Here is a 70324-nt window from a genome sequence, read left to right on the forward strand (position 1 = left end):
CATGTTGGAGGTGAGCTGAGCTCTGAAAGTAACACAGCTGCTGCAGACAGAGTAGGAGGGAGAGGCCTGTGCAGAATCCTACTGAGTAACAATCGGACCGAGTAAGCAGCATCTACTTAAATCACAGCAGAACTTTAATGAAGATAGAGATCCGTCTGTAGAACAGCTGGAGCTGCTTGAAACAGATCGGAGGAGTTCTTTCTTTATCCAATGAATATGTGTGGACTGGTTCAGGATAACTTATTTAACTTATTTACAACATCAATTTAATAGACTGGCCTGAAATCATTTACACTATGGTGCATTAAGCATCATGCAGTTTGATAATGTAATCCTTTATCAGTTTGTTCAGTCTGATGATGCTGCTGCCCCAACTCTAGGGTAATTAAGTCTCCTCAAGAAGTTTACTCTGCTCTGTCCTCTCTTTTTGTTGAATTTCCAGTCCAGCTAACCCCAGGTATCTGTTGTCCTTCACCACCTCCACCTTCCCCTCTTTGTCTTCAATGGAGACAGTGTTTGGCTTATTCCTGGCACTCCTAAACTCTACAGTCATCCCATCCCTTTTGTTACTTTGCTGTTAAAGATGAGGAGACTGTTCACACAGCATGCCACAAAGTGATTAACCAGTTCCCTGAACTCAGCCTCTTGTCCATCACTGATTCACCCAGCAGCTGAAGAGTAATTACAGTATTTCTGGAAATGACAGGACTGAGTTGTAATGGAAGTCGGAGGTGTGCAGAGTGAAGAGAAACAGTGAGAGTACAGACCCCTGTGGTGCTCCTGTGCTGCTGAGACACACAACACTTCAGCCTCACAAACTGTGGTCTGTTCCTCAGGTAGTATGTAATTCAGGCAAATGTGGAGAAATCAAACAAAGTGATCCTCACAGTACTGCCTGCTTTGTTCAGAGGAGGCTCACTGAAGCAGGGAGATAATAGCATGCTCAACACCAACCTCAGGATAATAAGCAAACTGCAGTGGGTCTTGAAAGGTTACACCTCACTTACTGAGGTGAGCCATTGACAGTCTCTCCAGGACTTTAATGAAGTGGGATGTTAGAGCAACTGGACAGATGGATAGGATTTTTTTTAGGTACTGGAACAAAGCAGGACATCTTCCACAGCACTGGAACTTTGTCCTGACTCAGGGTAAAGTTTAAGAAATGCCTTTGAATCCAACAGGTCTTCAGGACCATTAGGCTGACACCATTTGGACCAGGAGCCTGGTTCTGGTTCAGTCTCCCCAGCTCCTTCTTCACCTGACTGCTGGAGACAGAGAGGCTGGAGGGGGAAGCAGAGGTCGTCTGAGATGTCCTGATGTGGGGGCAGATGTTGCTGAGGCTAAGATCTATGACTGAGGTGGATGGAGGTGTAACAGGGAGGGTGTGAGGTCTATGTTGATGTAAGCAGAGGAGGAAATGAGGGTTGATCTGAACCGAACCGATTGAAATACAGTTCAGCTGCTGGCTCTGTCCAGGCTTCCATCAGTCTGATCCTCTTTCACCTTGAAGCCTGGGAACCACACATCTCTCACGTTGTTCTGCTGAAGTTTGTTTTCCACCTTTTCTGTTCCCTCTCATCTTCTTTTCCAGCTGTTAATAAACAGTCCTGAACAACTTCTCATCTAACGGGCTTAGGGCTTTATTTTTTATCTTAACCAGCTTTGAGCCAGGGAACTTAATGATTCTCCACAGTATCTTAGCTATTCCTAGAACTTCTTCCCTGATGTTGTTCCAAGGATCTGTTGGAGCCACTCTTCCACTATTGTTCAGTCTCAGGCTTGGGTTGGTCTATTCATATCTCATTACCCTTCCACTGAAAGCATACTGTGGGTGATTCAGTGGAGAACATATGGGTGTGTATATATATGTAAATATATATATAAATATATATATGTAAATATACACAAATCAGTTAAAACTGAGCAGAACGCTTTTTTATAAAAAGGGAATAATTCTTTGTGTAAACCTGTTTGAGGGTTTTGACTTGGCTTTTAGGTGTTAATGAAATTCCTTATAAAATATTTGTTACCTGGTTCAGGTGTTGCCATCTTTTTCGTAGATTCTTTTTCAAGTTGAATCTCCGGCAGACTAAAGATTGAAGTCGCTGAAACATCAGATCAGAGTGAATTTGTGACATCACTGTCAACATAAGACGTGTCAAGCGTTGTTTAAACTTACTGTCAGGAAGTGACATCACTCTGTTTCCAAGGTTCCTGAAGTAAGACTGTTTCATGGATTCATCTGCTGAGATCCTCTTCTTCCCTTCAAACTAAGGTGGGAATAAAGTTTTGTTTCTTCACAGTTGTTCATTTTTATTGTTATAATGAACACACAAACTCAGAAGCATTTGCTGACCTGCAGGAACTTTGATAACAGCTCCACACCTTCACTGCTGAGTCTAAACAACACACACAGGGACACTTGTTATCTGGTGTGTCTAACAATAATCTGACCTCCAACCTCCTGAGGTTCAGCCTTTAGATGAAGAACTGTTAACTTTTGTGAAACATCAAGACCAACAACACTTTAATATCCTAAAAACTGTATCATAATCAGTCACCATTTACACTACAGACAGCTGTTTATGTGTAATTGTTTTAAATATCTTACATTTTTCTACAATGTTTTAACCAGTTCTTATTTTTCAAGATAAAGGCAAATACATGAAATAATTAGGAAAATACATCAGTCTTAAAAATCCAACTTAGAAAAACAAAAATCACTTCATTATCTTCACAGGACAAATGGACAGAAATTATTCATCATGATTCATCTGGTTTTGCAGCTCAAAATGTTAGCTCTTTTCAGAGAGGACCATGAAAACTTCCTGGACACTCGCTGAAGGTTACGTTTGTTTTGTCTGACAGATTCTGTGATTTTGGTTCAGCTGCAACGAGACAACAGACCAAACCCCATCATGAATTGGTTCCCTCTGATCCATTTTCTTTTCCTGAGGATGGCTCCCCACTGAGGAAGATGACCCAGAAGAATGTAAGTGCTACCCATAAGGGAGGGTGGAAATGTTTAGAAAGGGGTTTCAATGTTTCCTGTGTTTGTCTTTCAGGAAACATTTTTTGGAATATATTTCATGTTACTGTAGAATCCCAGGAAAAAACCCCACATGGGACGTTAATTTAACATTTTTATAGAAAGAAGACAAATAAATCTAATAACGGAACATTCTGGATTTGTGAAGCTAACCTGAAAAAGGGCTGCATTTTCATGAGATTTGTTGGGATTTTGCACTTTATGAATAAAACTGGATTGAAAAATGTTCATAAAATTAATAAGATAACATTTCCATTTTTTTCATATTTTATTTAAAAAAAACTGTAAGAAACAAGTTAATAAACTCAAAATAAGCTGCTATCTAAAGCTGATGTTTAGTACAGTACCTGGGGGTGTGGTTGCTCAGTCTCTCTGCTCTGTACTGTGGGTAGTTAAATGCCACAAACTCCTCATTGGAACTAATCCCAGGCCAGCTCTGCTCCGTGGGAGTACCTAAACACAAAATACAGAATAAGTTTGGTTTTAACCTCGATCACAGAAGCTGATTGGCTCTCAGTTATGATGAAACAGAAGGCTAGTCATTCTCACCCAGCAGTTTAAAGATAAAGTGAAGCTCCTCCTCAACAGTAGAGCCAGGAAAGAGAGGACGACCCGTTGCCATTTCATAAAAGATACATCCGACACCCCTGCAGATAGATGGACAGACGCTTCTTATCTCATCATCATTTCGGAACAACTATGCTGTAATACAGAGCAGTGTGATGCAGTGTAGTTCAGGGTCCAAATGCTGTACCACATGTCGATGTGGGTGGAGTAGTCGGTGCTGCCCAGCAGAATGTCTGGAGGTCGGTACCACAGTGTGACCACCTCATTAGAGTAGGTCTTTGTTGGGATCGACTTCGCTCGAGCCAAACCTGAAACACAAACATGACAACACGTCACCACAAAGACTTCACTCAATTACCCTGCTACACCATGCTTTCATCCAACAAGTTACGATAAGCCACATGACATTCAACTCAATTACTGTAAGTAAGTCAGTAAAATTTATTTCTATAGCACTTTTCAGAGAGGAAAAAAACTCACAAAGTGCTTCACAAAGCACCGTCAAGGCATCAAGTTAAAATCATGAAACAGGTACACACACAAATAAAATAAAAACACAAAGACAAAACCAACAGACAGAAACAGTCAAAATAACACTACGACTCCTTAAAAGCCAGCAGGTATGTTTTAAGATGTTTTTTAAAAAGTCTCTCAGACTATTCCACAGCCTGGGTGCGACAGACTGGGAGGCTCTGTCTCCTCTGGTTATGCACCTGGTTCGAGGCACAACCAGAAGACCCAGGTTGGCAGACCTGAGAGACCTGCTGGGGACATGAGGGCGAAGAAGTTCAGACACGCAATCTGGTGCCTGACCACGAAGCGCTCTAAAAGTTCAAATCAAGACTTTAAAATGAATCCTAAAACTAACCGGAAGTCAGTGCTGCGAGGCCAGGACAGGCGTTATATGGCAACTCTGCCTAGATTTAGTCAGCAGCCTGGCCGCAGCGTTCTGCACTAACTGCAAACGGTTCATCGCTGCCTTGCTGAGATATGTGAGTGTGGCGTTGCAGTAGTCCAGCCGAGATGACACAAACACATGAATTATCAATTCTAGCTCGGCCTGCGACACCGTGGTTCTCAGTTTGGCAATGTTTCTGAGTTGGAATAAACAAATGCGAGACAAAGAATGAATGTGTTTGTCAAAGGTCATAAGCTGGTCAAAGATATTGCCCACATTGCTCAGGGAGGAACATACATTGGTGCATATAAACCCAACGTAGTCCTTCACAGCAGAAATACAACTGTCTGGCCCAATAATGAGAACCTCAGTTTTTCTGGTGTTTAACTGAAGGAAACTGTTGGACAGCCAGACCTTAATAGCTGACAAAGCCATGCAGCACATTCAGACTCTTTGATTCTGTTGGGGTTAAAAGAAAACTGTAGCTGAATGTCATCAGGGTACATGTGATAAGAGATGCCCTGGAACTGACTTATGATTCAAACAAGAGGCAGCATGTACAAAACAAATGAAATAGGACCTAAAACCGAGCCCTGGGGCACTCCACATGATAGGGGAGCGGACAAAGAGATAAACGGGCCAACAGCTACTGAAAAGGTTCTGCCAGAGAGGTACGAGGCAAACCAGTCAAGGGCCCTGCCTGAGATACCATCATGGTCCCTAAGCCTGTCAGTAAGGATGCTATGAGCCACAGAGTCAAATGCTGCACTGAGGTCGAGCAGCATAAGAACAATACATTTACCGGTGTCAGACGCCATCTTGATGTCGTTAGATCTAAGAAGAGCTGCTTCAGTTGAATGCCTCTGACAATAACCGGACTGGAATTTGTCAAAGATCCTGTTCTCATGCAGAGCAGAGATGAGCTGATAAGCCACAGCTTTTCCAGGATCTTTGACACAAAAAGCAACTTAGAAATGGGCCTAAAGTTTTGTGGAGAAGACGGATCCAGGTTGGGCTTTTTAAGAATTGGTTGAACAATGGCCTGTTTACAATAAGAGGGGAAACAACCAGAGACCAGTGAGCAGTTAACAATATTGAGCAGAGCAGGACCAACTAGCAGGACTTTTTTCAGTAATGATGTGGGTAATACATCTAATGGGCTGGGGGAGGTTTTCATACCACTCACCAGCTCAGTTAACTGTAACAGGGAGATGGGCACAAAATGATCACAAAAGTATTGGCTGCCGCTTATATGGGGGGGGGGGGGGGGGGGGGCAGTAGAAGGGCTGATGCTTGCCCTGATGCTGGCGACTTTGTCAAGAAAAAATGACAAAAAGTTATTACAGTCGTCCTCAGAGAACAAAGGAGCAACAGGCAACTGGGGGGAGACAAGGTTGTGGATAGTGTCAAAGACAACTTTAGGATTCCTCTTATTGGAGGAAATAAGGTCTCTAAAATAAGAAGCCCTGGCAGCCTTTACCCTTGAGTTAAATTCAGTTAAAAGTTCTTTAAAATAAATTCGGTGGACTAGGAGAGCCTTGGATTTCCACAGAAGCTCTGCACGCCGACAAATACGTTTCAAACAACGGATGTCCTCATTCATCCAAGGATTCGGGTTTACGGCGGCGAAAGAGCGAGATTTTACAGGAGCAATATAATCTAAAATAGATGAACAGTGCAGGCTGAAAGTCTCAACTAATGAATTGACATCAGAATCATCAAGAGACGGCTGCACTGCCCGGTTGATAAAACAAGAAGAAAATCTGTCAGCAGAGGTCATTTAACATTTGTGAACGCTTGGCGCGGTTGTTGTCTGGGTTAGGGTTAGGTTGTTGTCCGGTTTAGGGTTAGGTTGTTGGCTGGGTTAGGTTGTTGTCTGGGTTAGGGTTAGGTTGTTGTCTGGGTTAGGGTTAGGTTGTTGGCTGGGTTAGGGTTAGGTTGTTGGCTGGGTTAGGGTTAGGTTGTTGGCTGGGTTAGGGTTAGGTTGTTGGCTGGGTTAGGGTTAGGTTGTTGGCTGGGTTAGGGTTAGGTTGTTGGCTGGGTTAGGGTTAGGTTGTTGGCTGGGTTAGGGTTACGTTGTTGGCTGGGTTAGGGTTACGTTGTTGTCTGGGTTAGGGTTAGGTTGTTGTCCGGTTTAGGGTTAGGTTGTTGGCTGGGTTAGGTTGTTGTCTGGGTTAGGGTTAGGTTGTTGGCTGGGTTAGGGTTAGGTTGTTGGCTGGGTTAGGGTTAGGTTGTTGGCTGGGTTAGGGTTAGGTTGTTGGCTGGGTTAGGGTTAGGTTGTTGGCTGGGTTAGGGTTAGGTTGTTGGCTGGGTTAGGGTTAGGTTGTTGGCTGGGTTAGGGTTACGTTGTTGTCTGGGTTAGGGTTAGGTTGTTGGCTGGGTTAGGGTTACGTTGTTGTCTGGGTTAGGGTTAGGTTGTTGTCCGGGTTAGGGTTAGGTTGTTGTCCGGGTTAGGGTTAGGTTGTTGTCTGGGTTAGGGTTAGGTTGTTGGCTGGGTTAGGGTTAGGTTGTTGGCTGGGTTAGGGTTAGGTTGTTGGCTGGGTTAGGGTTAGGTTGTTGGCTGGGTTAGGGTTACGTTGTTGTCTGGGTTAGGGTTAGGTTGTTGTCCGGGTTAGGGTTAGGTTGTTGTCTGGGTTAGGGTTAGGTTGTTGTCTGGGTTAGGGTTAGGTTGTTGTCCGGGTTAGGGTTAGGTTGTTGTCTGGGTTAGGTTGTTGTCCGGGTTAGGGTTAGGTTGTTGTCTGGGTTAGGGTTAGGTTGTTGTTCGGGTTAGGTTGTTGTCCGGGTTAGGGTTAGGTTGTTGTCTGGGTTAGGGTTAGGTTGTTGTCCGGGTTAGGGTTAGGTTGTCTTCTGGGTTAGGGTTAGGTTGTTGTCTGGGTTAGGGTTAGGTTGTTGGCTGGGTTAGGGTTAGGTTGTTGGCTGGGAAGTCAGAATTAAAAGACACATTAAAAAGAATACAATCATGATCAGTGACAGGGAAGCTTTAGTGCACGGCTATATTATGATTTAATGGGTCATAATCGTGTGAAAAATGTCCACAGTTCTTGGTCAGATTCACCACTCGCCCATTATGTTAGATTTCCTTGGACAAAAATTAGCATTATCACACCAGGGACTGAGTCCATGTGTACGCCCTGCAGCTCACTCTGTTCACCTCAACACGTCTGACTGGGACTCACCAAAATCTGCCAGTTTCAGCTCTCCTCGCTCATTGATAAGAAGGTTCTGAGGTTTCAAGTCTCGATGGAGAACTTTTCTCCGGTGACAGTATGACAAACCTCGCAGCAGCTGGAACAGAAAGAGCTGAGAACAGGAACAACAGATCTGTTATCTGCACAAACCAATAACAATGTGTTGAAGACACGGGTAAGCAGGTGGGGATCATGTTTCTCATCCAAATAATTCTGAAGAAAAGAGCAGGTGAAGCTGAGTCTCACATCAGCCAAACAGTTTGTATCATAAGTATCCTCACTTTGACATTGTGAACGTGGATGATGTTTCCACAGTCATCCAGATACTGTTTCAGATCTTTGTCCTGAAACACCAAAAGAAAAGAAAAACAATCACACAAACAAGCAAATTACTAAAGTTTCAGCACACCAAATAACTGGAATGTCTGATTATATGTGTGTGTGCTCCACACCAGATACTCAAACACCAGCGTGAGGGATTTCTGCGTGTGGATGATGTCGTGAAGCGTGACTATGTTGGCGTGTTTCAAATCCTTCAACAATGACACTGAGGGAGAAAATACAGACACGAACACAACAAAACAACACAGTTACTGTTTCTGCATTACTACTGTCACACTCCTGTTCTCCTGCTTGTATGAGTTAGACTGCTCTTAATTTCCTAAAAGTAAAGTAGTTCTCAAAGCAGTCTGACTTCCATTCAAAAGGAGGAGGACTACGTTAGGCAAGGAAAATGTTTACTAAGTTCTCATTTAAAAGATGGGCATCAGAACAGCTGCCTGTATCTGTGTGTGTTAGTACTTCAGTACCTTCTCTAATTGCAGTGCACGGAGCTCCTTCTTCATGTTCCAGTCGAATTTCTTTCAGTGCAACAAGGTTTTCAGTGAGTTTACTGCGACCTTTATAAACTGTAGCGTAGGTCCCCTACAGAGAAAGTTACCAGCACACACACTTAGGGAGCACACTCACTGTCTCTGACCAGTACCAGGGCCTGGGACCAGTACGGATCATGTTTTAATCATATTTTCCTAAATAAGTGGTTAGGGTCACCTCTTCCAGGTGTCATGCAGCACCTGAACAGGCAAGTGTGACCTTACCTCTCCCAGTTTGTCCAGTTTAATGTACGTCTCCAGTTTCCCAAAACCAATCTCTGACTGCACACAGAGACACACACAGAGGGTTAATGTCATCTTTGCTTCACAGCTCTGGACTCAGATCAGAAGTGAGAATGCATACCAGAGAGACTCTGCGCAGCCGCCTGCTGATTGGCTGTTCAAACAGAGCTGGACCAATGACGTTAAACTTCTCCAGGTAATCATCTGGAAGGCGAATGTCAGCTGGTAACGACAAACGTTTATTGATGTCCTAAAAGACACACAAAGATACACACAGTGGCGTTCAGCTGTTTTGATTCATGTGAATTTTAACCTCCATCCTGTAAAGTAATAAAGGAGCACACCTTCATGTTATTTTAATACAGACCCTGAACACAACTTCATCGGTTACCCTGGGTTACCACCTCAGCAACAGTCACACAGATTATCTCCCCTGTAGGACGATCAAATGACTCAAATGACCCCGTTCCCACTAATCTTCTCCAATCCATAGCTCCTACTGTAACTGCAGCAGTCACACGTGTGATTAATGCTTCACTGACATCGGGCACATTTCCACATTCAAGCAAGCTCAGGTTACACCGCTGCTCAAGAAACCTTCCCTCCCTCCAACTCATGAACTATCGGCCGGTCTCTCTCCTCCTGTTTCTGTCTAAAACCATTGAAAAGGTCTTTAAGCAGGTCACAGATTACCTCTCACAGAACAACCTCCTTGACCCAAACCAATCTGGATTTAAAAGTGGACACCACTGAAACGGCTCTGTTGGCTGTGACAGAAGCCTTAAAAGAAGCCAGAGCGACAGCTAAGTCCTCTGTACTTATCCTTTAGTCCATACTCTCTAGCTTGGGCATCACAGGGAGAGCACACTCCTGGTTTGAATCATAACTCACTGGTCGATCTTTCAAAGTATCCTGGCTTGGTCACACTTCTGCAGCGCACCACCTCGCCACAGGGGTCCCCCAAGGTTCAGTACTGGGACCTCTTCTCTTTGCCATATACACCAACTCACTGGGACAGATCATCCAATCACATGGCTTCTCACACCAATGTTATGCTGATGATACCCAGCTCTATCTGTCATTCCCACCTGACGACCACACGGTCTCAGCAGGAAGCTCAGACTGTCTCTCTGACATATCAACATGGATGAAAGCCCATCACCTCCAACTTAACCTCCCAAAAACTGAACTGCTAGTCTTCCCAGCCAAACCAACCAAACACCACAGCTTCTGCATCCAAACTGAATCCCTATCTCTGGCTCCATCAAAGGTTGCTAGAAACTTGGGTGTCACACTTGATGACCAGCTGACGTTCAAAGAACACGTTACCTCAGTTGCTCGTTCGTGCCGCTTTGCATTACTAAACATAAGAAAGATCAACATGCCCCCCAGCTCCTGGTGCAGGCCATGGTCATCTCCCACCTTGACTACAGCAACGCTCTCCTAACTGCTCTCCTAACTGCTCTCCTAACTGGTCTCCTAACTGGTTTCCTAACTGGTCTCCTAACTGGTTTCCTAACTGGTCTCCTAACTGGTTTCCTAACTGGTTTCCTAACTGGTCTCCTAACTGGTCTCCTAACTTGTCTCCTAACTGGTCTCCTAACTGTTCTCCTAACTGGTCTCCTAACTGGTTTCCTAACTGGTCTCCTAACTGGTCTCCTAACTTGTCTCCTAACTGGTCTCCTAACTGTTCTCCTAACTGGTTTCCTAACTGGTCTCCTAACTGGTCTCCTAACTGGTCTCCTAACTGGTTTCCTAACAGGTTTCCTAACAGGTCTCCTAACTGGTCTCCTAACTGGTCTCCTAACTGGTCTCCTAACTGGTTTCCTAACTGGTCTCCTAACTGGTTTCCTAACTGGTCTCCTAACTGGTTTCCTAACTGGTTTCCTAACTGGTCTCCTAACTGGTCTCCTAACTGGTCTCCTAACTGGTTTCCTAACAGGTTTCCTAACAGGTCTCCTAACTGGTCTCCTAACTGGTCTCCTAACTGGTCTCCTAACTGGTTTCCTAACTGGTCTCCTAACTGGTTTCCTAACTGGTCTCCTAACTGGTTTCCTAACTGGTCTCCTAACTGGTCTCCTAACTGGTTTCCTAACTGGTTTCCTAACTGGTCTCCAGCCTGTGAAACCTCTGCAGATGGTCCAGAACGCTGCGGTGCGTCTGGTCTTGGATCAGCCTAAAAGAACACGCCCCCCCTCTTTTCATTGAGCTCCTCTGGCTGCCCTTAGCCGCCTGCATCAGATCCAAGTCCCTGATGTTAGCTACAAAGAGCTTAATGGAGCGGCTCCATCTGCTTGAATGCTCTTGCAAAGGTTTATGTCCCAACTGGGTCCCTCCGTTGGTCCCAGGATTGTCGTCTAGCAGCTCCTACACCACGCCTAAGACAATCCAAACTCTGTTCATGTGTCGTCCCACGATGGTGGAAATAAAAAATAAATAAAACTCTCATGTCTTTATCCTCAAAGAAAGGAATCATTCTGCATTTCAGCAGCCCCCCCTTCCAGAACACTGTCCTAACAATGTTGCAGTAAAAAAGCAGAGCATCTTCTCCGAGACAAAACAGCCAGCTTTACTCTGCTCACATAAACAGACACTGCAGACAAACCATGTTTAATTATTTGCAGTAATACACATATCCCTACGTCTTTTTTAATGAATATCTTATTGTCTACAGTTTCCACAGCATTCTTTATTAATTATTATCATTTTATTTCCTTACTTCTTTTTGCCATTTCTCACTGGTTACTCAGAGCCTTAAATAAATCAAATCCACTGCAGCTGTCCTCTGAGAGTCTAAAATGGAAATGAGAGTTTTACTGTGTGTAGTGCAGGGTGTGTTACCTCAGTGGAGATTTTCTTGTTCCTCAGTCTGACTCGAACTGGACTCTGAACATCATCTGAAGAGGAAGCCACATCACTTTCTCCATCTGAGCTCATCTTCACATCCTCATGAACTATCTCTGAAAACACACACAGTTGCATACAATAACACACACATGCAGTCATGCAAAAACAAAGTGTAACCTCCCTCATTTCTCTGGGTTTTACACATCAGAACATAATAAAACCATCTGTTCCTCAACAGGCATGAAAACTCAGTAAATCCACCATCAGATCAACACACTATTATTCATAGAACAAAAACTGAGACAAAACACAGAAGCAGTGAGTGAAAAACTAAGTAAACTCTTACTACTTCCACAGGAATTAAGAGGGTAAATAGCAGCCAGGTGCTGCTGATCAATGCTCTGATTAATTGATCATCAAGTGCGAGGGTAACGGACTAATGTAGTACTATTCCACTTGCAACTACCAATGGTATAATTATTATTGGTGTGACATGTTGGCTCTCGGGCGCCCTCTCGCAGCACTGGTTAGGAGATACCACTGTCTGCCACAGGTTTTTGCCTGTGATGAGACAGACATGCCCAGAAGGGTTGGTGCAGCACTATATCGTATCACAGGTTGTTGTTATATTTGTCTTTTTGTGAACATGGGAGTAAGGTATATTTTGTAACCACTACTGAGATGTATTATGAGTAATTCAATGGTATTTTTATGTTCCAAGTGTTGGTAAAAAGGCCGTTACGCCAATGAAAATGAGCTAGTCTGCCCATGCTAAAGAGCTTTCCTGACGCCATATTGTGCTGAATATGAACCATCTGTGACAGCCAACTGTGTTTGACCAGCATCCCTGTTTTGTCAGATTAAACTGTGGCATGAACGACAAGCTGGTCGTCCTTCCTCTTATTTCTACACACAACGCAGAGTAACGAATAAAGAGGTTTCCTGGACCAGTCAGAACCAGGACTGAGCTGGTCACATGAGCAGCTCTATAAAAGCAGAAGTTCTGTCAGTTTAACACGATGCCAAGGAGGAAAGACACCAGCAATGATCTCAGAGAAGCAGCTGCTGCTGCCATCAGTCTGGGAAGGGTTATAAGGCCATTTCCAGACTATCTGGAGTCCATCATTCTACAGAGAGAAAGATTATTCACAGGTGGAAAACATTCAGGACAGCTGTCAATCTTCCCAGGAGTGGACGTCCCAGCAAGGTCACCCCAAGGTGAAGAAGCCCAGAGCTACATCTCAGACTCTCCAGGCCTCAGTTAGCATGTTAAAGGTTAAAGGTCACCCCAAGGTGAAAAAGCCCAGAGCTACATCTCAGACTCTACAGGCCTCAGTTAGCATGTTAAAGGTTAAAGGTCACCCCAAGGTGAAGAAGCCCAGAGCTACATCTCAGACTCTACAGGCCTCAGTTAGCATGCTAAAGGTTAAAGGTCACCCCAAGGTGAAAAAGCCCAGAGCTACATCTCAGACTCTACAGGCCTCAGTTAGCATGCTAAAGGTTAAAGGTCACCCCAAGGTGAAGAAGCCCAGAGCTACATCTCAGACTCTACAGGCCTCAGTTAGCATGTTAAAGGTTAAAGGTCACCCCAAGGTGAAAAAGCCCAGAGCTACATCTCAGACTCTACAGGCCTCAGTTAGCATGCTAAAGGTTAAAGGTCACCCCAAGGTGAAAAAGCCCAGAGCTACATCTCAGACTCTACAGGCCTCAGTTAGCATGTTAAAGGTTAAAGGTCACCCCAAGGTGAAGAAGCCCAGAGCTACATCTCAGACTCTACAGGCCTCAGTTAGCATGTTAAAGGTTAAAGGTCACCCCAAGGTGAAAAAGCCCAGAGCTACATCTCAGACTCTACAGGCCTCAGTTAGCATGCTAAAGGTTAAAGGTCACCCCAAGGTGAAAAAGCCCAGAGCTACATCTCAGACTCTACAGGCCTCAGTTAGCATGTTAAAGGTTAAAGGTCACCCCAAGGTGAAGAAGCCCAGAGCTACATCTCAGACTCTACAGGCCTCAGTTAGCATGTTAAAGGTTAAAGGTCACCCCAAGGTGAAAAAGCCCAGAGCTACATCTCAGACTCTACAGGCCTCAGTTAGCATGTTAAAGGTTAAAGGTCACCCCAAGGTGAAGAAGCCCAGAGCTACATCTCAGACTCTACAGGCCTCAGTTAGCATGTTAAAGGTTAAAGGTCAGCCCAAGGTGAAAAAGCCCAGAGCTACATCTCAGACTCTACAGGCCTCAGTTAGCATGTTAAAGGTTAAAGGTCACCCCAAGGTGAAAAAGCCCAGAGCTACATCTCAGACTCTACAGGCCTCAGTTAGCATGCTAAAGGTTAAAGGTCATACATCTCAGACTCTACAGGCCTCAGTTAGCATGCTAAAGGTTAAAGGTCATGACAGCACAGTTAGAAAAAGACTGAACAAGGATGGCTTGTTTGGAAGGGCTGCAGGAGAAAGCCTCTTCTCTCTAAAAAGAACATGGCAGCACAGCTTAGGTTTGCAAAGCTGCATCTGAACAAAGCTCAAGACTTCTGGAACAATGTCCTTTGGACAGACCAGAGCAAAGTGGAGATGTTTGGTCCTAATGCACAGCAGCACGTTTGGAGGAAACCAAACACAGCATATCAGCACAAACACCTCATACCAGCTGTCAAGCACGGTGGTGGAGGGCTGATGATCTGGGCTGGTTCTGCAGCCACAGGACCTGGGCACCTTGCAGTCATTGAGTCCACCATGAACTCCTCTGGATACCAAAGTATTCTAGAGTCAGATGTGAGGCCATCTGTCCCCCAGCTAAAGCTGGGCTGAAACTGGCTCATCAACAGGACAAAGATCCCGAACACAGCAGCAGATCTACAGCAGAATGTGGGAAAAAGAAAAGAATCAAGGTGTTGCAATGGTCCAGTCAGAGTCCAGACCTCAGCCTGACTGAAATGCTGTGGTGGGACCTTAAGAGAGCTGCAGAAACCAAAGCTGCAAACCTCAATGAGCTGAAGCAGCGCTGGAGAGAAGAGGGCCGAGATTCCTCCAGAACCAGGAGAGAGACTGAGAACGTCCCACAGGAAACCATCACTGCAGCTCACTGCTGCTGAAGCTGCTGGATCAGGGGTTCACTTAGTTTCACTCACTGCTGCTGAAGCTGCTGGATCAGGGGTTCACTTAGTTTCTCACTCACTGCTGCTGAAGCTGCTGGATCAGGGGTTCACTTAGTTTCACTCACTGCTGCTGAAGCTGCTGGATCAGGGGTTCACTTAGTTTCACTCACTGCTGCTGAAGCTGCTGGATCAGGGGTTCACTTAGTTTTACACTCACTGCTGCTGAAGCTGCTGGATCAGGGGTTCACTTAGTTTCACACTCACTGTTTCTGGGTTTTGTCCCAGTTTATGTTAGAACTACGAATGCAAGGACTGATGAATGTGGAGAACAGAAGGTTGTTGGTTTTTATTTTCAAAAATGCCTTTTGTTTAATTATTTGGTTCATTCCTCTTTCAGTTAATCATTTTGAGTTTACCAGTCATAGCCAATCATACATATGTCCACTGCCTTTGGTGTGAACCAACTGTTCGGAGCGTGACCTTTGGACACTGAAAGGTAATTAAGTGGTCGGTCGCTAAGTGGGCATTAGAAGAATTTTCCCGTGAATAAGAACATGAGCTAAAAAGTCGCAGCCAGCAGGTTTTTCGCTCCTATGCCCTGCAAACAGTGGACAATCCTGATGGTGATGTTAAAGGTCTTTTTGGGTTCAAAAATGACAGAATGACATCAAGAGGTATAAGAAGATCTCACAAACTAAGGTCTTTGGGAATTTCCGTGCATGCTGCCATGTTCATGTCTCTGTGTCGTTCTGATCAATAGATTCAACATAAGAGGCTGCAAAGGTCCGTCTACAATGACTGTGAGTGTAACAATAATAATATATATATATTGGAAAAGTACCCAGCCTGGTAGTGTGGTTCAGGTAGGAGCTCAGGCTTCGTCCGAGGCCTCGAGGTTTCCTCAGTGAGCTGCTGTAGGAATGCAGCAGCGACTGAACCGAGGAGGACGAACCTCGAACCTTCAGACCTCCAGAAGAACGAAGAGACGGCATCTCTGACAGAGGGATGAAAGGACGATGGAAACATGATGGTTAGTTGATTTAGAATAAAAAAGAACAAAGAAATAAGAAAAGATGTCTTTAATTAATTGACAGGTCCAACAGACAAACAATCGCAAACATAAGTCTAACCATCATTGATACGTTCACCGACTCTTCCATCAATCAATCAGTGGATGCACTCATTTATCCATCCATCATTTATTGTAAAAATCAATTTAACCACATATTTATCTGTACATATGAATCTAATCAATAAAAGATTGATATCAGGTGATGTCAGTGTTACCGGAGTCACTGTGTGACACTTCCTGAGAGATGGTGTCACTCAGCGTCCTGGCTCCGCCCCCAGCCCCGCCTCTCCCCAGAGTAAGTGACAGCTGCCTCTTGATTTTCCTCATTCTCTCCATGAGAGGGGGCCTCGGAGGCAGGGGGGGGCGTGATCCTGAGGAGGGCGGGGCAGCCAGCCCGGAGACCACACCTAAAAGGTAACAACAGAAGGGGACGCCAGAATATAAGATAAGCAGAACGTAAATTAAGAACCCGGATGTCCAAAGAGGGAAAACTGACTCATATCAGCCAGAACACGATGATGCTTAACTTGAGCCAGACGAGATCTACAGGCGGTTTAACCCAAGAGACCCAAACATGAGACAATTCAAATTACTGGAATCAGTTCATCCAAACATTTAGTCAAAAGATTCATTACCAGATCGTTCAGCTATTTTCAGAACTGAACTCACCTTTACTTTCTACATGCTTCCATTAGGTAATATTATCAGACAGCAGGGCATAAAGTTCCATTGTTATGCTGATGATACTCAGCTGTACTTATCTATGAAACCAGATGAAACCAACAGGTTGCTCAGACTACAAGCCTGTCTTAGAGACATAAAGACCTGGATGACTCAGAACTGTCTGCTTCTAAACTCAGACAAAACTGAAGTTGTTCTCTTTGGACCTGAGCGCTTCAGGGAGAAACTGTCCTGTTATATAGTTACTATAGATGGTATTTCTTTGGCTTCTAGTTCTACAGTGAGGAACCTTGGAGTTATTTCTGACCAGGATCTGTCCTTTGACTCTCATATAAAACAGGTTTCTGCCTTCTTTCACCTTCATAATAAATCAGGAACATCCTGTCTCAGAGCAGAGAAACTGCTCCATGCATCTGTTCCTTCAGGACTGAACTACTGTAATTCCTTATTATTGTTCTGTCCCACAGATTCTCTGAAAAGCCTCCAGCTGATCCAAAACCCTGCAGCCAGAGTTCTGATGAGATCTAACAGCAGAGATCATGTTTCTACTCCAACCAACAATCTGATGACAGGAAGCTGGTTGTTGTTCAACAAATTAAGAGAAAATGTTCCAGAAGAAGCTGAAACACTCTAGCCCAGGTTTGTTTTATCCAGGACTCCCTCCTTCTGGCCACACTCTGATATTCTGTTGGACCACCTTTGGATCTGATTACAGTTCCCATTCCCCATCATTTCAATACAAGGTCACAACTTTTGTTTCTGTCCGCAGCTCATAATGATCCTGCAACATCTTTTACTGATGAGTCGGACTGCTAAAGAACTTTCAGAAGACCCTAAAGATACTCGGTGGGTCAAGGACCCGAGTCCTGTCCCTTCTGGAGTAATCTTGGAATAAACCTGGAGATTCAGAACACCTGAACAAAGCCCAGATGAGGGTTAGGGTTTTTGTGGTGGTCCGATATCAGTGTCAGTTTCACAGCCTAACCCGGATCATTCCAGAGTTCATGCATACGGGACTGAAATCCAGTCACTGGCTGAGGTGTCTCCACCCATCAGAACACACAGGTATGACGTCACCAATCCCACCACACTGAGTTATGATGAGGATCAGGAGGAAGGCTTTTAGCAGCTCTCAGACCTGTTCAAAGCAGACAGCTAGAAACACATCTGCGGAAGAGGAAGATGATGAAGGAACACACCTGACAGCTGGAACAAGTCACTGACTGGTGCTGTGACGTCACTGCGCGTAAACCGGTAACGGGCCGTTACCGTGCGTCGCAGCAGCTAACTGTGGCTCTGAGGCCGGGACCCGTCTATTTCCTGGATATAAATAGCAGCGGAGGCGGAACGGAGATTGTTCCGGTTCATGGTTCGTCAGCATTTCATTAAACGGTTCCACACGAGCACGGACGGAAACCGGTACTCACCGGGATTGGCTGTCCCGGTCTGTCCAGGAGTGTCTGCGGCTCGGTTCAGTCTGAAGGAGGCTAGGTTCGCTCTGCCTCCCAGTAATCTGCAGCCATGTTGCTGCTCTGCTGCGTCCTGACCGAGAAACGTCACTGACGTCACTGTCCCCGCCCCCTACGGACTTTTAATGATTGCAGACACGTGATCAGAACCAGTAAACACAAACACCAAAGTAAACAGAATATGTCATTTTTTATTCAGTAAACAAGCGTTTTACTTAAAACACCTTTAAACGTGAGATTTATTTTATTTCAGTAAAGACGTGAATTAAATCAGTAAAAAGTGAATGAGGTGAGATCGGTTCAGAGGAATTTCCGTCTGAAAAAAGGTTCTAAAACTTCTGTTTAAATGGAGGAAACTTAAAAACACATCAACAAAACATTTTTGACATCAACTTAAACTGCTGCAATGTTTCCTTTTCTGATCATTAGTAGAAAAAAAAGTATTAATCAGATTTTAATTTTAATTTCGAAAACAAACACCTGCAGAGTGTAAATATCTCAAATAGGTCTGGAGTTAAATAAGAGTTCTTTAAATAGCTGTTTCAGTTGCTGACTGACAGGAAACCAGAGTGGAAAAAATGGAACGGATTATAAAACTTCTTCAAGAAGGTAACTCAGTTCAGAGTTTGGCAGAATATGTTGGTTGTCCCAAATAATCTGTGTCTGAAATTTGCATCCCTCTTTCCTGGCTAGTAGGGTTGCGCTTATAAAAATTAACGTCCTGCCTAGATTGCTGTACCCACTGCGAATGATGCCTATCTTATTATCCAACAAAGTTATCAAGGTATTATTGAAGGCTGGCTAAGCTCCTTCATTTGGAGCAAAAGGAAGCCTCATCTCAAGATAATAAAACTTCAAATGGCAGGTTGTGATGGAGGGTTAGATGTGCCAAATCTTAGATTTTACCAATTAGCATAGCAGCTGCGGGTGATTGCAAGCTGGCACAATTGTGACCCAGCCTCAATTTGGCATGATATTGAATCCTCTCAGTCAAAGTGTCCCTTGTTGAATCTATTGTTTATGAAAGATCCTGAATCTGTTAAAAAACACTATTCTAATCCTTTCGCTCTTAGTACCATCAGAGCCTGGAGATCCATTTGCTCTATAGAAGGCTGGACTCAGTTATCCTCTCACTGCCATTGTTTATAACCTGGACTTCCTGCCAGGCTGTGGGGATCAGGGCTTTAAAGTGTGGGACACCCAAGGGCTGAAGAAAATAGGTGAAAAAGGCCAGACTTTACTATCCTTCCAGCAGTTGCAACTGCTGATGATACTCAGCTGTACTTATCTATGAAACCAGATGAAACCAACAGGTTGCTCAGACTACAAGCCTGTCTTAAAGACATAAAGACCTGGATGACTCAGAACTTTCTGCTTTTAAATTCAGACAAAACTGAAGTTGTTCTCTTTGGACCTGAGCGCTTCAGGGAGAAACTGTCCAGTTATATAGTTACTCTAGATGGTATTTCCTTGGCTTCTAGTTCTACAGTGAGGAACCTTGGAGTTATTTTTGACCAGAATTTATCATTTGACTCACATATAAAACTGGTTTCTAGGACTGCCTTCTTTCACCTTCGTAATATCATTAAAATCAGGAACATCCTGTCTCAGGGTGATGCAGAGAAACTGCTCCATGCATCTGTTCCTTCAGGACTGAACTACTGTAATTCCTTATTATTGTTCTGTCCCACATATTCTCTGAAAAGCCTCCAGCTGATCCAAAACCCTGCAGCCAGAGTTCTGATGAGATCTAACAGCAGAGATCATGTTTCTCCAGTTTTAGCTTCTCTTCATTGGCTCCCTGTTAGATTCAGGATAGAATTTAAGATTCTTCTCCATATAAAGCTCTTAATGACCGAGCTCCATCATATCTTAAAGATTTAATTGTAAGATGTTTTCCTAACAGAGCACTTCGCTCCCAAACTGCAGGTTTACTTGTTGTTCCCAGAGTTTCTAAAAGCAGAATGGGAGGCAGAGCCTTCAGTTATCAGGCCCCTAAAAGCAGAATGGGAGGCAGAGCCTTCAGTTATCAGGCCCCTAAAAGCAGAATGGGAGGCAGAGCCTTCAGTTATCAGGCCCCTAAAAGCAGAATGGGAGGCAGAGCCTTCAGTTATCAGGCCCCTAAAAGCAGAATGGGAGGCAGAGCCTTCAGTTATCAGGCCCCTAAAAGCAGAACGGGAGGCAGAGCCTTCAGTTATCAGGCCCCTAAAAGCAGAACGGGAGGTAGAGCCTTCAGTTATCAGGCCCCTCTCTTGTGGAATAAGCTGCCAGTAAATGTCCGGGAAGCAGACACCCTTTCCACTTTTAAGATTAGGCTTAAAACTTTTCTTTTCGATAAAGCTTATAGTTAGGGATGGCTCAGGTAATCCTGAAACATCCCATAGTTAAGCTGCTATAGGCTTAGACTGCTGGGGGGCCTCATCTGTCACACCTTTCCTCACTTTGCTCTCTTTTTCCCCCTGTTTTATGTCCCTGTGACATTATTGTGGTTATTAACTTGTGTTTCCCTGTTCCAGCAGGTATCCTTTGAATGGTGTTATGGTGTTTTTCCCCCCTCTTTTCCCTCTTTTCTGTCTTCTCAAACCCCAGCTGGTCGAGGCGGATGGCCACCCTTCCTGAGTCTGGTTCTGCCAGAGGTTTCTTCCTGGTTCTGGTTCTGCCAGAGGTTTCTTCCTGGTTCTGGTTCTGCCAGAGGTTTCTTCCTGGTTCTGGTTCTGCCAGAGGTTTCTTCCTGGTTCTGGTTCTGCCAGAGGTTTCTTCCTGTTAAAGGGAGTCGTTCCTTTCCACAGTCCCTCAGGCTCAGGACGGGAGATTGGACTGAAGACACATTTCGGTGCAATCTGTTGGTTTCCTTAGCTAGGATATTAATTTTTGAATTAGCTCTATAGGAATTAATTGGATTATGATTACAATGAATTGAATTCCAATTGGCTTGAATTGGACTATATTACTTAAGTGCCTTGAGATGACAATTGTTGTAATCTGGCGCTTTATAAATAAAACTGAATTTAATTGAACAACAATTTGGTTTATTCAATCAGGGTGACTTCTACAGATATTTACAAATGAGAGATTTCATAGTTAAAGACACCACCTTGATGACTAATAACACCACTTTGTGTTGGAGAAGGCCTTGTCTCTGCAGATTAGTAAGAAGTGTATTACTGTTTTTTACAGAGCTCTGAACTCTAATTCTCCTCGTAAAGAATAAGATTTAATTTCAAAAGACTACAGTGACTCTTGTGTGACATCACAGGATGTGACATCACTCTTGTGTGACATCACAGGATGTGACATCACAGGATGTGAGGCAGGTTGTTGTGGAACACCTGCTACGTTTTAGCTGTATGTTAATGAAACAATGTCAACACAAGAATACTGTGGAAAACGTGACAAATAGGATGTAGTGTAGTGAGTTACAGAAGTCAGAAGAGAAGTAACAGAAGCTGCAGAAATGTCTATCAGCTGATTTCTTAGATTTTCAGAAGCTGGAAAAACAAGACTGAACATGTTTGAGTTGAGCATCAAAAATGAGATTACAATGAAATATTACTCCTAGATTCCTGCAGCCTCGCTGATATCTGACAGACTGATCAGGACCAACAGGACTAATGCACCCAAACAGGAAAAACTCCACTGAATTTAAAGAAACTGGTATAAAGGCATAGAGGTCAAAGGTGAGGCCACTCAAGGTTGAATTAACTTTATTCACAACTACAAACATCCAAAACCTAAAAGTCTTGGGGTGGGGGTGGAGTAAATCAAAGTGTTAAGTGTAGAAAATGTGTAGACTCCACCCCCTTGCCTGTTGGTAAAAATATTGGGGGGGGGATGGGGGCTGGGGGGGTCAACAGTCAATTCATCTCTGTATAGTTTCGGTATCTCTGTATAGGTCTCACTCTGACTGCTTGGAGTTGAAAATCTTGGCTAGCAGCGAGACGTTTGCTTGGCTCCTATGCTGCTGGAGGCGGGTCTTGTCCCGGTGCTTCAGGGTAACTGAGTCCTCCCTCTTGTTTTTCGTCTTCTTCTTCTTCATCTGGATCTCCTCCTCCGTCTGACGCTGAGTGAAGTCCCACGACTTCTCTTGCACCTGACAAGGACACAACATTTTACAGGGTTTTCACCTTTCTGACCAGGTGAGTGTTTACCGGAGTTTCTGTTCTGTTTACCTGTTCTCCAGCTCTCTGTCTCTTCTTCCTCAGCTTGTCCAGGTGAGTGCTCTTCTCCACGTTGTTCAGGTAAAAGTTGGTCTCCCTCTTGGCCTGAGAAACTTCAGTCCGGAGTCGCTGCTGGAGCACTGTCTGCTCATAGGCCAGTCGCTCGCTCAGGTGAGTCCACTGGAACCTGTGCAGGTACTGCAGACAGGTGGGTGGAGGTGTGTTAAACTCATTCTTTACTGATGAAGAAATGCTGATCTGAAAGGTTTTCAGGTGAAACAGAAATCCCTTCAGTCTGTTCACTTTGAGAAACAACAAAAACTCAGATGTTTCTGGACCTAACCACCTGTTAGAGCTCCCTGAAAGAGCACAGACCCCCAGGGGTCTCCACAGTGATGTCACAGACAACCATAATCACACCACCAGGTGTTGTTAAACTGAGCTTCACCATGGCTCCATTTCTCTGAGTTTTAAGGTTTTTATGTTCAGAACATTTAAGCCTGCCTGGTACCACCAACCTAAACTCATCGCTGCCTTTTCCCTAATTATTGGAATCTTTCTTCATCTATTACAAGCATCTATCACTTCATTTCCCTCTACTTATTGAGATACTTCTAGACTTAGTAGGTTTGACTTTCATACCTGCCCACATTTTTATGAAGTCTTTCAAGTATTCTCCTCATACACTGTTGTAGTCACCAACATCATATTATCCATGTAGGCCCTAACTGGTGTAAGGCGCATGCCATCCTGACGTCTCTCTCCACCTATAACCCACTTAGAAGCTCTAATAATTATCTCCATCACCATTGTAAAGGCAAATGGAGAAATCACTCTGCCATAATGCCTGTTTCTAGCCTAATTGGTCTAGTCTAATATCCTGGAAATATGCTGTTATTAAGTTAACAACTAAATCCAGAAATATGACATGCAAGTCTTTGATAGTGTAGTGGTGTGATTGCCACCTTCCATGTGGGAGATCTGAGTTCAAATCCCCTGCATGAAGGCAAGACCCCCTTACCCTATCTGCCCACCTGTAAGTCGCTTTGGATAAAAGCGTCTGAAAAATACAGAAACATAAACATTCTCAATCCTGGTCCTCAAGGCACCCCGTCCTGCATGTTTTCCACGTTTCCCTGCTCCAGCACACCTGACCTGGTATTCCTGCCTTCTGTACAGTGGTATCTATTCAGCTATTCCTTTCTAAAGAACGAGCTAATCTCTGTGCAACTACACTAAAGAAAACCTTCCCCTCTACATTTAGGAGAGAACTGACTCAGGTCAGAGGACTGTTTCTCCTTTGGAATAAGAACTCCTGTCCTACGCCTTGCTCTAGAAATAAACTGTTTCTCCCAAACTATTCTTAATTGCCTCCACAGAAACTTTAGGCTATCAGGTGCACTTTTATAAACCCGGTATCCATTTGGCCCTGGGGCCGACGAAGCCTTTGCACGCCTGACTACCTGCTCAACCTCCTTCCACCCAGGTGGTCTAACATCCATCTTATGAGCTATCTCTCCTAATGGTGGCATATCAGGTGGAAGGCCTACTACTCTACACTTCTTAAGATCTGAATATGTATTTCTTAGATACTCTTCCACCTCTGCCTTTGTTGCTTTAAGCTGTCCTCCCTTTTCCTGTTTAAACAACCCTTTGACAAACTTGAACGGGTCCCTGTAAAACGCAGTCCTTACATATTCTATCTTCTTTCTCTATTTCCTATGACATTCAGCCCCTCTGAGTATCGCTGGCCTGCTTCTCAATTCTTCCTGCAAAACATTAATTCCCTCCATCTCTTCCTCTGTAGCTCTTTTGCACTGCTTTCTTAAATTTATTCTTTCCTTAACCAATTTTTCCATCTCTCTTTGCCGTCTTGACTTAACTAAATTTACTCTTTCAACCCTCTTTCTATCTTGTAACCCAAATCTTTCTACACCATAGGAGTAAATGATATCTCCCATCGTCTCTAGCCTATTGCTTGCATTTCCTCCCACTTAACATTAATGACAAATCTTTACTGACTGCCTCCCATTCTTTGTTAGTATTTGCCCTATTCCACTTAACTCTAGCTTTCTGCTCCATGTTTCTCTCTCTAACTGGCCTCAGTATCAGCTGCATCCCTTCTTAGAACCTCCTCCTCCACCTCCATAGCTGTGTTATTGATATCCTTTGGATTGTGGTTTCCTACCTGCCGCTGGACTTCATCGGACTGACTTCTTAAAAAGTACTGATCGATGCGGCCACACTGCCCTTCTTTTACCACACTTTTCTTCCCTGATGCATTTTAAGGCCTGTAACTGATGTTACTTTCTGCCAGCCACAAGGACAAACCTGGAGCTTATTTCCCTCTAGCCTACCACTTTTATTTTCTTTGCTCTGAGAACTATTCTGCCCAGCTCTAGCCCTGGAGAATAGGTCCACCTCATAGTCGTGTTCGTTCCAGTGTCAGTTGCCATGTAGTCTGCCTGCGAGTCATCTTCCGCCCCTGCTCTCGCTGACCCTAGCGGTATTCTCCTTAGTTTAGCTGTAGTTTATGCTGGTTGGAACAAAGCTGATAGGCTTCGCTAATGCTACCTTGGATTTCTATCCCATGGCAGCACCTTTGGGGTCTTTGCCTGCTGTCAACAATAAACAACCTTATAACGAATATGTTTCCCAACGGTGGGGGAACCTGCCCCACGTTGTACCAAGGATGAGCCACTACTCCAACCCCCGGTCTATCAATCCCTCGTCCCCTCGTGGGGAGGAGAGCCTTCGGTGGTCAGGGACACCGTGGGAACAGAGGAAACTGTTCCTAAGTTTGGGACTTAAACCCCCAAAGCTGCATCTGATGAGACAGTGAGAGAATTCGTTTTTTAACACAACCCAAACACCTCCACGACCTCGCTCACACAAACTCCCAGCATGCACTGCAGGAGAGGAGGACAGACCTTGATGCACCAGAGGTCGGATGAGAAGCGTTGACGTTTCCTGGTTCCCATCGGCGTGTTGTGTAGCGACGCCACCACTCTCTTGGCCACTCGCTTGTCTCTAAACTCCACCCATCCTTCAGTAAACTCACACCGCCGGGACCCCGACTTTTTCCTCCTCTTTCTCACCTGGTGGTCTGCAGGATCAACACACAGAACAGGTCACATGACAAACACCTGGCAGACAGGTGAACACAGCAACTACCTGGGAGAAGTTGTACCTTCAGGTTGCAGGAAAATCCGTCCGATCTCACCGTACGCAGACAGCAGGTTCCTCAGGTGTTTGGGGCGAAGCCTGGGAGGGATGTGACCCAGGTAGATGATACCTGGAACACACTTCCTGTCCTCACAGGAAGTCTTCTTCTTCATTACAGCATCATCTTCATCACCACCATCTTGGTTTTTGGTTGTCTCCCTCCCATCATCACCTCTCCAAGCAGCAGCAGCAGCGTCCTCGTCCTCCTCCTGCTCCTCCTCCTCCTCCTCCTCCTCCTCCTCCTCCTCCTCCTCCTCCTCCTCCTCCTCCTCCTCCTCCTCCTCCTCCTCCTGCTGTCTCTGAGCTGTGGTTTTTCTGTCTTCCTCCTCCTCCTCCTCCTCCTCCTGCTGTCTCTGAGCTGTGGTTTTTCTGTCTTCCTCCTCCTCCATCGTCATTCCTCACTCACTAGGTTGCTCTGCTCTCTGTTTTGTGTTTTTTTTTTACAATAAAATGTCAGGATGAATACAGGAAAGTTTGGGTTAGTTAGTCCACCAACTTGATCACCAACATCAAAAACCCTACCTCCACCTGGCATTTCAGACCTAAGTATATGTCCTCTGAGTTATTTCCTCTAATGTGACATTAAAATAGAGAAACTTTTTTCCAAACTTCACAGACAGATGCTCTCAGCTCTGTATTTGCTCTATAAGCAGATTTTTTATCCACACAAATGCTTTATTACATTAAAATCAAATCCTTGTTTTAAAAGACAAAGGTTGTTTATGACATTATTTTTGTCATTCCCAATTAACAATAAATGTTGAACTGCACTGAATTTATTTAAAAGCTTCCTGTGCCACAGGTACTGATCCCCTCAGGTTGTTTAACTCCTCTAAAAGGGGCTGAAAGCCAACAAATTTCCCTCCTCGGTAAGAGACGCCTGTCTGTCAAATATGAACAGGAAATATGACCATAAAACACGACTTATTTCAAAGTGAATCTTCAGGTCTGACTCCACAGAGACAATCAACTGGAGTTAGAGTTGGACCCCTCACAGGTTCCTCCTGACTGAGACTCTGTACAGATATGATCCCGTTAACCTTTGTCTGAATAAGTTTGAGGTAACATCTGAATCAGCTCTCATGATATGTGTTCAAAAACTATTCAAAGTCACTTCTCCGGTGTGGAGACATCTTAGTCAGGATATTCTTAAATAATTTGGACTTCAAATTGATTGGGTAATTTGTTTTCTGCTTGGTTTACTAAAAGCAGAATCTTCGTAACCTAATGTATGAGACCCCCGAAAAAAATATACCTGTTCTCCGTCTTCTCCTGGTGATGATAATCTCTGCGGTCCGGTCACACCGGTTCCGGTTCCTTTACTTTAGACCTTCAGAAAATAAAAATAAAAAACAAAACAGGCTGAACTGGGCTTCACTGAAGCGCTTCACGTGCGTAAACAGTCGCGTATCAATGACGTAGCTATGCGTCATTATGCTGAACGGAAACTTCCGGTTATTGCTTTCAGAATAATGGAAAAATGGTGGGAAACCGTGCGCACGGATTGCAAAACTGTGAGGGAAAATGGAATAATGGTGAAGATAGAAGCTGAAATTTGAATTACCCGAATTTTACCCGAAAGTTCAAATAAGAGACTCTTACATTGAATAGTTCTGGCGGAAAAGGTTGGAAGTGAAAGGCACCCTGGGATATCTGTCATAGCGGATGTTTTGAAGCTGCGAGGATGCTACGGCCGCTGTCCAGCCTGAACCTGAGTCCCAGTGTCCGGCTGAAGCTGCTCCGGGCCGGGTTCCAGTTCACCACCGACCTGCGGCCACTCAGCCCGGCCCAGCTCACCGAAGGTACGGACACATCCACCGCCAGACTCCCGGCACATATCCCAGGTTTTAGCTGCCTGCTGGTAAAGTGTCAGACTTAATATCATCATACAGACTGAAAGCAGCGCTTCAGATTCGGGTCATAAAATCACGTTTAACGGCAAAAGAAGACAGAATCAGTTATCTGATCATGTGATCAATTAAACCTCAAACTACTCTTTATGAAAGCTTTCAGACTCAGAAATGATCACTGGGTAGAAATGAGGTAAAGTGATTGAACAGACAGGTCGGAAACAGGTGAGCTGCATTCAGCTGTGGACAGGTGACATTTATCATCAGTGAAAAAATGTTCAACTTTATTGTCCCACAAATCACATGATCTGAATTTAAAGTGACCTAACAACACAGACCGGACACGTGCACACACGTGCACACCCACAGGAGGAGTCCATGCAGAGCAGCCTCAGAGACTCAGCTGTCACCGTGATAATACTCAGACGTTTGAACCCTGACCCTAAACCTTGGATTCTTGGATTCTTTGGTTTCAGAAGCCGGAGTGTCGCAGCAGGAGGCGCTGGAGGCGCTGGAGCTCGTGAGGTCAGATGGAGGAGGAGGAGCTCCTCTGACGGCTCTGGAGCTCCTGCAGAAGGAGGAGGAATTTAGGAGCATCGTGACCTTCTCCTCACAGCTGGACCACGCCCTCCACGGAGGACTTCCTGTCGGGAAGTTGACGGAAATCTGTGGTGCTCCAGGAGTGGGAAAAACACAACTGTGGTTAGAAACACACACAGAAGCACACGCCATGAAATAGACACTGAACACGAGGGCTTTAGAGAGTACTTTGTTGGATTAACTCTCAGCACACTACAAGCAGTACGAGTGGTGACTTCCACTTCAGGGGTAAGCATGGAGCAGAGGATATTTTCTGCCTCTGCCCTAAAACATGAAAACTAAACCTACCAGAAACTGCTGGTCACCGAAATACAAACCAGACTCCAGAGGAGACAGAGCCCCACATCTTACTCAACCAACTATGCAGCTGCAATAGAACTGAATATTCTCACCAAATAGCTCAAGAGGACCTGCCTAAACACAGGATACATTTGATGCAGCTCACCACAAAATTACTATACCAGACAAACAATAGTAACATGGGACCAATGTAAAACTGGAGCTCAACAGCCACAAACCGATTACTCTAGTCTAGCTGGTAATCTAAACCAGAGATGAACTCTGTATGGTCACATGCTGAGAGGTCCAATACCACAACAAGTCAATTTACTCAGTGAACCAATCACCCAAATGACCACCCACAAATAGACAGATGCACACACATTGGTAAGTGTCGCCATCACTGTAACATCCACCGAAAGCGGGCCGACTTCTTCGCCCTAAAGGTCGTTTTTCACAAAAACACGACACTCACATCATTATCATACAGGTAAACTCGAACACTGATGTACATGCACAGGTGAGTCAGAGGAGTCAAAAGTGAGGTGAGACAGGTGAGTCAGAGGTGGGGTGAGACAGGTGAGTTAGAGGTGGGGTGAGACAGGTGAGTCAGAGGAGTCAAAAGTGAGGTGAGACAGGTGAGTCAGAGGTGGGGTGAGACAGGTGAGTTAGAGGTGGGGTGAGACAGGTGAGTCAGAGGTGGGGTGAGACAGGTGAGTCAGAGGTGGGGTGAGACAGGTGAGTTAGAGGTGGGGTGAGACAGGTGAGTCAGAGGAGTCAAAAGTGAGGTGAGACAGGTGAGTTAGAGGTGGGGTGAGACAGGTGAGTTAGAGGTGAGGTGAGACAGGTGAGTCAGAGGTGGGGTGAGACAGGTGAGTCAGAGGTGGGGTGAGACAGGTGAGTCAGAGGTGGGGTGAGACAGGTGAGTTAGAGGTGGGGTGAGACAGGTGAGTTAGAGGAGTCAAAAGTGAGGTGAGACAGGTGAGTTAGAGGTGGGGTGAGACAGGTGAGTTAGAGGTGGGGTGAGACAGGTGAGTTAGAGGAGTCAAAAGTGAGGTGAGACAGGTGAGTTAGAGGTGAGGTGAGACAGGTGAGTCAGAGGTGGGGTGAGACAGGTGAGTCAGAGGTGGGGTGAGACAGGTGAGTCAGAGGTGGGGTGAGACAGGTGAGTTAGAGGTGGGGTGAGACAGGTGAGTCAGAGGAGTCAAAAGTGAGGTGAGACAGGTGAGTTAGAGGTGGGGTGAGACAGGTGAGTTAGAGGTGAGGTGAGACAGGTGAGTCAGAGGTGGGGTGAGACAGGTGAGTCAGAGGTGGGGTGAGACAGGTGAGTCAGAGGTGGGGTGAGACAGGTGAGTCAGAGGTGGGGTGAGACAGGTGAGTCAGAGGTGGGGTGAGACAGGTGAGTTAGAGGTGAGGTGAGACAGGTGAGTCAGAGGTGGGGTGAGACAGGTGAGTCAGAGGTGGGGTGAGACAGGTGAGTTAGAGGTGAGGTGAGACAGGTGAGTCAGAGGTGGGGTGAGACAGGTGAGTCAGAGGTGGGGTGAGACAGGTGAGTCAGAGGTGGGGTGAGACAGGTGAATCAGAGGTGGGGTGAGACAGGTGAGTTAGAGGTGGGGTGAGACAGGTGAGTCAGAGGTGGGGTGAGACAGGTGAGTCAGAGGTGGGGTGAGACAGGTGAGTTAGAGGTGGGGTGAGACAGGTGAGTCAGAGGAGTCAAAAGTGAGGTGAGACAGGTGAGTTAGAGGTGGGGTGAGACAGGTGAGTTAGAGGTGAGGTGAGACAGGTGAGTCAGAGGTGGGGTGAGACAGGTGAGTCAGAGGTGGGGTGAGACAGGTGAGTCAGAGGTGGGGTGAGACAGGTGAATCAGAGGTGGGGTGAGACAGGTGAGTTAGAGGTGGGGTGAGACAGGTGAGTCAGAGGTGGGGTGAGACAGGTGAGTTAGAGGTGGGGTGAGACAGGTGAGTCAGAGGTGGGGTGAGACAGGTGAGTCAGAGGTGGGGTGAGACAGGTGAGTTAGAGGTGGGGTGAGACAGGTGAGTTAGAGGAGTCAAAAGTGAGGTGAGACAGGTGAGTTAGAGGTGAGGTGAGACAGGTGAGTCAGAGGTGGGGTGAGACAGGTGAGTCAGAGGTGGGGTGAGACAGGTGAGTCAGAGGTGGGGTGAGACAGGTGAGTTAGAGGTGGGGTGAGACAGGTGAGTCAGAGGAGTCAAAAGTGAGGTGAGACAGGTGAGTTAGAGGTGGGGTGAGACAGGTGAGTTAGAGGTGAGGTGAGACAGGTGAGTTAGAGGTGGGGTGAGACAGGTGAGTCAGAGGTGGGGTGAGACAGGTGAGTCAGAGGTGGGGTGAGACAGGTGAGTTAGAGGTGGGGTGAGACAGGTGAGTCAGAGGTGGGGTGAGACAGGTGAGTTAGAGGTGGGGTGAGACAGGTGAGTCAGAGGAGTCAAAAGTGAGGTGAGACAGGTGAGTTAGAGGTGGGGTGAGACAGGTGAGTCAGAGGAGTCAAAAGTGAGGTGAGACAGGTGAGTTAGAGGTGGGGTGAGACAGGTGAGTTAGAGGTGAGGTGAGACAGGTGAGTCAGAGGTGGGGTGAGACAGGTGAGTCAGAGGTGGGGTGAGACAGGTGAGTCAGAGGTGGGGTGAGACAGGTGAGTCAGAGGTGGGGTGAGACAGGTGAGTCAGAGGTGGGGTGAGACAGGTGAATCAGAGGTGGGGTGAGACAGGTGAGTTAGAGGTGGGGTTAGACAGGTGAGTCAGAGGTGGGGTGAGACAGGTGAGTCAGAGGTGGGGTGAGACAGGTGAGTCAGAGGTGGGGTGAGACAGGTGAGTTAGAGGTGGGGTGAGACAGGTGAGTTAGAGGAGTCAAAAGTGAGGTGAGACAGGTGAGTTAGAGGTGGGGTGAGACAGGTGAGTTAGAGGTGAGGTGAGACAGGTGAGTCAGAGGTGGGGTGAGACAGGTGAGTCAGAGGTGGGGTGAGACAGGTGAGTCAGAGGTGGGGTGAGACAGGTGAGTCAGAGGTGGGGTGAGACAGGTGAGTCAGAGGTGGGGTGAGACAGGTGAGTCAGAGGTGGGGTGAGACAGGTGAGTCAGAGGTGGGGTGAGACAGGTGAGTCAGAGGTGGGGTGAGACAGGTGAGTCAGAGGAGTCAAAAGTGAGGTGAGACAGGTGAGTTAGAGGTGGGGTGAGACAGGTGAGTCAGAGGAGTCAAAAGTGAGGTGAGACAGGTGAGTTAGAGGTGGGGTGAGACAGGTGAGTCAGAGGTGGGGTGAGACAGGTGAGTCAGAGGAGTCAAAAGTGAGGTGAGACAGGTGAGTTAGAGGTGGGGTGAGACAGGTGAGTTAGAGGTGGGGTGAGACAGGTGAGTTAGAGGTGGGGTGAGACAGGTGAGTTAGAGGTGGGGTGAGACAGGTGAGTCAGAGGTGGGGTGAGACAGGTGAGTCAGAGGTGGGGTGAGACAGGTGAGTCAGAGGTGGGGTGAGACAGGTGAGTCAGAGGTGGGGTGAGACAGGTGAGTTAGAGGTGGGGTGAGACAGGTGAGTTAGAGGTGGGGTGAGACAGGGGAAACGGGTGAGTCAACACTCTCTGATCTGATGAATAACCTTCCCTGATGGCCTCTCAGCCTGCAGTTGGCCGTGGACGTCCAGGTGCCTCAGTGCTTTGGTGGCATTGAAGGCCAGGCGGTGTTTGTGGACACGGAGGGCGGTTTCCTGCTTCAGCGGGTCGGTGACATCGCCGCTGCTGCTGTCAGACACTGCTCCCAACTGGCTGAGGATGAGGAGCAACAAGCCGCCATGACGGCCTTCACTGTGGAGTCCATCCTGGCGAACATCTTCCTGGTAATGACGAGCGTGCCTGTGGTTTATCTCAGCAGATTAGAATAATTCTGATTGCCTGTCCTCTGGCCTCTCAGGTGCGTTGCCATGACTACGTGCAGCTGTTTGGAGAGCTCCAGCTGCTGCACAACTTCTTGCAGGACCACCCGAGGGTCCGCCTCCTTGTGATCGACAGCATGGCCTTCCCATTCCGGCTGCAGTTCGATGACCTCTCACAGAGGACACGCCTCCTCCAGAGCCTTGCCCAGCAGCTTATCACTATGGCAACAAGTCACAACATTGCTGTGGTGATCAGCAACCAGATGACCACACGGCTGCAGGATGGCCGATCCCAGCTGGTTCCAGCCCTGGGGGAAAGATGGGGCCATGCCCCTACCATCAGGCTCCTCCTACAGTGGGAGGGGTCACGGCGGCTGGCAGCTATCTTTAAATCTCCAAGTCACATTGATGCCAGCATCCAATACCAGATCACCTCTGAGGGCTTCAGAGATGCTGACCAATCAGAGCAGCCGCAGAGCAAAAGATCTCGAACACACCCTGACCAATCAGCTCCCAGCCCAATTAATGCCAGCTGCTGATTGGTCAGAGTTTTAGCCAATCAGAGGTTGAGTTTGCTTTATGATTAATGAACAGCTGGTGTAATGATGATCAATAACTAAGAGCAACCTGTCAGGTAAACACGACGTGGTTCTGACTCATTTCTCCTCCTCCAACTGCTCGCTTCCTGTTGGCTGACAGAGGTTACAGATGTTAAGTGTTCAGGTGCTCATGCTGTCTGTTTATGCCACAATGTGCACCTGTTTCCACTTTCAGCAGCACAACAGGAGCAGGGGTGGCAGCCTGGCTCCTGTTTGTGATGATGGCTCACCCCACCTGTGCTGGAATGCCTCTCAGCAGGTAATCAGGTGTGTCTCAGGTGTTCTGATGATGAACTTTAACGTGTACGTTTTTAATGTGCATACAGTTTATGACATACTTTTTGATGGTCCCTGTATCTAAACCTGCCATGTGACAGCTGTGTTACAGATGCTGAACGTACCAATAAACAGTCTCCCATCATGCACCTGTGCATTATCTGTGGCTTCTGATCGAAGAACTGAAAAGGAACTTTTAGTTTGTGACTCTGAATATTTACCTCTGTTCCCACGGCAACAGCTGTTGTTGTTCACACCAACGTATTCTCATGAAAGGGTTCGTATGGAAACGTATGAAAGCTTATGTACTGATTTTCGTGCATTATCCTACGAATATCCACTGACACGATGGGGTATGAAAAATGGCTTCCATTCGTTTCAGCTGTTGAACACCTTTCCGTCTGCAAAACAGAGGCAGGAATCATGTCTAAATTAGCATATTTTATGTTTTCATAACATAGCTTTTCTAAAGACATAAGCGTATATGTCAGGGTTATACTGTTTCAGTTGAAGAATGCGCAGATATGTTTTTTAAAGGTCACCTCTGAGGAGCAGGAGCTGCCCACAATTTTCATTCTGACATATGTTACTCCCTGGGTCAAGACCTTTCCAATGAGGTCTTCACTTCTGTCCTACACCAGAGTTTAATGTTCATCTTGCTCCAAGGCCCTTTGAGGTGTTCTCAGACCCTTATTAAGTCCAAACTTGATTAAATAATTCTGATTTAAGGGGCAGTTAGTGGCCACATGTGTTCAAAATACTGACGTCTGCTTAATACACTCAGACTTTTAAATTTAGACCAGTTTAGACCCGGTTTTCCCCATAACAGTGAGTTTCATATTCTATTTTCTAATGACCTAATATGGCCAGTTATACCTTCTGTATCCCTTCCCCAGGCTGACAGGATGGTCCTGGATGACCAAGACTTCGGTATATTCTAGTGATAATATGTATCTGGATATATAGTTTTAACTTTTGCATACATAGCTTTATAAATGTTGTTTATTACCGATGAAGTGAAGGCGATGAAGGGATTTCCGTACACTTCCAGCTTTTTTTTAACATTTGGATCTTGCAGTAAATTCAGCCGGCCTGGGTCTCATTTTATCGGCTCCACCCTGTCCAAACTGTGTTAGTTTAGCTCAGAACAGAACTGCTACCAGTGTCTGTAGCTGTTTATTTGCCATAGCACCTATTTAATTTTTATTCTCTTTTATCCCTGACCTTTTTTATCCGTTTGGATTTACTTATCTGGGCTGCACGGTGGTGTGGTGGTTAGCATCGTCTGGAGTCTGCATGTTCTCCCCGTGTATGCGTGGGTTCTCTCTGGGTTCTCTGGCTTCCTCCCACCATCCAAAAACATGCACGTTAGATTATTTGGTGACTCTAAATTGTCCGTAGGAGTGAGTGTGAGTGTGCACGGTTGTTTGTCTCTATGTGGCACTGTGATGGACTGGCGACCTGTCCAGGGTGACCCCGCCTTTCACCCAATGCCTGCTGGGATAGGCTCCGGCCCCCCCGCTACCCGACCACGGATTGACGGTATAGGAAATGGATGGATGGATTTATTTATCCATGTTTCCTTATTTATTGTTGAAATTAACTGCACTGATCTCGGTGGATGTGTGAAACACAATTTTGTTTTCATGTGACGCATAAATAAATAAATAAATAAAACCTATTTTTATTATGTTTGTTTATATATTAGCTGTCCGTGAATACATCCTCTTGCAAATAGAATTATTCTGGCTCTCTCCATCCGCCTCGGCGCTCTGATTCCATGCAGAAGAGGTCAGTGGGCAGTGATCTTTCAGGGTATGCTGTTGTTCATCCAAAACAACTTATTTCTGAAAAGGGTGTCTGCTTCCCGGACATTTACTGGCAGCTTATTCCACAAGAGAACCAGACTCAGGAAGGAACCTCTGGCAGAACCAGAACCAGGAAGGGTGTCCATCTGCCTCGACCAGCTGGGGTTTGAGAAGACAGAAAAGAGGAAAAAGAGGGAAAAACACCATAACACCATTCAAAGGATACCTGCTGGAACAGGGAAACACACGTTAAGAACCACAATAATGTCACATGGACATAAAATCATTTGAGAAATTAAACAGGGGGGAAAAGAGAGCAAAGTGAGGAAAGGTGTGACAGATGAGGTCCCCCAGCAGGCTGGGCCTATAGCAGCTTAACTATGGGATGTTTCAGGATTACCTGAGCCATCCCTAACTATAAGCTTTATCAGAAAGGAAATTTTCAGCCTGATCTTAAAGGTAGAGAGGGTGTCTGCTTCCTGAAGCCAAACTGGCAGCTGGTTCCACAGAGAGGGGCCTGATAACTGAAGGCTCTGCCTCCCATTCTGCTTTTAGGGGCCTGATAACTGAAGGCTCTGCCTCCCATTCTGCTTTTAGGGGCCTGATAACTGAAGGCTCTGCCTCCCATTCTGCTTTTAGGGGCCTGATAACTGAAGGCTCTGCCTCCCATTCTGCTTTTAGGGGCCTGATAACTGAAGGCTCTACCTCCCATTCTGCTTTTAGGGGCCTGATAACTGAAGGCTCTGCCTCCCATTCTGCTTTTAGGGGCCTGATAACTGAAGGCTCTGCCTCCCATTCTGCTTTTAGGGGCCTGATAACTGAAGGCTCTGCCTCCCATTCTGCTTTTAGGGGCCTGATAACTGAAGGCTCTGCCTCCCATTCTGCTTTTAGGGGCCTGATAACTGAAGGCTCTACCTCCCATTCTGCTTTTAGGGGCCTGATAACTGAAGGCTCTGCCTCCCATTCTGCTTTTAGGGGCCTGATAACTGAAGGCTCTGCCTCCCATTCTGCTTTTAGGGGCCTGATAACTGAAGGCTCTGCCTCCCATTCTGCTTTTAGGGGCCTGATAACTGAAGGCTCTGCCTCCCATTCTGCTTTTAGGGGCCTGATAACTGAAGGCTCTGCCTCCCATTCTGCTTTTAGGGGCCTGATAACTGAAGGCTCTGCCTCCCATTCTGCTTTTAGGGGCCTGATAACTGAAGGCTCTGCCTCCCATTCTGCTTTTAGGGGCCTGATAACTGAAGGGTCTGCCTCCCATTCTGCTTTTAGAAACTCTGAGAACCAAAAGGAAACCTGCAGCCTGAGAGCAAAGTGCTCTGTTGGGGAAATATCCAACTCCAGCTCCTTCCAAAGTGGGATGGATGCCGTCTCTCCTCATCAGACCAGGTTTTCTCCAGAAAGATTGCCAATTATCTCTGTAGCCCACGTTGTTTGCTGGACACCATCTAGACAACCAGCGATTGAATGAGGACATGTGGCTAAACATGTCATCACTGGTCAGATTTGGCAGGGGTCCAGAGAAAACTACGGAGTCCCACATTGTTTAGGCAAAATTTCACACCGATGCAACATTAATTTTAGTGACCACCGATTGGCGTAACCGGGTGTCATTACCGCCGACGTGAATAACTATTTTACCGTATTTCCGCTTATCCTTAGCCAGCAGTTTTAAATAGGATTCTATGTCGCCCGCTCTGGCCCCTGGAATACATTTGACTGGTCGCTGGTGTCACTAATGCCACGTTTCTGACTATAGAGCTGCCAGTTACCAGGGTTTTGTCCTCAGCAGGTGTGTCGCTGAGTGGAAAATCTGTTTGAAACATGGACAGGTTGATGGTGATTGACTTTAGGACTATGACTCCTCTTCCTGACAGTCACCCAGCCACTCTTAAGTCCCGGCTGCTCGGGATCTGCTCGGGGACGACTAACAGAGCTAGCTACGCTAGGTGGCTCCGCACTGACTAAAGGGGCCTGGCTCACTATCGGGTGGTTTTCAACAGTGCAGAACCGAGCTTCCAATTCAGATCAAAACTACAAAAAGACTACATTTGTTACATGTACCATTACCACTAAAGGAGGCAGAGGAGTAACTAAACATCTGACACACGGAGCAGGTGAAAGCAGGAGATGGAGGAAGAGAACTGGTAGCCATGCTAAGCTAATAATTTACTGTGCTGCAATTCAATCCATTTTAGTTCAATTCAGTTCACCTCAATAAAACTTTATTGATCCCTGAAGATAAATTATATCCCTGAAATATTGATTATTATTAAAGATCAGCTGTTGTTACAGATAGATAACAGAATAAAATAGAAATAAGCTGACAAACCTATAGAAAGCTGAAGTGTAGCACAGAGCAAGGTGTGGTAGAAATCTTCAGAGGTCTCCATCAGTGGGTTGGGGTGTTGTTTTTGTAGCTTAGCAACAACAACGACTGATGATGTCACACACAGCGTCAGCAGGGAACTCAGGTGAACTCTCAGTGGACAACATGGACAGAAACTCACAGCCAGCAGTTCAACATCTGGGCTGCAGAGACGCTCCAGGATTCCACCATCTGTTGTTAACCAGCTCTGTGATCCTCCTCCTTTACTGTTAGCGCTCTGTCTGCAGTCTCTGTCTGCCCGGATAGTCTTAAAGCTGAGCAGAGAGCTGTTAGAGTTGTTCCTGCAGCCAGGTCCAGGATTCCACCATCTGTTGTTAACCAGCTCTGTGATCCCCCTCCTTTACTGTTAGCGCTCTGTCTGCAGTCTCTGTCTGCCCGGATAGTCTTAAAGCTGAGCAGAGAGCTGTTAGAGCTGTTCCTGTAGCCAGGTCCAGGATTCCACCATCTGTTGTTAACCAGCTCTGTGATCCTCCTCCTTTACTGTTAGCGCTCTGTCTGCAGTCTCTGTCTGCCCGGATAGTCTTAAAGCTGAGCAGAGAGCTGTTAGAGTTGTTCCTGCAGCCAGGTCCAGGATTCCACCATCTGTTGTTAACCAGCTCTGTGATCCCCCTCCTTTACTGTTAGCGCTCTGTCTGCAGTCTCTGTCTGCCCGGATAGTCTTAAAGCTGAGCAGAGAGCTGTTAGAGTTGTTCCTGCAGCCAGGTCCAGGATTCCACCATCTGTTGTTAACCAGCTCTGTGATCCTCCTCCTTTACTGTTAGCGCTCTGTCTGCAGTCTCTGTCTGCCCGGATAGTCTTAAAGCTGAGCAGAGAGCTGTTAGAGTTGTTTCTGCAGCCAAGTCTCTTCCTAATATTCCTGATTTGTCCTCATCAGGGCTCCAAGCTTGTCCATTTTATCCACCAGAGATCTCACATTTCCCATAATGATGAACAGAAGAAACGGTTTAAACTTCCACCTCCTTTTCCTCCACTTTGTCCCTGTGCTGCACCCGAGACGCCTCCTCTTCAACTGTTGATTTGGGGTCTTATTCCAGGCATTACTTGGGCTTTGGAAAGCTCAGTTAGCTGCTCCAACAGGTTAACAACTTTCCTGTTACAATGGTCACATCGCTATAACAACAGCATATCTTTAATAATAATTAATACTGCTGCAATTTATTTTCCCTTCAGGGATTAATACAGTTTTATTGAGCTGAACTGAACTGAATATGACATCACACCCATGATCCTGAACGTGCTCCACCACGAGGGAGTAAAATATCTTCATCTTGTCTTTGTCACATTTCGTTTCAGTGAATCGATTATTAGTATTCTGCTGAACCTTAACAGTGAGTTAATTCTTGGAGCAGTCTAATAAATAAATACCTACTGATCCTGACATTTATTTTTATTTTATATAACCATTATTTTACAGCTGATCATCCTCAGGACTGTTTCAAACATTTAATTTATAAAATACAAACAAGGTGAGCTGTCTCAGAGAAACATTTGAACAAAAACTCTGGGTGCTTTAACGGTTTAGGTGTTTATATTCTGTTTTTTGAAAAGTGTTTGTTTGATAGCAGGCAGGCAGGAAAGCACACTCTTGCACCAGGTGGTTCAGGATAGAGCAGATGACCTGCCAGGGGTGTGGGGGATTGATTAAGATCTACTGTGACACAGATTTGAGTTTGAAGCAGATCTAAGATCTGTTGATGTAACTTCAGGAGGAGAGAATGAGCTCACCTGTGTAGGTGCAGATGAGACCAGCTGGATCACAGATAATTCAATTGGACTAGTATTAGAAGAAAAGTTTTCTGTCTGTGAGAAACACGATCATTAGAATCATTTAAATCATCTTCATCACTGAAAACATCTTTTGAACTCCATCATAATCTTCATCGCACCAACAGCAACTAACACTAGCACTCGTGGTGCTATGATGTCCACAAAATCCTTACAAAAAAATCTGTTCAGAGGAGCTGATGATTGATCAAACCTGACTGTTCTCCATATGTTACTTGTCATGTGTGGACGATAACCGGCAGGGGGCGCTGTCAATGATCCACAGAACCCCAAGAGAGCTTTTGATATGACTGTGATGACCTCATTAACGTAATGAAACTGTAACATCAACCTGATTCCCAAGTGAAACCAAGGGTGTCCTCACAGGGGCGGAAAGTCCACTGAATTGAACGGGTCCTCAGAGAGATACAAACACACACAGACAGAAAGTGGAGCGTTAAAGACCGTGTTATAATTAAACAGATAGACAGGTAAACAGACAGACAGGTGAACAGACAGACAGGTGAACAGACAGACAGGTAGATAAACAGGTGAACAGACAGACAGGTGAACAGGCAGACAGGTCGTCAGCCATCCGCCGGCAGCAGCAGCAGCAGCTGAGCCGGAGTGTCTCATCGAACCAGCGGGAAATTTAGCCGCGGGTTTACCGAAGCACATCGAGCGGAGTGGACCGGGACTGAATCAGAACCGGGAAGACACGGATCCCTTCGGTGAGTTCTGAATGAAACCTTAGAAACACTCACTTCAGACTGCATGAGTTAACATCTATTACTCATTAAAGAATGTTTTCAGCTCCAATAAACACATTGATTATTGTTGCTTTTTACTGATAACTGAAGTCTTGTATCAATAATCCATACTGTGATCTTAATCTTAAGAATAGTTAAGAAACTATTCTTCAATGTTTTGTCATCAACGGCTTTATGACTATATGTACTATTTACAAAGAAAAGAAACTGGAAAACAATCAATAAAGATATCAGCCTCAGGTCAGTTTGAGTTAGATTCTTTACATTCTACGTTTGTAACTAATATTGATAATTTGCTGCAATTTTCTGACATTAAATCAAGCATCAGTGAGAGCTTTTTAATCACCATCCAGATGGTTGTTGATGATCAGACATGATGAGAATGCACAGGTTTACAGAATGATTAATTCATTAATTCAAATACAAACTATATGTAATAATATGTAATAATTAGATTTGTCCCCTTGAACTGGATTTACTGAAACTGAGAAACACCTCTGGACATCAGATTTATGTGCTGCAGATTGAACTGGAAAACCGAAGAGCTCCAAACATGTCCAACATCCACACAGAAATGTTCTGAACAGAACTCAGAACAGGAGAACCGAAGGAAAAAAAGGTGATAGGAGATAGGAGTTCTGAATTTGTTTTTATAGGAATTGCAACTCTCTGTTGCCTTCAGGTCTTCAGGACAGATTAAACCCAAAACCACAAAACTGAGTAAACACAAAGGCAGAAATCTGCAGACATGTTAAAGTATCTTCCTGTTTTATTGCCCCACAACCTGGAATTAAAGTGGCTATTTGGGGTTAGGGTTAGGGTAATTTATACAACATGCTATTAATGTTCTCAAAGCAGAGTTCCAGATACAACCCAACATCCCGAGCACCACCGTAGCAGCATCACAAAACCACTGTAGAACAATGCTACCAAACATTCAATGAATGAAACAGACAAATAGAAATTCCACTAACATAATATAAAATATAGCTGCAAGCAGCGATGGGGGCCTAGCAGCATAGCAGGCAAGCTTATGGCTGCTCAGGAAGGAGTCATAGCCCATCCACCAAGTTTGGCATTGATACATCAATGCATCGCAGGGACATGGGCTCACTTCCTGTTTGGCGTGGTGAATTTGATTGACTGCTACGGGCAAACGGAAGTGAAATTAAAAAATCCAAACGATAACTTTTGTGAGGCATGGTCTGAAGACTCTATGTGTCAAGTCCTGTGGAAATCAGACAATCTGTGTGACCTGAAATGCTTTTTGATAAAATTCTAAATGGCGGACAATCCAATATGGGACAAATGACGTCATACAGTGCGATGACCTCGTCTACATCCAGGGATTCCAACGGTACCTCATTGGTGAAATTTGGATCAAAATGCATTTTTGCTACTTATAGCGCCCCCTCAAGGTCAAAGGACACCACAATTCTTGGGCCTCTAAAAGAAGTGGTCATGGGACTGTGTTAGAAGTTTCAAGTCAAAACATAAAATGGTTGCCAAGATATGACCTCACTTCCTGTTTGGCGTCTAAACAGGAATTGAAAAATCCACACAATAACGTTTGTGCAGCTTGGTCTGAAGATTCTAAATGCCAATTTACATGGAAATTGGACAATCTGCGTGACCTGAAAGGCTTTTTGAAGGTTTTTGATAAAATTCAAAATGGCAGAAAATCTAATCAGGCGGAAACTGACATCATAGGGTGCGTTGGACTTGCCATGATCCAAGGATTCCAACAGTGCCTCATTTGTGAAATTGAATGCTCCAAAGTTATACTGCTGCTAGGCTCCCAACAAGCACCAGCTGTGTGAGGCTTTACAGATGCACACATCTGCATCTCACCACTCAAGGATTCAAGGAGTTTTTGCTTTCATTCCAGTCAGTAATTACATGAGCAGAAACAAGATTTGTAAATCATGACTCGGTAATTGCCACTAAAACAGACATCAGTAAGTCTTAAAGAGGATATTACGGAGGTAAACTGTAATCAGCCCCCTCTGAAGGAAACTTATTTCAGCCACTTGTTTCCACAACCTCATTCTTTGGGTCACTATCCAGATCTGTGAGCTCAGGTGAGGGTTGGAACAAAGATGGAGCAGGAACCTGAAAGCTTCTCCTTCCGGCTCAGCTTCACCAAACGGACCGGAGCAGCGCCCTCATCACTGCTGACGAAGCCCTAATCAGCTGTGAACTGCTCCAGTGCAGCTGAAGGTCATGGCTTGAAGAAGCCAATAGAACCACATTATCTATAAAAAGCAGAGATGTAACCCTGAGGTTCCAAAACCAGATGCCCTCTTCTCCCTGACTACACCTCCAGATCCTGTCCAAGAAAACCGTTGTATATTGACAGCCTAAGTTGTCCCACCAGGGATACGGTTAAGCCCCCCTGTATTATGTGTTGTGAAGCGACGTCTTGAGTTCTCTGTCCTGAGTTGAAAAGCAATACATGCAGCCATGCAGTTCTTTCTGGTCTCCCGCTTCCTCATTAATAGTTATAATACTAGATAACAAAGTATATAACAAAAAACACAAACAGGATTGGTGACAAGGGGCAGCCCTGGTGGAGTCCAACTCACACCGTAAACAAGTTCAACTTTGGACCAAGAATGTAGACACAGCTCTTACTTTGGTTATTCAGGAAATGAATAGCTTTCGAAAGCCACTCTAACCCTCCCAAAACACCCAGAATCCTTGGGGAAGTGGTTGTAATCCTTCTCATAGTCAACAAAACACATGGAGGCTGAATGGTCAAAGTCCCATTATCCCCTCAGAACCTTTGTAAACCTGGTTTAAAACCACAATGCCTGGTGGCGTTTTGACTATATCAGACATTGTAGGAAAGGAGATGGATTCACAGGCTTAAATCCAATGGTACATAAAGATTATCTTGTTTGAGGCCTTCAAATTATTTGACAGGAAATAGAAACACTTGTGGGAAGCTGAGACAAGTTCTGTGAATCATTCAGCTCAGGTTTCTACTCTGTGACATCATCAGTCCACTCAGGTGTGTCAATTTTTGTTCCTTCACCCAGTCAGTTGCTTTCTTTTGTTTGGGATTTCATCAGCTGAGTGATTGACTGATTGATTGGTGTCTCCTCAGGTGTCCAGAGCAGGATGAAAGCTCCAATCTGAACATTACTCCATAATGACATCATCAGACCCCGCCCTGCCCTCCCTCCATCACCTTCGTGTCTTCTGTGCTAGCCGCCAGGCTCCCCTATGGCCACGCCTCCTGCTATCCTTTTGGTTTTGGATTGGCGAGCATGTTATCGAGGTGAGCGCATCCCACCAGCACGTCCACCCCCACTCCATAAAGATACCTGGTGACATCACTTTGGGAGGGTTGTTTCCCATCCATGCCCGTGGCCCCCATGGTGTAAACTGTGGTGAGCTGAAGAAGGAGAAGGGGATCCACCGCATGGAGGCCATGTTGTATGCTCTGGATCAGATCAACAGTGATGATGAGCTGCTGCCCAACATCACGCTGGGGGCCCGGATCCTGGACACCTGCTCCAGAGACACCTACGCCCTGGAACAGTCGCTCACCTTTGTCCAAGCACTGATCCAGAAAGACACATCTGACATCCGCTGCTCAAATGGCGAGCCACCCATCATTCGCAAACCTGAGAGGGTGGTGGGTGTGATCGGTGCATCAGCCAGCTCGGTGTCCATCATGGTGGCCAACATCCTACGTCTGTTTGAGGTAAGAACACAGGTGACAAGCAGTTAGACAGGTAAGAAGACAAAGCAAATGTATGTATACAGCACAATTCAAAGAGCTTCACATCGAACATAAAAGGATTAAAAACAATATTTATGGTTAAAAAAGTAAAACAGAGGTACAGCGCCGAGAAAGTTATTAATCAAAGTCTTTTAGTCCAAATAAATCAGTTAATTAAATGCATTGAACAGTAAAGTACAGGTTTGACCTAAATAAAGAAGAATTGACTCAGACCTGTAGTTATCTGGGAGTTTGTTCCACAGAGATACTCCATAAAAACTCAAAGCAACTTCTCCATGTTTGGTTCTAACTCTGAGAATAGAAAGCTAACCTGTTCCTAAATCTTTAAAAACCAACAGCAGGGTTTGAAGCCAACAGGAAGCCAGTAGAGACCTCAGGATGGAAGGATATGATCCACTTTTCTGGTCTCAATGAGGCCCTAATCAGCTGTCTGATCATCTTCAAGACAGACCAGGAAATACTAATCATTAGGTCTGCTGGAGATAAATACACGGAGCAGCTTTTCTAAATCACTCCAACACGTTAGTCCTTTCATACTGCAAATGTTCTCCAGGTGATAATTGGCTGACTTCATAACTGACCCGACATGCTGTTAGGGTTCAGGTCTGAGTCCATAATAACACCCATATTTCTGACTTGGTTTGTGGTTTTCAACATCACAGACTGAAGTTGAGATCAGATTTTTGACTGTTCTTCTTTTTCACTAAAGACTATGAGCTCTGTTTGTCTTTGTTTAACTGAAGGAAATTCTGAATCATCCAGACACTAAACACTGTCTGTAAAGGATTATAATGCCCAGGTGATGTGGTGATGTAGATCTGTGTGTCGTCTGCATAACTGTGGTTCAGCATGTAAATGTTGAATAAAAAAGACTGACTGAAGAATTGAACCCTGAGGAACTCCACATGACATTTTTGTTCCACCACCAACTTACTTTAAACACAAGGTAGTCTCCGTCTTTTAAGTCAGATTTAAACCAGTTTAGTTCTGTGGCAGAATGTTGGTGGATCAGTATGTTGTGGTCAGTTGTATCAGCTCTGACTTCCAGTAACTCTCAGACAGAAGCGCTGCTGTTGTCTGTGTTTAACTGTATGTTTAACCGGTCTCAGTGCTGTGGGTTGGACCAAACCCTGACTACAACATGTCAAAACAGTTGTTCTGTGACAAGAATCAGTTCAGCTGTTTAAAACCAGCTTTTTCTATGATTTCACCTAAAAAGTGAGTGTTTGATATTGGCCTCTTATTCATCTGTCCAAATTGTTCTTTTTTAATAGCAGCCTAATGACTGTTTTTAGAGCCTGTGGAAAAACACCTGAAATAAAAGATGTGTTAACAACATCCAGGAGGTCTGAAGTTAAGCTACCCAAAATATTTTTAAAAAGGTTGTTGGTAAAATATCCAGACAGCAAGTTGAGGGTCTCAGATGCTTCATAATGTTTTCATGGAACAGTTCTGACCAAGTTTCTGTTAGAAATTAAATTACGATGATGTCTAAGAATAAAACCATGGGAATGGGGCGTGGGATTAGCTTTGTCCCACCCCCAGTGACAAGCTGCTTCATCTGTTCAGTGAACTCCATGAGGGCAGAGAGAGGGTGGCTGAGGAAGATGGTGACCTGGGTTTCAGCTGGGGTGGGTCTTCCTCACAGGTGTCAGGCTGAAGAACATGGTGACCATCTCAGGTTTCTGCTGTAAATCAGCTTTCATTTTGTCCTTAAATGAGTGAGCAGATGATTGATTTACAGAGTAAAACAAGTTTGAGGTGAAGAGTTTTGTTCCTAACTTTTTCACGTTCCATCTGCCTTAAAAAGGTGTCTGCGGTCCCAGAAAAAGTTGAAACTGAGCAGCATCAGTCAGCTGAATCTTTGAACTCCTTTGCAGGATTGAAGGAGGCCACTGATAAACATCTCAGCCTTCAGAGAACCAACTGATCATCGGTCTTTTTTGAGTATTTCAGACTGTTTCACGGTGTCATGGCTCCCTACGTGCAGAATTATCCATTTTAATGTTGGATAACCAGAGTTCAGTGTGATAAGTCTGAGAACATGTGCTTGGGAAAGCAGATCACCTCTTACACAAGCTACTTCCAGCTAAAATCACCCATAACCAGAGTCTGAGGTGTAGCCTGGTCTTCCTCTGTAGCTTTCATGATTACACCTGGAGTTCATCCTGTTCATCATCTTTCAGCATCCTGCACGAGCAAATCTGTTCTCCAGTACCAGAGTTTGTTTGTTTGTGAAAGTTTGTTAGGGGCTCAGTGGTTAGAGTGGGTCGTCCAATAACCAGAAGGTTGGCAGTTCCGCTCAAAAGTCCACGTCCTTCACCTTAAGCAAAGCATCGTGAGCCGGCGCTGTGAGTGGCTGCCCACCGCTCCATGAGTGTGTGACCCCGTGCATGTGCATGTGCATGTGCATGTGCATGTGCATGTGCATGTGCATGTGCATGTGCATGTGCATGTGTTCAACACACCCATGCATCTGGACGGGTCAAATGTGGAGGAGTAATTTCGTGTGACTACGTTGAGGAATCTTAATTTATCTTTATTTATTGGGGTGGAGCAGGTTTCCTCCTTGATGGGGTGCAGGTCGTCACAGATCTCAGACCGCAGAGCTCTGCCTGTTGCTCTTCCTCCCATTACTCACGGAGATGATTTACTTTTGGGATTAGGTTAGACAGACAGTCCAAATGAGGACTAGTATATGTAGATTTTTTAGGATTAGGGTTGTGAATGAAATGTTGGTTTATGGGATTTGTAAATGATTTAATTCTGTTTTTATTTATATTTTACACAGCGTACCGCTTTTTCATGATTGGGATTGCTTATTATTTTACCACTGGAGATACGACCTTCACATAATGTAGTAATCAGTGTATTGTGTTGATAAAGTCTGTTCATCGGTGGTCTTCATTCTTAAGAACAAGTTTTATACATTAAAAGGGTCAATTTGTTGTAGCTCATCTGGTTGAATATGTGCAAATGCTGCATGCCCTCTGTATAGTTCTGGTTCATCTCCAAACTGCTGCATGTTGTCCTTGTTCTGACCCATTTCCTTCGAGTTCACAGTCCAAAACTGTCCTGAGAGTCAGAAAACATCCTGATTACCAGAATGAATTCATGATCCAGCCTTGAAAAGACCACAAAATGACAACTTTTAAGGAAATTAATTTATTGTGTACAGCTGAAAATGTAAACATCTGTAAACATCCCCATTTTTACCTGATTTAGATAGAAGGGACATTTTCATCACAGAGTTTCTGTCAAATAAACCAGCTTTGGGGCGCGGGATGTCATCAGGTGATTGGAGGTTTGATAAATGTGAACTCCAATGTTCTGGTTTGTTTCGCTCCACTGAAGCATCTCTGATGTTGATGATGATGGCTGTTATAACGAGGTCTGCCCTTGTTAGAGAGGAGTCCATTAATCTGCACATACACATAGACACACACACAAAGTCATTGTGGTAATGTGATTGTTCTTCAGTTTATTGAAGCTCTGACACACATTCAGCTGTTACACAACGATAATCCTGTGTGTGTGTGTTTAATTTGACCTGAGCTTTGAGTGTCACGATGCTGTATGCTCTGGTTCTAACCTTTAACCTTTGAGCTTGGGTCAGATCTATTTGTTGGGTTTGTTCCAGTCAGTGATTATTGATTGTTGATGTGTCAGATCCCTCAGGTGAGCTATGCATCAACAGCTCCGGAGCTCAGCGACAACAATAGATACGACTTCTTCTCTAGGGTGGTTCCGCCAGACTCATACCAGGCCCAGACCATGCTGGACATCGTTAAAGCTCTAGGCTGGAACTACGTCTCCACGCTAGCTTCCGAGGGAAACTACGGAGAGAGCGGCGTGGACGCCTTCATGCAGATATCCAGAGAGGCTGGTACTGAGACCCTTTATAATACTTACACCCGATCATCTGTGCTTCTGACCAGGATCTGTCCTTTAACTCGCATATAAAAAGTTTTCTCCCTTCTTTCGTCTTCGTAATATTGTTAAAATCGGGAGCATCCTGTCCCAGAGTGATGCAGAGAAACTGCTCCATGTTACTTCAGGATTGGACTACTGTAATTCTTTATTATTGGGCTGTCCCACAAATTCTCTGAAAAGCCTTCCTTGGGGACCTATACTGCAGCCCATCACCAGGGGGTGACCAGGACATGTCAGCTTCACCTCTGTCTCGAACTTCGGTTCTCCATCTTCTTACTGTCTGTTGGGTCATGACTGGATGATACTGAACTTGTTCAAAGCGTCTTCAGATGGTTTTTGTGGTCAAATATCATTGTGTGGATAACCTGAACTGAACTCCCACCTGTCCATCTCTCCGTCAGGTGGGGTGTGTATTGCTCAGTCTGTCAAGATTCCCCGTGAGCCGACAGCTGGAGAGTTCGACAAGATCATCAAACGTCTCATGGAGACTAGTAATGCCAGAGGGGTGATCATCTTTGCCAACGAAGACGACATCAAGTAAAAACACAAATGCAGTTCATAGAAACATCAAAACAAACTGACAGCAGGTGGTTGGTTTGTATGATCACATGACTCACTTTGATTCATTCCACCTGATTCTGGTAGGCGTGTTCTTGAGGCGGCGAAGCGTGCTAATCTGACAGGGCACTTCCTGTTTGTTGGGTCGGACAGTTGGGGAGCAAAGAGTTCACCTGTCACAGAGCTGGAGGATGTTGCAGAGGGCGCTGTCACCATCCTGCCGAAACGAGCTTCAATTGATGGTACAACCAAACAAACATGCCCAAACTGAACCCGTAACCGGGTTGATGTGTGACCGCGTTTCTGCGTGTGTTCTGCAGGGTTTGATCAGTATTTCATGTCCCGTTCTCTGGAGAACAACCGCAGGAACATCTGGTTCGCTGAGTTCTGGGAGGACGACTTCAGATGCAAACTGACCCGTCCTGGAATCAAACTGGACCCTGACAAGAAGAAGTGCACAGGTACCCCCAAACCTGAGGGATGGGAACACTTTATTAGAACAACCCCATGTTGTGTAATGTCGTGTCTCTGCAGGTGACGAGAGGATCGGCCGGGATTCATCCTATGAGCAGGAGGGCAAAGTTCAGTTTGTGATCGACGCTGTGTATGCCGTCGCACACGCTCTGCACACCATGCACCAGGACCTGTGTCCCAGCAGCCACGGCGTCTGCAGCAACATGGACCCTGTGGAGGGGCGCCTGCTGCTTGACTACATCAGAGCTGTCAACTTTAATGGTGAGAACATCACCTGAAACACCTGCAGACCTGGGACAGCTGGTGCCGGGTGGGTTCAGTCTGAGTCTGGGGTGGCCAAGCGGTTTAGTTTTCTTCTGCTGAAGACACCATTCAGGGTTTATGGTGGAGAAAGACCCAGGACAAAGGAAAGTTGAAACATTTATTCCTGACAAGCGGGCTTTGGGGACAGGATGTGGTCTTCATGATAATTAAGAAACAGGAGATTAAAACATTTATCTTGTCTGGGAAAGACAAATAGTTTAAAACAATCAGTGTGTCTGGGTGACACAAATGCAATATAGTCATAGTTACACCTGAGATTGAATTCTTCTGCAGCAGAAATAATGTAATGAAAAACGAGGCAGAAAATTCCAGATATTCTGAAAGTTGACATGAAAAATACATAATCAGACAGTCAAACGTTACATTTTTTCTTTCTGTTTCCTGCCCTAACCCCAGTTAGGAATCTGGATTATAGTTCAAAACAATGACAACAAAACAAACAAACACACATTTTCTGCCAACCACGATCAGGTTGTGTAATAATACTCAGTCTGTTGATGAAGATTCTCAGTCATCCAGATAAAGGTAAACAGAAGCTTGAATAAGGGCAACTGGACTTCTATCACTCAGCAATATTGTTATTTTTTAGATAATTACAGCATAGATCCTTGGATAATTGGCCGTGTAGAACCACAGAGCATCTTCCCTTGTCTGCTGGCAGAATGGTGATGTTCTTGTCTCTGCTTCCTTTCCTGTGGTTGGAGGGAGGAGTTTTAGCTCTGGGGAGGCTGCTGTTACCTTCATATGTAGCGGTTCTGCTTCTGCCTCAGAGATTTTGTTATTCCTTATTGCAGATTCAGTGGCTGCAATGAGGTCCACCATTGGCAGTTGAGGAGAAATGACAAAGTTGAGTCCTTTAGCTAACACATCCTTTTCTGGTTGAGTGAGGTCCCTACCTGACATGTTCTTCAGCCAGTGGTCTTGGATGTCCACATCCGTATCATGTCCTTGTTCGATAGATGCAGATGTGTTCCAAGACACATCAGATCTTCACTGTAAGGTTTGGATTAAAAACCATCTTTGAACAGAGGAGGTGGTCTCAGGTATCACCTTCCCACTGAATCTCCTCCCCAGGGAAGAATCCTGTGACCAGAACTCGCCCTTTCAGGCAGGTAGATAATTCAGAGGTGATAATGACTGTGACAACATGTACATTGGTCAGGAGGTTTGGTGACACATGTGACTGTAACGATGCTCCCTGCTTATCAGCTGATACTCCCCACCATCTAGTTCAGAACTGAAGAACGTTTCGGATGAGAGGTGAAACATTTTCAAGATTAAAGAAGAAGAAGTGCAGTTGTCCTTATTCAAGCTCTTATGACAATAATGTTAAAGATTTCCACACTGCAATGAATTACATCCTTTATTTTGTAAGAAAGCTAGCATATTAAACTGAGTCATTTGACCTAAATATTTTATCATCTAATTGTGTGGTTTTTTTTTTAATACAGCTTTATTTACTGGTCTCTACAGATCAGGAGATGTTCAACAAAAGACCTGAAGTCTCTCTGGATGTGGTTCACCTGTAAGAGTCAGAACATTCAATTAAAACCAGCAGGTGGACTTATGTAGAGTCTTCATTGACGTAGACTTTGGATAAGACTATTCCCTGGTTAAGTTGCGGTCCTGATCGCTGAGGGGAGATTTTGGCTCCTTGAAATCTCCCCTAGCATGGAAAACTCTGTGTTGAATGTAGTCTTTGTAAAGTTCAAGAGACAACCAGGTGAGGCTGGATGTGAAACAGAAAGAGCGTCAGGGCTGTTGACCTGAATCCTGTCCTCAGTGGTAGATACTGGCGTCCTTCAGGGTTCAGTTTCATGTAAGGCGTGCATCTGACCTGAGTGTTCTTCACCCCCCACACTCCTCAAGGCATGACTTAACTGAGCACAAACTGCAGTAGTTTCATCCTTGGAGATATCAAATCCATATTTTATAAGGACAAGAAGCTGCAGTAGCTGAAAACAAAGAATTTAATGTGTAACAGTTGCACGCCATGGAGGCCACCACCTCGTCTCCCTCTGGCCTTTAACCTCGTCTCTCTGGTTGTAAATATAGAAACATTCGTCCCCTAAATGTTTCACCTTTTTATCTAAAGTCAGGTCTTATTTGGGATTTTTGTGCACTTTTGGTGTTTGACTGTAAACATTGCATTAGACAAACTTTCACAGGGCCATCAGAACCTTACATCAGAACCTGACATCAGAACCTTACATCAGAACCTTACATCAGAACCTGACATCAGAACCTGACATCAGAACCTTACATCAGAACCTTACATCAGAACCTGACATCAGAACCTTACATCAGAACCATACATCAGAACCTTACATCAGAACCTTACATCAGAACCTGACATCAGAACCTTACATCAGAACCTTACATCAGAACCTGACATCAGAACCTTACATCAGAACCTTACATCAGAACCTGACATCAGAACCTTACATCAGAACCTTACATCAGAACCTGACATCAGAACCATACATCAGAACCTGACATCAGAACCTTACATCAGAACCTTACATCAGAACCTGACATCAGAACCTTACATCAGAACCATACATCAGAACCTGACATCAGAACCTTACATCAGAACCTTACATCAGAACCTGACATCAGAACCTGACATCAGAACCTTACATCAGAACCATACATCAGAACCTGACATCAGAACCTTACATCAGAACCTGACATCAGAACCATACATCAGAACCTGACATCAGAACCTTACATCAGAACCTGACATCAGAACCTGACATCAGAACCTTACATCAGAACCTTACATCAGAACCTGACATCAGAACCTGACATCAGAACCTTACATCAGAACCATACATCAGAACCATACATCAGAACCTGACATCAGAACCTTACATCAGAACCTGACATCAGAACCTTACATCAGAACCATACATCAGAACCTTACATCAGAACCTTACATCAGAACCTGACATCAGATCCTGACATCAGTACCTGACATCAGAACGTGACATCAGAACCTGACATCAGAACCTTACATCAGAACCTGACATCAGAACCTGACATCAGAACCTTACATCAGATCCTGACATCAGAACCTGACATCAGAACCTGACATCAGAACCATACATCAGAACCTTACATCAGAACCATACATCAGAACCTGACATCAGAACCTGACATCAGAACCTGACATCAGAACCTTACATCAGAACCTGACATCAGAACCTGACATCAGAACCTGACATCAGAACCATACATCAGAACCTGACATCAGAACCTTACATCAGAACCTTACATCAGAACCTGACATCAGAACCTGACATCAGAACCTTACATCAGAACCATACATCAGAACCTGACATCAGAACCTTACATCAGAACCTTACATCAGAACCTGACATCAGAACCATACATCAGAACCTGACATCAGAACCTTACATCAGAACCTTACATCAGAACCTGACATCAGAACCTTACATCAGAACCTTACATCAGAACCTGACATCAGAACCTGACATCAGAACCTTACATCAGAACCATACATCAGAACCTTACATCAGAACCTTACATCAGAACCTGACATCAGAACCATACATCAGAACCTGACATCAGAACCTTACATCAGAACCTGACATCAGAACCTGACATCAGAACCTTACATCAGAACCATACATCAGAACCTGACATCAGAACCTTACATCAGAACCTTACATCAGAACCTGACATCAGAACCTGACATCAGAACCTTACATCAGAACCATACATCAGAACCTTACATCAGAACCTTACATCAGAACCTGACATCAGATCCTGACATCAGTACCTGACATCAGAACCTGACATCAGAACCTGACATCAGAACCTTACATCAGAACCTGACATCAGAACCTGACATCAGAACCTTACATCAGAACCTTACATCAGAACCTGACATCAGAACCTTACATCAGATCCTGACATCAGAACCTGACATCAGAACCTGACATCAGAACCATACATCAGAACCATACATCAGAACCTTACAACAGAACCTTACATCAGAACCATACATCAGAACCTTACACCAGAACCTGACATCAGAACCTGACATCAGAACCTTACATCAGAACCTTACATCAGAACCTGACATCAGAACCTGACATCAGAACCTTACATCAGAACCTTACATCAGATCCTGACATCAGAACCTGATCTTTCCTGCTGAACACTCTGTGTTCTACATATTCTATGTTCCCTGTATTCTGTATGTTCCTTGTTGATAAATGCTCTCTGTGTCCTATGTGTTCTGTGTTCTACATGTTGTGCTTGCAATGTTCTACATCTTTTACATGTTCCATGTTCTACATGTTCTGTGTTCAACATGTTCTCTTTGTTCTAAATGTTCTGTGTTCTACATGTTCTCTTTGTTCTACATATTCTGTGTTCAACATGTTCTCTTTGTTCTACATGTTCTGTGTTCAACATGTTCTCTTTGTTCTACATGTTCTGTGTTCTACATGTTCTCTTTGTTCTACATATTCTGTGTTCAACATGTTCTCTTTGTTCTACATGTTCTGTGTTCAACATGTTCTCTTTGTTCTACATATTCTGTGTTCAACATGTTCTCTTTGTTCTACATGTTCTGTGTTCAACATGTTCTCTTTGTTCTACGTGTTCTGTGTTCAACATGTTCTCTTTGTTCTACGTGTTCTGTGTTCTACATGTTCTCTTTGTTCTACATGTTCTCTTTGTTCTACATGTTCTCTTTGTTCTACATGTTCTCTTTGTTCTACATGTTCTGTGTTCAACATGTTCTCTTTGTTCTACATATTCTGTGTTCAACATGTTCTCTTTGTTCTACATGTTCTGTGTTCAACATGTTCTCTTTGTTCTACATGTTCTGTGTTCAACATGTTCTCTTTGTTCTACATGTTCTGTGTTCAACATGTTCTCTTTGTTCTACATGTTCTGTGTTCAACATGTTCTCTTTGTTCTACATATTCTGTGTTCAACATGTTCTCTTTGTTCTACATATTCCGTGTTCTACATGTTCTCTTTGTTCTACATATTCTGTGTTCAACATGTTCTCTTTGTTCTACATGTTCTGTGTTCAACATGTTCTCTTTGTTCTACATGTTCTGTGTTCTACATGTTCTCTTTGTTCTACATGTTCTGTGTTCAACATGTTCTTTTTGTTCTACATGTTCTGTGTTCAACATGTTCTGTGTTCAACATGTTCTCTTTGTTCTACATGTTCTGTGTTCAACATGTTCTCTTTGTTCTACATGTTCTGTGTTCTACATGTTCTCTTTGTTCTACATGTTCTGTGTTCTACATGTTCTCTTTGTTCTACATGTTCTGTGTTCAACATGTTCTCTTTGTTCTACATATTCTGTGTTCAACATGTTCTCTTTGTTCTACATATTCTGTGTTCTACATGTTCTCTTTGTTCTACATGTTCTGTGTTCAAAATGTTCTCTTTGTTCTACATATTCCGTGTTCTACATGTTCTCTTTGTTCTACATGTTCTGTGTTCAACATGTTCTCTTTGTTCTACATATTCCGTGTTCTACATGTTCTCTTTGTTCTACATATTCTGTGTTCAACATGTTCTCTTTGTTCTACATATTCTGTGTTCAACATGTTCTTTGTTCTACATATTCTGTGTTCTACATGTTCTCTTTGTTCTACATGTTCTGTGTTCAACATGTTCTCTTTGTTCTACATGTTCTGTGTTCTACATGTTCTCTTTGTTCTACATATTCTGTGTTCTACATGTTCTCTTTGTTCTACATATTCTGTGTTCTACATGTTCTCTTTGTTCTACATATTCTGTGTTCAACATGTTCCATGTTCTACATATTCTGTGTTCTACATGTTCTCTTTGTTCTACATATTCTGTGTTCAACATGTTCTCTGTGTTCTACATATTCTGTGTTCAACATGTTCTCTTTGTTCTACATGTTCTGTGTTCAACATGTTCTCTTTGTTCTACATATTCTGTGTTCAACATGTTCTCTTTGTTCTACATGTTCTGTGTTCTACATGTTCTCTTTGTTCTACATATTCTGTGTTCTACATGTTCTCTTTGTTCTACATATTCCGTGTTCTACATGTTCTCTTTGTTCTACATGTTCTGTGTTCAACATGTTCTCTTTGTTCTACATATTCCGTGTTCTACATGTTCTCTTTGTTCTACATGTTCCGTGTTCTACATGTTCTCTTTGTTCTACATGTTCTGTGTTCAACATGTTCTCTTTGTTCTACATGTTCTGTGTTCAACATGTTCTCTTTGTTCTACATGTTCTGTGTTCAACATGTTCTCTTTGTTCTACATGTTCTGTGTTCAACATGTTCTCTTTGTTCTACATGTTCTGTGTTCAACATGTTCTCTTTGTTCTACATGTTCTGTGTTCAACATGTTCTCTTTGTTCTACATGTTCTGTGTTCAACATGTTCTCTTTGTTCTACATGTTCTGTGTTCAACATGTTCTCTTTGTACTACATATTCTGTGTTCAACATGTTCTCTTTGTTCTACATATTCCGTGTTCTACATGTTCTCTTTGTTCTACATATTCTGTGTTCAACATGTTCTCTGTGTTCTACATATTCTGTGTTCAACATGTTCTCTTTGTTCTACATGTTCTGTGTTCAACATGTTCTCTTTGTTCTACATATTCTGTGTTCTACATGTTCTCTTTGTTCTACATATTCTGTGTTCAACATGTTCTCTTTGTTCTACATGTTCTGTGTTCAACATGTTCTCTTTGTTCTACATGTTCTGTGTTCAACATGTTCTCTTTGTTCTACATGTTCTGTGTTCAACATGTTCTCTTTGTTCTACATGTTCTGTGTTCAACATGTTCTCTTTGTTCTACATGTATTGTGTTCAACATGTTCTCTTTGTTCTACATATTCCGTGTTCTACATGTTCTCTTTGTTCTACATATTCCGTGTTCAACATGTTCTCTTTGTTCTACATGTTCTGTGTTCAACATGTTCTCTTTGTTCTACATGTTCTGTGTTCTACATGTTCTCTTTGTTCTACATATTCTGTGTTCTACATGTTCTCTTTGTTCTACATGTTCTGTGTTCTACATGTTCTCTTTGTTCTACATGTTCTGTGTTCAACATGTTCTCTTTGTTCTACATGTTCTGTGTTCAACATGTTCTCTTTGTTCTACATATTCCGTGTTCTACATGTTCTCTTTGTTCTACATATTCTGTGTTCAACATGTTCTCTTTGTTCTACATATTCTGTGTTCAACATGTTCTCTTTGTTCTACATGTTCTGTGTTCTACATGTTCTCTTTGTTCTACATGTTCTGTGTTCAACATGTTCTCTTTGTTCTACATATTCTGTGTTCAACATGTTCTCTTTGTTCTACATATTCTGTGTTCTACATGTTCTCTTTGTTCTACATGTTCTGTGTTCAAAATGTTCTCTTTGTTCTACATATTCCGTGTTCTACATGTTCTCTTTGTTCTACATGTTCTGTGTTCTACATGTTCTCTTTGTTCTACATGTTCTGTGTTCAACATGTTCTCTTTGTTCTACATGTTCTGTGTTCAACATGTTCTCTTTGTTCTACATGTTCTGTGTTCAACATGTTCTCTTTGTTCTACATATTCTGTGTTCTACATGTTCTCTTTGTTCTACATATTCCGTGTTCTACATGTTCTCTTTGTTCTACATGTTCTGTGTTCAACATGTTCTCTTTGTTCTACATATTCCGTGTTCTACATGTTCTCTTTGTTCTACATGTTCTGTGTTCAACATGTTCTCTTTGTTCTACATATTCCGTGTTCTACATGTTCTCTTTGTTCTACATGTTCTGTGTTCAACATGTTCTCTTTGTTCTACATATTCTGTGTTCTACATGTTCTCTTTGTTCTACATATTCCGTGTTCTACATGTTCTCTTTGTTCTACATGTTCTGTGTTCAACATGTTCTCTTTGTTCTACATATTCCGTGTTCTACATGTTCTCTTTGTTCTACATGTTCTGTGTTCTACATGTTCTCTTTGTTCTACATGTTCTGTGTTCAACATGTTCTGTGTTTGCAATGTTCAACATTTTCTCTGTGTACTACATCTTATACATGTTCTCCACGGTTCTTGTGCTTTACATGTCGTGAATAGTTGTTGTTTTTGGCAGTTTTTGCTTTAAACTCACAAAGATGTGAGGTTAATGCACTTCACATGTTTTTCCTGAGGACTCACAGGGACTTTGTTAATATTTAAATGGAGCAGCTGCTGAAACTGTGGAAGAAAATTTCCACTGAAACAAACTAGTAGAGCTGAGATGCAGCAGTTATACCTGGTGAAGGCATTTCCTCTGCAAGATTTGATCAGATATCGGATTCAATGTAATTTGAATTCTCATCGGTTTTAGATTATGATGTCTCCTTTATTGATTGTGAAAATGTTTAATCAAGGCCCAAAAGCAGAAGGCAGAGACAGATTACTGAGAATTTTAATAAAACAAAACAAAAATCACAGCAAAGCTGGAAAACCATAAATTAATAAACCAAAAACTCGTAAATTAAATAACGATTGAATACTTGATAGACAGCGACAGGAACAACAATGAGGATCAGACAGGAACCAGGATCTGTATGTACTGAGGGTACAACAGCTGTTGTGATTGGTAACAGAAACCTGAACAGAGACAGGAAGTAACACCAACACAAGGAGCAAGGACCTCCAAAATAAGATAGGAAGTAACATTAACTAAAGTAACTGAGGGAATCCAGGTAATATGACAAGAAAACTAAACTGAGCCAAGAACTGAAATTCTGGAAACTAAAAACACAAAGAATACAAACTCAAATGAGGTTTGAAGATGAAAACAAAATGGATCTAAAGTCAGAACTCTGAGCTGAGGTCTGAGAACAAAACCAAGAAACCAAACAATACACAGAGATCATGAACCTGCTACGGTTGGTGGAGATGATGTGAAGAGGTCCCAAATGCAGATGCCAACAGGAGGTTGAATTGACTCAAGATTGATTTTTAAAGTTGGAACACCAACAACCTAAGAACAGACAGACAGACAGTGACAATGGACCTGAACAAGACAAGTAGAGAAAATCATGGGTGGTTCATGAGCGACAGCAGCTGAGACAGATTGAATACAGGTGAGTATTAAGCATCAAACCAAACAGGGGAACTGAGGACAACTACTGGTGAGAAGGTGGGACAAGAAACTAAACAGAATGGAGACCAAACAAGACTAATTCATCAAAGTAATACTGCAAAGACAAACTATGAGTGTATAAAAGACAAGTAAAGACAAGGCAGATACAAATGGAGGAGATCCTGATAAAAACAATAACTACAAAAAATAAACTATAATCTGTAACAAAATGGCAACTAGGAACACAAAACAGTGCTGAAACAGAAAGAAGCACAGAGAATAAGCCCAAGCTTAACACTAGATAAAAAACAGAAATTGTTCACAGAAATAACTCCATCCAAGACCCAGAAACCCTGACAGAATGATCCAAACATTTACATGTCTTAAATTAATACTTCATTGTGGTTTTCCTGAGGTCAACTTGTGGTCTGGCTCAGATAAACATGCCCAGTCTTTCTGTTGGTTTGTGTTGTTGAACTGTCTGTTGTTTAGCCTCACCGAAATAAAAAGTTCACACAAATTTCAAACACCTGATTTAAGGAGTTCTTTCTTTTCCTCACTTCCCAAAGTTTGGGATAGATGAGGGCTGGAGCCAGCACTGAGAGATAAACCTGAAGCTTTGTGGTCAGACTCAGCCCTGATGAACCATCACTGCTTAAGCTGTCAGCCTCATCCCAAGCAGAATCTGAGAGACTGATTAATCCATTGTTTACAGCTAACAACCCCAAATGAGAACCAGAAGCTAACACTGGGAGAATTGTATTTCAGAGGTATTTGTTCATCTCTTTGTGCAAATCAGACTGACTCAGTTTCAGCTGGATGACTTGATGATGATGTGTAGTTTCTGTCTGGGTGGATTGTTTCTGAAAGATGCAACATTAGTGATTCAATCAAAAAGAGAGTTCTTAAGCTGGTTCTGTCCCTCGCTGCAGCTACAGGGGTCTCTGTTAGCTGGTTCTGTCCCTCTCTGCAGCTACAGGGGTCTCTGTTAGCTGGTTCTGTCCCTCTCTGCAGCTACAGGGGTCTCTGTTAGCTGGTTCTGTCCCTCGCTGCAGCTACAGGGGTCTCTGTTAGCTGGTTCTGTCCCTCTCTGCAGCTACAGGGGTCTATGTTAGCTGGTTCTGTCCCTCTCTGCAGCTACAGGGGTCTCTGTTAGCTGGTTCTGTCCCTTGCTGCAGCTACAGGGGTCTCTGTTAGCTGGTTCTGTCCCTCGCTGCAGCTACAGGGGTCTCTGTTAGCTGGTTCTGTCCCTCTCTGCAGCTACAGGGGTCTCTGTTAGCTGGTTCTGTCCCTTGCTGCAGCTACAGGGGTCTCTGTTAGCTGGTTCTGTCCCTCTCTGCAGCTACAGGGGTCTCTGTTAGCTGGTTCTGTCCCTTGCTGCAGCTACAGGGGTCTCTGTTAGCTGGTTCTGTCCCTCTCTGCAGCTACAGGGGTCTCTGTTAGCTGGTTCTGTCCCTCTCTGCAGCTACAGGGGTCTCTGTTAGCTGGTTCTGTCCCTTGCTGCAGCTACAGGGGTCTCTGTTAGCTGGTTCTGTCCCTCTCTGCAGCTACAGGGGTCTCTGTTAGCTGGTTCTGTCCCTCTCTGCAGCTACAGGGGTCTCTGTTAGCTGGTTCTGTCCCTCTCTGCAGCTACAGGGGTCTCTGTTAGCTGGTTCTGTCCCTCTCTGCAGCTACAGGGGTCTCTGTTAGCTGGTTCTGTCCCTCTCTGCAGCTACAGGGGTCTCTGTTAGCTGGTTCTGTCCCTTGCTGCAGCTACAGGGGTCTCTGTTAGCTGGTTCTGTCCCTCGCTGCAGCTACAGGGGTCTCTGTTAGCTGGTTCTGTCCCTCTCTGCAGCTACAGGGGTCTCTGTTAGCTGGTTCTGTCCCTCTCTGCAGCTACAGGGGTCTCTGTTAGCTGGTTCTGTCCCTTGCTGCAGCTACAGGGGTCTCTGTTAGCTGGTTCTGTCCCTCTCTGCAGCTACAGGGGTCTCTGTTAGCTGGTTCTGTCCCTCTCTGCAGCTACAGGGGTCTCTGTTAGCTGGTTCTGTCCCTCTCTGCAGCTACAGGGGTCTCTGTTAGCTGGTTCTGTCCCTTGCTGCAGCTACAGGGGTCTCTGTTAGCTGGTTCTGTCTCTTGCTGCAGCTACAGGGGTCTCTGTTAGCTGGTTCTGTCCCTCTCTGCAGCTACAGGGGTCTCTGTTAGCTGGTTCTGTCCCTCTCTGCAGCTACAGGGGTCTCTGTTAGCTGGTTCTGTCTCTTGCTGCAGCTACAGGGGTCTCTGTTAGCTGGTTCTGTCCCTCTCTGCAGCTACAGGGGTCTATGTTAGCTGGTTCTGTCCCTTGCTGCAGCTACAGGGGTCTCTGTTAGCTGGTTCTGTCTCTTGCTGCAGCTACAGGGGTCTCTGTTAGCTGGTTCTGTCCCTCTCTGCAGCTACAGGGGTCTATGTTAGCTGGTTCTGTCCCTCTCTGCAGCTACAGGGGTCTCTGTTAGCTGGTTCTGTCCCTCTCTGCAGCTACAGGGGTCTCTGTTAGCTGGTTCTGTCCCTCTCTGCAGCTACAGGGGTCTCTGTTAGCTGGTTCTGTCCCTCTCTGCAGCTACAGGGGTCTCTGTTAGCTGGTTCTGTCTCTTGCTGCAGCTACAGGGGTCTCTGTTAGCTGGTTCTGTCCCTCTCTGCAGCTACAGGGGTCTATGTTAGCTGGTTCTGTCCCTCGCTGCAGCTACAGGGGTCTCTGTTAGCTGGTTCTGTCCCTCTCTGCAGCTACAGGGGTCTCTATTAGCTGGTTCTGTCCCTTGCTGCAGCTACAGGGGTCTCTGTTAGCTGGTTCTGTCCCTTGCTGCAGCTACAGGGGTCTCTGTTAGCTGGTTCTGTCCCTCTCTGCAGCTACAGGGGTCTCTGTTAGCTGGTTCTGTCCCTCTCTGCAGCTACAGGGGTCTCTGTTAGCTGGTTCTGTCCCTCTCTGCAGCTACAGGGGTCTCTGTTAGCTGGTTCTGTCCCTCTCTGCAGCTACAGGGGTCTCTGTTAGCTGGTTCTGTCCCTCGCTGCAGCTACAGGGGTCTCTGTTAGCTGGTTCTGTCCCTCTCTGCAGCTACAGGGGTCTCTGTTAGCTGGTTCTGTCCCTCGCTGCAGCTACAGGGGTCTCTGTTAGCTGGTTCTGTCTCTTGCTGCAGCTACAGGGGTCTCTGTTAGCTGGTTCTGTCCCTTGCTGCAGCTACAGGGGTCTCTGTTAGCTGGTTCTGTCCCTCTCTGCAGCTACAGGGGTCTCTGTTAGCTGGTTCTGTCCCTCTCTGCAGCTACAGGGGTCTCTGTTAGCTGGTTCTGTCCCTCTCTGCAGCTACAGGGGTCTCTGTTAGCTGGTTCTGTCCCTCTCTGCAGCTACAGGGGTCTCTGTTAGCTGGTTCTGTCCCTTGCTGCAGCTACAGGGGTCTCTGTTAGCTGGTTCTGTCCCTCTCTGCAGCTACAGGGGTCTCTGTTAGCTGGTTCTGTCCCTTGCTGCAGCTACAGGGGTCTCTGTTAGCTGGTTCTGTCCCTCTCTGCAGCTACAGGGGTCTCTGTTAGCTGGTTCTGTCCCTCTCTGCAGCTACAGGGGTCTCTGTTAGCTGGTTCTGTCCCTTGCTGCAGCTACAGGGGTCTCTGTTAGCTGGTTCTGTCCCTCTCTGCAGCTACAGGGGTCTCTGTTAGCTGGTTCTGTCCCTCTCTGCAGCTACAGGGGTCTCTGTTAGCTGGTTCTGTCCCTCGCTGCAGCTACAGGGGTCTCTGTTAGCTGGTTCTGTCCCTTGCTGCAGCTACAGGGGTCTCTGTTAGCTGGTTCTGTCCCTTGCTGCAGCTACAGGGGTCTCTGTTAGCTGGTTCTGTCCCTCTCTGCAGCTACAGGGGTCTCTGTTAGCTGGTTCTGTCCCTTGCTGCAGCTACAGGGGTCTCTGTTAGCTGGTTCTGTCCCTTGCTGCAGCTACAGGGGTCTCTGTTAGCTGGTTCTGTCTCTTGCTGCAGCTACAGGGGTCTCTGTTAGCTGGTTCTGTCCCTCTCTGCAGCTACAGGGGTCTCTGTTAGCTGGTTCTGTCCCTCTCTGCAGCTACAGGGGTCTCTGTTAGCTGGTTCTGTCCCTCTCTGCAGCTACAGGGGTCTCTGTTAGCTGGTTCTGTCCCTCTCTGCAGCTACAGGGGTCTCTGTTAGCTGGTTCTGTCCCTCTCTGCAGCTACAGGGGTCTCTGTTAGCTGGTTCTGTCCCTCGCTGCAGCTACAGGGGTCTCTGTTAGCTGGTTCTGTCCCTCTCTGCAGCTACAGGGGTCTCTGTTAGCTGGTTCTGTCCCTCTCTGCAGCTACAGGGGTCTCTGTTAGCTGGTTCTGTCCCTTGCTTCAGCTACAGGGGTCTCTGATTTATCATCTCAGTTCCACTGTGTTTTGATTTTCTGTTTTCCTTCTTCTATGAGCTTATTGTGAGCTGTGGCATGACCCGTATGTCTCTGTGTCCAACAGGAAGTGCAGGTACAAGTGTTTTGTTCAATGAAAACGGAGATGCTCCGGGACGGTATGACATCTTTCAGTTTCAGATGACCAATCACAGCCATCCTGGTTATCATGTCATCGGTCAGTGGACTAACAACCTGAGGCTTAATGTAAGATGCTGACTGTTAAAATAAAATGATGTAGTGAAATGGACGACATCAGCTGCATTTTAACTTCTCACTGACTTTCTGTGCCCACCTGTCCTACTCTTTGTAGCTGGAGGAGATGCAGTGGTCAGGAGGAGACCGATCGGTCCCAGAGTCCATCTGTAGCTTCCCCTGTAAATCCGGAGAGAGGAAGAAGATGGTGAAGGGAGTTCCCTGCTGCTGGCACTGTGAGGTAGAGCCTCTCATAAACAGCATGCAAACAGAACAGTTGTTAGTTTTCTGTCAGTTCTTTAACCGTTTTGGGGCTTTTCTGTCTTCGTACCGACAGCAGGGATGACTGAGTCACTCATGTCCAGATCATTATTCCTGCAGCTTCACTGCCTGTGAAGTCACATGTTCACGATCAGTTCTGCCTGATGTCAGCTGGACAGTTTATGGTTTGATTCAGAGAAGTGGATCATACCATACAAATTAGTTTAGGACATAAGTGCTGTTGTGCAGAGCAGAGGTTCATGCTACACACCTGTCAGAGCTGTAGAAATATTTCATTTCTGCACTTAGGTTACAAAGAGCGTCCATAAAAGTTCGCAGAAAGTGCTTTTCAAACAGTCTCGAGACCAATCCAATCCTTTACAAATGAACATCAACTGATACAAAATCTTGAATGTTTCATGTTCGTCCAAGAAAAAGACAACATTTTTACCTGTTCTCCCCTGATCTGATGTTTCTACATGTCTGTGGCATTAACCATAGAGTATGTAACCATGGTCACACAAATACAAACAAAAAGAGGAATTCTTTTAACTTTGATATCGTTTGTACAGTGAACTCACAATGAATAAATTTTCCCAAAGCACTTTGCAACCCAACGGTTTCTGATAAGCAGCTCTTGATCAGATTGGAAAGAAAAAAACCTTTAAAAGGATGAAACCTCTGACAGAATCTGACTTTTCTGAATGTGCTGTTAGGACAGGGGGAGAGGTGCATCATGGGAGCTCCCCCAGCAGGCTGGGCCTATAGCAGCAGAACTATGGGATGTTTCAGGCTCACCTGAGCCATCCCTAACTATAAGCTTTATCAGAAAGGAAAGTTTCAGCCTGATCTTAAAGGTAGAGAGGGTGTCTGCTTCCTGAAGCCAAACTGGCAGCTGGTTCCACAGAGAGGGGCCTGATAACTGAAGGCTCTGCCTCCCATTCTGCTTTTAGGGGCCTGATAACTGAAGGCTCTGCCTCCCATTCTGCTTTTAGGGGCCTGATAACTGAAGGCTCTGCCTCCCATTCTGCTTTTAGGGGCCTGATAACTGAAGGCTCTGCCTCCCATTCTGCTTTTAGGGGCCTGATAACTGAAGGCTCTGCCTCCCATTCTGCTTTTAGGGGCCTGATAACTGAAGGCTCTGCCTCCCATTCTGCTTTTAGGGGCCTGATAACTGAAGGCTCTGCCTCCCATTCTGCTTTTAGGGGCCTGATAACTGAAGGCTCTGCCTCCCATTCTGCTTTTAGAAACTCTGGGAACCACAAGGAAACCTGCAGCCTGAGAGCAAAGTGCTCTGTTGGGGAAATATCCAACTGTGAGATCTTTAAGATGTGATGGAGCTCGGTCATTAAGAGCTTTATATGTGAGGAGAAGAATCTCAAATCTTGAACTCACTGATTTCCAGTTATTTAAATGGATTTGTCTCCTTGACTGCTTGATTGTAAGAATGATTGTAACATTCACAAATGTTCTGTTCTGTGTTATAAATGAGAGCTTCATCATTGTGGTCTTTATGAGGTCCAGCCGCAGCAGGGACTTGTCTCTCATATCTAGTTCAGACAAACATCAACCAGTCTTTGATCTTTCCTGCTAGTTCTCCTCCCATATAAAGCTTATAGTTAGGGATGGCTTAGTGAAACATCACGTGGTTATGCTCTGTAACAGAGTCTTAACATGTTCAGGTCTCTGTTACAGAACATGTCTGTCTCTGATTCCTTTGCAGCTCTGTGACGGATATCAGTACCAGCTGGATGAGTTTACCTGTGAGATCTGTCCATCAGACATGCGCCCAGCCCCCAACAGAACTGCCTGTCGTCCGACCCCAATCATCAAGTTGGAGTGGAACTCTCCCTGGGCCTTAGTACCTGCCTCTCTAGCTATGCTCGGTATCCTGGCAACCAGCGCTGTGGTGATAACCTTCATCCGGTTCAACGACACTCCCATCGTCAGGGCATCAGGGAGGGAACTCAGCTATGTTCTACTAACAGGTGAGTACAGGAAAAGTCTACATCTCCAGCAGGGAGCATGACATCATCAGCACATTCCCTGTGTGTGGTCCACAGGAATCTTCCTGATCTACCTCATAACCTTCCTGATGATCGCAGAGCCAGGTGTTGTGGCATGTGCCTTCCGGCGCCTCCTGCTGGGCCTCGGTATGGCCATCACTTATTCCGCCATGTTAACCAAAACCAACCGCATCTACCGGATCTTTGAACAGGGCAAGAGGTCGGTGACCCCTCCCAAATTCATTAGCCCCACTTCCCAACTTGCCATCACCTTCATCCTCATCTCAGTCCAGGTGAGTGCGCAGATGTCAAATGATACCAGGTCCTCTGGTGCGACATCTCTCTGCTTTATTCGACTTTCTGTGTGTTTGTTAGGTCTTTGGTGTGTTTGTGTGGTTTGGTGTCGTACCTCCTCACACTATCATTGACTATGAGGAGCTCCGCCCTCCAAACCCAGACCTGGCCCGAGGTATCCTGAAGTGTGACATGTCTGACCTGTCAATCATCTGCTGCCTCAGCTACAGCATCGTTCTAATGGTAACACATTGATTTGTATTGATCCCTCCGTCCCTTTCAGACATGAGATATATATTAATGTCTTTGTGTTAAAGTGACATTCACGGCCTGTCTCACTACTCACAGCCCATAAAGACATCTGTGCACGTGAGGTCGGACAGGGGCCTTTCACAGGTGTACATAAACTGAGTTCATTTGACTCTTAGACTGAACACAGATGGACTTAACTGAACTAATTATGTGACTTTAAGGCTGATTATTAAAAATCAATAAAAACGTTTAGATAAAAACTAAAAATGACATATAATTATATAAACGACGAACAAAATTGAGAGCTACACAGACTTGCTGTCAATAAGACCGGCAAATAGCAACCGATATAGAAATCTAGGTGTACAGAAAATGGGAAAATGGAGCGATGGGTTTGAGTGCCCCAATGGTCTGAAGAGCTATGGTCTTCCAAACTTGTTCGAGGTGAGGAGCCAGACAAATAAAAGATCAAACTATCCTTATGATGAAAACAATCAAGGAGGTCAATTAACTTCCCAGGGAATGGGAGAGTTATTGATGCCGGGGCCTCCCACTGGGGGTTATGGTTAGGAAAGGCTTGTTGATGGCGGTACACATTTCCCATGGGTTTAGGGTGAGCAGTGGTCAGAGGTGGATGCCTAGTGTTCTGGTCAGGGCACAACCCTCAGCTGCAGAAACTCAGAACACAGAATGTCACTTCAGTGGTGAGAGAGGAGGGATATCAACTAGGATTGGGCTGACCTCAACACACAGCAGACATTCAGGAGGGGGGCTGGACTTTATTCCACTCTGGGTCCTTCTTTCAGTTGGGTGTCCAAATATGTCTCTGAAAATTGTTCAGTTGATCCAAAACACTGCAGCTGGAGTGCTGACATGTACCTTCAAAGACAGATCACACTTAAAACCCTTTTTACCCCATGTAAACCTCAATTTACTTACAATTTATTGTAGTTCCCTCAAGAATTTTTTGCTCCCTAACTACAGACTTACTTCTGGATCTCAGAATTTCCAGGTCCAAAATGGGAGTCAGAGCTTCCAGTTTTCAGGCTCCTATTTAGTGGAACCAGCTGCCAGCCTCTCTGCTGTTAAGATGGATCCATAAGGGTGCCTGGCATCGGCACACCAAACGTTGAATATCTGTCATTGATTTTGTAATTGAATCATTACAACTGTGACCTTATCTTGGACGGTTGGGTGAAGAGAAGAGCTGAGTTGTCAACTGATCACCACCTGTTGGTGAGTTGGAGCAGATGGTGGATAACAGACAGGCTTGGTGCACCTAAGCCTTTAGTGAAGTGTGCTGGGAACACCCAGAGGCTCCAGTCAATGAAAACTTAAACTCCCCTCTTCAACAGAGATTCTCCAACATTCTGCTGGAGAAAGGGGACGGAGGGTGAAGCTGTGTCCTGGGCCTTCGTTGTCAAGGAGGCTGTACAGAGCAAGCTGCCTCTTGTTATCAATTCTGTTCATAACCGTAATGAACAGAATTTCCAGGCACAGCAATGGACCAAGGCTATCCAATTCAGTTGGTTTAGAATTGCATCTTACTTTTTTTTCAGGTGATTTGGTCCTGTTGGTTGAGCAGAGACCTCAAGCAGGAGTTTGTGATATATGAAGCAGCTGGGAAGCGAGTCTGAGAACAAGGTTATTTTCATTCTGAAAATGGTGGATTCCTCATTCATGGTTGGGGTGGTATCGCTCCCTCAAGTGGAGTTTAATTGTCTCGGGACGTGTACTGTTCATGTTGTTTAGGAACACCTGTCTCATTTGTTGCTTTATTTTGGCCAGGTAACATGTACGGTGTATGCAGTGAAGAGTCGTGGTGTTCCAGAGACGTTCAATGAAGCAAAGCCAATCGGCTTCACCATGTACACAACCTGTATCGTCTGGCTCGCCTTCGTACCCATCTTCTTTGGTACCGCGCAGTCCACAGAGAAGGTAAGAACCAGGGAAACCCTTAGTGAGCTGAACCAGAACAACAGCACTAACCCAACCACATAATCAGCCAGCTGATGTTCTGCGAGCCACAGCTTCAATCCTGTTTTGGAGATGGGGGGGGCTACCAGAGCGGTGATAGACTGACATGTTATGATCAAACTAATTGATCCAACAGATGTATCATTTGAACCAGTTGCAGTGTTCAGTAAGCTTTTGCTGTTCTGGAACTTTAATTTAATTCACACGAACTTTCTCAGAAGCATGAATTTGGAATGTTTTGTACTTTTAAAATGACACAAAAACACCAAAATGTATTCTCACCTGCAGACTAACAAGTACAGAGGTCAGTTTTTGTTGTTTTTAGGAGAAAACTGAAGAGGCCAAAAAAAGCTGGTTGTGGTGTTTGTTTGTTTCAGTCTAACTTGAGGGAGAAACTAGTCTTTAATGTGACAAATGAACTGCAGCAGAATTAGTCACAAAGTGGAGGCATAGAACAAATGGATTATACAGACTGTAAACCAACACAGGCACTAATTATGCAACTTTGTTTAAAGCTTAGTCAAAAGAGCTCCAACAAACACATGGAAGAGACAATAAAAGCCAGAAATATCATGAAGGAAACAGCAGTGTCAGACAGAAACAGATTTAACTGAGAACAGCGAACAAACAGACAGATAAGAGGCTTTTGAAAGGGAAAATAAAAACATACAGAGCAGATCATCTGCACGTGTTCCTCCATCCATCCATTTTCTATACCTGCTTAATCCGTTGGTTGGGTTGTGGGGGGGTGGAGCCTATCCCAGTGGTCATCGGGCAAGAGGCAGGTTCACCTGGACAGGTCGCCATCACAGGCCACACAGAGACACACGAGACAAACAACACTCAGTCCAAAGGACAATTTTAGAGTCACCAATTAACCTGACAGCATGTTTTTGGACGGTGGGAAGAAGCTGGAGAAAACCCACGCATACATGGGGAGAAGATGCAGACTCCACACAGAAAGGCCCCAGGTGGGGATCGAACCTGGAACCTCTGCTGTGAGGCGACGGTGCTAACCACCACACCACCGTGCAGCCCTCCTGTGTTCCTATTTAATCTTTTTTTAGATTAAATCTCATTTAGAACTCAGCGTATCATCTCCACAACCTGCAAAAATACCTTCAGGAGGCTTCATTCAGGTGTTCAGTTCTGACAGTCACATTAAGAAAAGAATCATGTAGGATAAACTGTTCAGTAAAATATGTGAATCACATATTTAAAGTCTCCAGACTATCCTGTTAACACAGAAAGTTTACAGTTATTTGTCACACTTTATGAACCGATCAGTCCACAGGTGACATCTGACCTCAGCTGTACTCAGTTCTTTAACCCCTGAAACAAAGAAAAAGCAACTAAATCTGATTCTTTTCAGTTGATTTTGACCCACAGTCATGGTTTAAAGCAGCTCAGGAACTGTTGGGGAGCAACAACTATAAAAAATAGAATTGAAATGCTTCTACCTCCCCCTCTGTAAATGTTTTGGTTTCCCTTGGTCTCTGTGGTGGTGTGGACTGACCTCCCCTGCAGAAGAAAATAAAAAGCTGTGCCGGCCAGCAGAAAACCAGAGGTCTCTATTTCATTTCTCATCAGAGGTATTAGGAAGGAAGCACAAAAACCACAATGCACAGACGCAACATTACTGTACAACGCTTTATCAGGTTTTATACAGATTATGATGTGAGTCAGAACACCGACTGTTACTCTGGGTTCTTCAGGATGCATGTAGACTTTGTAATGTTATTGTGACTGCAGGTTATAATCCAAGCCTTCTTCGTTTCCACAGATGTTCATCCAGACTGCCACTCTGACCGTCTCCATGTCCCTCAGTGCGTCTGTCTCGCTTGGTATGCTCTACATGCCCAAAGTTTATGTGATCATCTTCCACCCGGAGCAGAATGTCCAGAAGAGAAAGAGGAGCTTCAAGGTCCGAATACGTTGTTCTGTCTGCTGCTGCACGTCTGCCGTTTGACTGACAGTAACTGTGCTGATTGAATATTATGTTGTTGCAGGGAGTCGTCCAGGCAGCCAAATCATTAACAGATAAACCCAACGGGGAGACAAAGATTGAACCGGACAGATCTCAATAATACTGCCGAGTACAGGTAACAAACTATGGTACAGAACACAGAATATACACTGCATTACACAATGACTCAATAACAGCAGAACCCTGATCAATAACAGCAGAACCCTGATCACTAACAACAGAACAATGATCAATAACAGCAGAACCCTGTTCAATAACAACAGAACCCTGTTCAATAACAACAGAACAATGATCAATAACAACAGAACCCTGATCAATAACAACAGATCAATGATCAATAACAACAGAACCCTGATCAATAACAGCAGAACCCTGATCACTAACAACAGAACAATGATCAATAACAACAGAACAATGATCAATAACAGCAGAACCCTGATCAATAACAGCAGAACCCTGATCACTAACAACAGAACAATGATCAATAACAGCAGAACCCTGATCAATAACAGCAAAACCCTGTTCAATAACAACAGAACCCTGTTCAATAACAACAGAACAATGATCAATAACAACAGAACAATGATCAATAACAACAGAACCCTGTTCAATAACAACAGAACAATGATCAATAACAACAGAACCCTGTTCAATAACAACAGAACAATGATCAATAACAACAGAACAATGATCAATGACAGCAGAACCCTGATCACTAACAACAGAACAATGATCAATAACAGCAGAACCCTGTTCAATAACAACAGAACCCTGTTCAATAACAACAGAACAATGATCAATAACAAAAGAACAATGATCAATAACAACAGAACAATGATCAATAACAACAGAACCCTGTTCAATAACAACAGAACAGTGATCAATAACAACAGAACCCTGTTCAATAACAACAGAACAGTGATCAATAACAACAGAACCCTGTTCAATAACAAAAGAACAATGATCAATAACAACAGAACAATGATCAATAACAACAGAACCCTGTTCAATAACAACAGAACAATGATCAATAACAGCAGAACAATGATCAATAACAGCAGAACCCTGATCACTAACAGCAGAACAATGATCAATAACAGAAGAGCCCTGTTCAATAACAACAGAACAATGATCAATAACAGAAGAGCCCTGTTCAATAACAAAAGAACAATGATCAATAACAACAGAACCCTGTTCAATAACAAAAGAACAATGATCAATAACAACAGAACAATGATCAATAACAACAGAACCCTGTTCAATAACAACA

General features: G+C 44.7%; 4 protein-coding genes across 4 annotated transcripts; 2 read left to right on the top strand and 2 right to left on the bottom strand.

Moving 5' to 3' along the window:
• Positions 1-1969: 1969 nt before the first annotated feature.
• cdk16 (cyclin dependent kinase 16) lies at positions 1970-18073 on the bottom strand. The gene is made up of 16 exons (XM_072367365.1): positions 17933-18073; positions 16040-16231; positions 15594-15746; positions 11659-11777; positions 8939-9067; positions 8800-8856; positions 8512-8626; positions 8155-8249; positions 7984-8046; positions 7691-7814; positions 3804-3924; positions 3599-3696; positions 3397-3502; positions 2357-2399; positions 2180-2270; positions 1970-2105 (listed from the first exon to the last, which is right to left on the bottom strand). The coding sequence occupies exons 2-16, from the start codon at positions 16158-16160 to the stop codon at positions 1993-1995; spliced, it is 1548 nt and encodes a 515-aa protein (XP_072223466.1). The 5' UTR covers positions 16161-16231; positions 17933-18073; the 3' UTR covers positions 1970-1992.
• Positions 18074-21661: 3588 nt separating this feature from the next.
• On the bottom strand, positions 21662-25565 carry abt1 (activator of basal transcription 1). Its single transcript, XM_072367992.1, has 4 exons — positions 25322-25565; positions 25062-25237; positions 22144-22329; positions 21662-22064 (listed from the first exon to the last, which is right to left on the bottom strand). The coding sequence occupies exons 1-4, from the start codon at positions 25467-25469 to the stop codon at positions 21870-21872; spliced, it is 705 nt and encodes a 234-aa protein (XP_072224093.1). The 5' UTR covers positions 25470-25565; the 3' UTR covers positions 21662-21869.
• A 1302-nt stretch (positions 25566-26867) lies between these two features.
• rad51c (RAD51 paralog C) lies at positions 26868-32974 on the top strand. The gene is made up of 4 exons (XM_072367703.1): positions 26868-27158; positions 27683-27908; positions 31702-31918; positions 31993-32974. Exons 1-4 carry the CDS (start codon positions 27041-27043, stop codon positions 32491-32493), a joined length of 1062 nt encoding a protein of 353 aa, XP_072223804.1. The 5' UTR covers positions 26868-27040; the 3' UTR covers positions 32494-32974.
• Positions 32975-47067: 14093 nt separating this feature from the next.
• Positions 47068-69164, top strand: grm6a (glutamate receptor, metabotropic 6a). The gene is made up of 13 exons (XM_072366896.1): positions 47068-47194; positions 47643-47778; positions 47887-48041; positions 48120-48260; positions 48334-48534; positions 62150-62289; positions 62396-62518; positions 64262-64526; positions 64602-64837; positions 64920-65081; positions 66879-67028; positions 68851-68991; positions 69077-69164. Exons 1-13 carry the CDS (start codon positions 47083-47085, stop codon positions 69152-69154), a joined length of 2040 nt encoding a protein of 679 aa, XP_072222997.1. The 5' UTR covers positions 47068-47082; the 3' UTR covers positions 69155-69164.
• Positions 69165-70324: the final 1160 nt, after the last annotated feature.

The sequence above is a fragment of the Leuresthes tenuis genome, unplaced genomic scaffold (assembly GCF_036924035.1).
Source record: "Leuresthes tenuis unplaced genomic scaffold, fLeuTen1.0.hap1 SCAF_16, whole genome shotgun sequence".
In the NCBI taxonomy this organism is placed as follows: Eukaryota; Metazoa; Chordata; class Actinopteri; order Atheriniformes; family Atherinopsidae; genus Leuresthes; species Leuresthes tenuis.

Excerpts from the sequence above, each read along its gene's own strand:
- cdk16 (XM_072367365.1), bottom strand. The coding sequence starts at position 16,160 with ATGGAGAGAATGAGGAAAATCAAGAGGCAGCTGTCACTTACTCTGGGG. Across the intron at positions 9,068-11,658 it reads ACAAGAAAATCTCCACTGAG|GACATCAATAAACGTTTGTC; the intron begins GTAACACACCCT and ends TGTGTCTTTTAG. Across the intron at positions 2,271-2,356 it reads TGTTATCAAAGTTCCTGCAG|TTTGAAGGGAAGAAGAGGAT; the intron begins GTCAGCAAATGC and ends TTCCCACCTTAG.
- abt1 (XM_072367992.1), bottom strand. The coding sequence starts at position 25,469 with ATGAAGAAGAAGACTTCCTGTGAGGACAGGAAGTGTGTTCCAGGTATC. Across the intron at positions 25,238-25,321 it reads GATTTTCCTGCAACCTGAAG|ACCACCAGGTGAGAAAGAGG; the intron begins GTACAACTTCTC and ends TTGATCCTGCAG. Across the intron at positions 22,065-22,143 it reads GACAGAGAGCTGGAGAACAG|GTGCAAGAGAAGTCGTGGGA; the intron begins GTAAACAGAACA and ends TGTCCTTGTCAG.
- grm6a (XM_072366896.1), top strand. The coding sequence starts at position 47,083 with ATGCTGGACATCGTTAAAGCTCTAGGCTGGAACTACGTCTCCACGCTA. Across the intron at positions 48,042-48,119 it reads GAAACGAGCTTCAATTGATG|GGTTTGATCAGTATTTCATG; the intron begins GTACAACCAAAC and ends TGTGTTCTGCAG. Across the intron at positions 62,290-62,395 it reads CTAACAACCTGAGGCTTAAT|CTGGAGGAGATGCAGTGGTC; the intron begins GTAAGATGCTGA and ends TACTCTTTGTAG.
- rad51c (XM_072367703.1), top strand. The coding sequence starts at position 27,041 with ATGCTACGGCCGCTGTCCAGCCTGAACCTGAGTCCCAGTGTCCGGCTG. Across the intron at positions 27,909-31,701 it reads GTGGGAAAAACACAACTGTG|CCTGCAGTTGGCCGTGGACG; the intron begins GTTAGAAACACA and ends ATGGCCTCTCAG. Across the intron at positions 31,919-31,992 it reads TCCTGGCGAACATCTTCCTG|GTGCGTTGCCATGACTACGT; the intron begins GTAATGACGAGC and ends CTGGCCTCTCAG.